Here is a 72,089-nt window from a genome sequence, read left to right as displayed (position 1 = left end):
TGGCAGAGCAGACATTATTCTTCATTCCAGCCATATCTCCAGCCACAAGTATTTGGTTTTAGAAGTGATCACTGGTGTTCCTAGTTCCAAAGTCTCTCCAGATGTGGAGAAATGAAATCTGTGAAGAACTGGATGAATATGTCACCTTCCCAAACACAGAGTTCACGTCTGCTGTCAGGTTTCCTAACTCTGGTTCTTATCCCCTTTTATTCACACTGTACTGGAGGCACACACATTCCAATGGGAATGGCTGGACCAGAAATCGAACCAAAACAATGGGTGGGTATGTGGAATAATACTTCATTCATCTTTGAATATTCCACATTGGTCTTGTTCATGCCAATCAACAATACGAAAAGAAGTTAAAAAACAAATGAACAAAATTTAAGTTGTTCAACCCATCCCTTCTGAACTCATTCTTCTGTTAAACTTCGAAAGGGAATGTTTGTAAAGAAAGCACAATTCCCCCTCATTTCAGATGTGTGCCCCATTAAAACAAAGACTATTCACTGAGCACTTATCGCTGTCACTCAGTATGTTAAGTGCTTTATCCACATGTGATCACACATAAATGTCAGCTGTTTTTAACAATCGTGTGAGTTAACACAAAGCAAATGACCCGTGAACCCCCTGTAACAACAAAAGGGGGAAGATGGCTGAGCAGTGAGGATTTGTAGTGGCACAGTAGATGATAATAGAGCATGATCCCCAGCCATCCAGCCATCTTGAACCATTCCAAGAATGGAGGAAGAACTAGCTCCCCCTCAGAATGTAGACCATGCCAGCCCTGATACATCATCAGAAGAGAAGGACAGAAGGGATGATTGTGCTGGGTGACTAGAAGAAAGGCTTTCTTTATTTCCTGGATGATGAAATTGTGTTGGTTACAGTCACACTGAAGAGTTAAGAGAGCCAAGTCTTTCATCTAAAGCAGGGACACAGTAAAAACTTTCAGGATCAAAACAGGGGTTCAGTGAGGTGATATACATAAGGCGTTGGACATAAATCCAAACACATGATCTACCACACACCTCTCCCCCCCTGCCCTTTCTCAGTTTGGTTGAGTCTCCCAGCCTCACAACCTTGTTTCCACTGTGGCTTTTCTGCTTTGATATACATTTGCTCATCAGTGCAGGTTAGTGGCCCTTCCACAATCCACTGTGCTGCCAAGATTGGTCTCCATAGCACAGCTGATCTTGTCACTTCCTTTTTTATTCCTCTATCACCCCAAACAGCAACATCTGTCAGATTCAAATAAAACCTTCAGAGAACTCCACCCAGCTATGAAGTCCCATTGCCTATTTCCCAACTGAACATGGCTAGTCAACAGGCTCCTGAGCCTGCCGTTCTCTGAAGGAGAATTAGGTCTGCTTTGGGATTCTAAGAACTACACAGGAATGTTTCATCCAGTGTAGTTCACATCAGAATCTGTGGAATCAAAAGTGGGTTTTTTTTACCATTGCGTGTGCTTCTCATGAAATCAGGACTTCCTAGGCAATGCACTCAGCAGGGGTTCTCCATTACCAGTCTCAGGGGTTCCCCTAACAGAACCCTGCTTAGTTTCTCCCATTTCTTCTCCTCTAACAAGGTCTGTCAGGTACCCTCCTTCTGCCAGCTCTGCTTCACGCTCACCTTTCATTTGAATCAGCAATGCAATGCCTTCCCCGCTCTCTCTTTACCTGGGGGACCTAAGACAGACCCACCCTGCTCCATCACACTTGAGAGACCCTCCTGCCCCTAGCCTCTCTCCTCCCCCATCCCACTCGCCACACAAGGGGAGGGGGCTCCTGCTCACAAATTCCATTCATGTGCATCCAGCTTCACCTCTGACCTTGTCTTCCTGGGGTTGGCAACTGCCCTCTTCCCTCCGCCTCCAAGGTCAATCCCACAGATTTTTGTTGCTGCCAAGAGCAGCTTCTAGGGACATAAGAGATTGTCTGGCTAGAACGAAGCCATAGATGGTGAATGGCTCTTTTCACAGGCGCAGCACAAGAATGGGAAGGTAACAGGCTGCCCACCATTGCTTAGGCCCTGTTCACTATCCTGGTAAAATGGAAAACATTTTGATTCGGCCAAACTGGATGATAAATCTGGGAGTTCAGCCCATCAGGACACCATATCAGCAGATGAATGGGCAGGGAGCCACGCAGCCTGATCAGCATCTTCTTTGGCTAGACGTGGAAACAGAGACTCCCGTGCCATCATCCACTGCATTTGCTCATCAGCGGTTGCCACAAGACCTCCCTATCCTCCACAAAGGCCCTTCTGAAGCTTCAGCCATGCTCCGTGGCAGTGTTCATTTTCACCTCTATCCCATGATATTATAGACTCGGAGCTGGAAGGCAACCTTTGGAGGTACTTAGGCTGTCGGGTTCAATTGGGCTAGTTTCATAATGTTGGAGCCACTGACCCAAACAACATTCTTACATGGTAACTTCATGCAGAAGGATAGACAGAAATGGAGTTTCTTTGGGTAACCTGCTTCAGAAAGTTGAGATTTGCAAGCCCCAGATCTATCGTGTATAGAGAAGTGATCACAGACTTGATTAGCTCAAGCTCATGAGGTCATTGGGTTCACAGACCCAGACCTGTTACCGAGGGCTTCTGTGATAAAGGAAAAGTTACTTAACCACACTGAATTCAATTTTCCCTACTATAAATGAAGGAAAATAACACCAACTGCCCAGCAGAAGGAAAAGGTGGAAGACGTTGCTTGATGTATTGGAACCCAGGAACCCATGAAGACATTAGCTGAACAGAAATGCCTACAGGTGAAAAACAAATCAAGTTGGAGTCAGATTTCAGACTCCCTTTGACTCTGCCATGTCTTAACTTTTGATTTGGAGATGACATGCCTAACCTTCCCTTCCCTGGATTGTAGGATCCACTTCATCCTTGACTCCTTGTTTTGAGTAGTAAACACATGACAAGAGAGGTACTTTATAAACCAGAGAAAGATGGTGATGGTGGTGTGTGCGCATGCGGAACTCATCCCCGGTCACCTTGATCTTGGTGGCAGACTGGCAACAAGTCTGTAGTTTCCTAAGCCAGGTGGTGAGGGCAATCCTCTGATGTTTAAGAACCTAGTAATTATTACATGTGGGGTGAGAAAGCCGTCTCTGTATACAGTTACTAGGATGCTGCCATTCTCTCCATCTCTGCCTCCCTCTGCCTTGCCCCTGTAGCTTTGCATAGACTCTCCAGAACTGGCTGCATCCCCCTTCAGGCTTCAGCTACCAACAGTCAGTCCCTAAAACCATGTTTTGAGATTCTAATGGGCAGTCTCATCAATAAGTCCAGGCCCTAGCTAAATCCCCCGGGGTGGCCATCCTCCGGGGTTCCAGTTCCCACCAGGCTCTGAGTCAGGGCTCTACAATAGCATCTCCTATTCAGCTCTAGGGCAAACAGTGACATTCTACACCTGATACTCCTGGGATGCCTTACCTTTCTTTATTCATTGCCCCATTGGTCCTTCTTGCATGTTGTGGTCAACTCCTTATAGAGATTCCATTTTTTAATCACCCAGCATGTGTTCTTTCTCTAACAAAGCTGGACAAATATACTTCCTATCAACTCTAGGAAAATGTTGTTTATATAGCTACTCATTAAATTAAATGAGTCTTGTAGAAGCTAAATAATATACGTAAAGCTAAATAATATACGTAAGATTACAAAACTGAAAAGGAAATTGAGTGTCTGAACTCAATTCAAACCCTGACTTCTAGGTGAGTCTATGCTTTTTACACCAATCATGAGCCTCCCAGTAAGACTAGATAACATGAAGCTACCTGTCCCTAGATGCTGGAGAAATATACTGAAGCCATTATTTTAAACACTGCTGGTTTTGTTTGTTTCCTTAGTATTGGTAGCCAATCACATATGTTTGAAACTAAAATGTGTTTCTTGTAAGTAGGCAGTGATAAAGTTACAAGAAAATTAAAGATTAGATAGACTACAGGTTAGGTCTGCCCTGACTTAGTGCTGAGGCCTTAGGTGATAGACTCTTCTCTCTTTTCTCTAGTCCTCTGTCTTTAAGCCAGGATTTGGGGGTTCAATAATCCACTGCTCTGAGTGCATTTGATTAGCGATTTTTCTTCCCTCTACAATGACACCTACCTTACAGGTGTTGGGATATTTTGGGCACACAGAACCTAAAATTGGAGCAAACAAACACAGCCTTTGGTATGCCACTCCCGAAGGACTTTCAGAGTCTGACTTGGAATAAATATCAGAAGACTTGACAGACACAGCAGAAAAGTGTGCAGCCCTGATTGAGGTGGTCCAGATGCCATTAGGGCGATTGGAATGCTGGGGGTTGACAGTTGCCCATCTGGGGAGATGCCATCAAAAGGGTAATGGCAGAAAAGTGTTCTGCATGAGGGTAGTACCTGACTGTGTGCCTCCATATTCAGTCCCACACTGAAAATCCGCCCTGCCTCTCTTCAGTAGAAATTTTGGAGCCGACTTGTTTGCTATTATTAAGATGCTGTCTGTGTTTGGGCCTTTATCTTAGACTTGGCAGAATGTCTGACTTCTGGGGTGCTCCCCACCCAGAGCCTCTGCTTTTTCCTTAGTTTGGTAAAGCAGTCCCCAGCCCTTTCCTTCAGCACCCATGTCACTGCTCCAGTACCAGCATTCAAATCACATCCCCAACTTCCCAGGATGCCGGCCACTGGGTTTGAACCAGCGTCCAGTGGGGAAAAGAGTCAGCCCCTGCCATAGGCTGTGGTATTTGAGTATTGTCTAGTTCACCATCGGCCCTTTGAAGGGACAAATATCTGCTTTAAGAAATGGCTTCTCACCATAGGCACAAACACACGCATAACTTTGGCCTCTGGAAACTTTGGTCACAGGAAAGAACAGAATCCTGGCCTGGTGGCCACACCTATAATTAGAGCACTCTGGAGACTGATGCAGAGGCATTATTTCAAGTTTGAGATCAGAGAACAAAAGAAAGAAAAAAAAGAACAGCCAGAAAGATCAGAAGCATTCTCTAGGCTCGAATATCTCTTAGCCTCGTGATTCCCATCCATGAGCAGACACCCTGGGACAGTATGACCCCTGAATTCAAGGCCTTCTCATTTTGTATCCTGATGATCAGAGCAAGGGAGGAAGGAAGAGAGAGACAGGGGAGAACATACTTTAAATACACTGTGTTGTTCCTCAACCCTAGCCAAGAGAGGATTAGAGGGTGACAAAGAATGGATTCAACCCTCAGAGTCTTTGCTCCCTTCTGGGTAAGCCAGGGACTATCCCACATTCCTTGTGGGGAAATTAGGCAGACACCACCACTTTATAAAATGTGAAAAATCATCACCAGAGGGTCAGAGCATCACTGAGAGGGTAACAAATGAGAATGTCTTTTATCAGCTAGGATTTCTCAGAGAAGGTCACTTTTGATCTCTGAAAGCCAGCTGTGGAGCAGGACGTCTTAGAGCCACGCTAGATAAAGTATCCTGTTAGGAAAGGGGACTGGGCTGGTGGGTCTGACAATTTCCCAGGGTGGAACACGGAGGGCACCCAAGTGCAAAGCAGAGTGAAATGACGGATTGCTCCGGGTGAACGAGGAGCATCTTTTCTTTCTCCCCTCAACGTCACTGCTCTCGACTCTCCATCAGTTCGATGGGAAGCTGGATGGCTGGCCCGCCCTGGTGTCTTATTTCAGATGTGCTTCAGTCTGGCCCAATTTGGGTTTGCAAGAAGCCTTCTGTGGGTGCACACAAGAAGCCCTGACTTCCTCTCTACAAATCCCTGGCTTTCTCCTCGTGCCTGGAACTGCCCCCCTTTAGTTCCCAAAGCTCGCCTATGCTATGCACATGATGCCAAGGGCTTGAGATTCAAGTGCATGTATCCGTGTCTCCTTCACCATATTACTGTGCTTAGACTGCATCTATCACTCAGCCTTCCAGCAAATACTAGTGGTGCACAGTGACTAAACACTGGAAAATGCTGAGAAAGAAGTGGTACTAGGCAACGACCAATATGCTTGGACTCTTAAGTAAACAGGTATCAGGCTACCACTTAGGAATGTATAGTTTACAGATTTGATCAAAGGTAACAGACAATGTGTGTTGGGGCTACCTCTCCAGTTTTTGTTTTTGTTTTTCTCTCTCTCTACAGTGTGTCTAACCAAGACCAACACACCACCCAGCTCACCACCATTCACACCATAGTTTGTGATGTTTACATTCCCAAAGAATCTTACACTGAGATCCCATCACCCCAAACAATAGTATTGGGATAGTGGAGCTGAAGGGAGATTAGGTCCTTGGAGTGGAGCCCTCTTAAACGGGATGACTCCCTCAAAGGAGAGCTCCCAGAGAACCCTTATCCTCTTCTACCATGGGATTTGCACAGCAAAACCACAACCACATACAAACTATGAGTCAGACCTTCACCAGGCTCTGAATTTGCCAGTGCCACCTCTATAACCTGGATAACATACGTCTGCTGTTTATGGGCCACACAGTCTCTTAACCAAACAGACTGAGACATCTATGTGATCACCACTGTCTAGAGTTATACAACGTTGTAAATTAGACCTTATACCCTGGAACCCCAATTCTTCTTCCTCCGAAAGCCCTTCTCTGTATTTATTCCTGTAATAAACTCCATGCTTTGAAATACACAGATTATCAAAAACAATGAATTATTAAGGTGCAACCAAATTATATTCCTATTGTTCTAAAACATTCATCAACATTTTGATCACCAGGAGAAAACCAAGGTTACTATTTTCAGCTCACTGCCTTCCAGCCACACACACAGAGATCTGACATTTGAGTTAGCACGTGAAACCTGAAAACAGGTGTCTCTTTTCCCTACAGCTTTCTGACACACTAAAGATAACTAGAACCCTGCTATCATGACATTAGTGCCATTATAGACTTCCGGAGTCTATAAAACCCTGCCGGAGGAACTTTAGCTCTCCCCATACCAAAAGGACAAGACACGTTGTTTACTGAGTTTGGAATTAGTGAATAGGAAGTGGGGGAAAAAACAACAGCCAAATCATGTTTTAAAATCCCATATATTCAAGATTACCCTCATTTTAACTAGATTTATCATGAGCAGAATGCAATGGAAGTAAGACATTCTAACAAGTTTTTGGTGTCCTTCCTCAATTCTAAAGGAGCAAGTAAAGGAAATGAAATTATAAAGCATTTTATCTTCTCTGTGCCAAGAACTGTAAAATGATGATTATTCCAAGTATTTCCTGGCTTTAATTTAAAAAAAAAGAAAGAAACTAAAGATCACTTCACTAAATAAATTGTCACACATTTAGTAATAAAAGCAGGATTTGAATTCAAGATTTCCTGGCATAAGGTCTATGTGTCTTTAATTTTTTTTCACTATGTCCTTTCCATTTCCTGAGAGGGAAACAATTCAAGGAGCAATTTCCAAGATTTTGTGTCAGGCAGTCATTTTTGCTCATTCTGCAAATACCCATTGAGCCTCTTGTGCTTCCTAGGCGCTGCGCCCACCACATAGAGGTCTGGGGTCTGCTTGCAGAACTTCTTCTGTGTCCTAACAATGCACTGACGGACAGATGCAGAACAGAGAGCTGTCTGACTTCTTTTCTCACCTCTCTCGCGGTGGATAGCAATAGCTCGGTGTTCCCAGATCTACAGCAAAGGACGGCCAAGGCATCAGGTACGTTCACGTTCAGCAGAGGGATGACTCTTGAGCCGTATCAAAACAGCCAAAGATCCCCCTGCTTGTAACGTATTATAAAACACGGAACTTGTAGACTTCCTCATCAAGGGAGCTAGTGTAATTGGCACACCTTCTCTCGTAGCATTTAAGGTGTTATCTCTATAAATACAGTGCATTCTGCTTTAATAAAAGATGAATTTTCCAGAACAGTGACAGTATTGACCTTACATATTATCCAAATAGAAACAGTAATGAAACAAGCCCAACAGTGAGTAGTTATAATAGATATGCAAATATTGGTCTTTTCTTAAAGGTCTTTCGGCCTACTCACACGTGTCTCTTATGTGTCTGAGGGTGAATTCAGCCCGCATGTATAATCTCGGAGGACATAGGGGAGAAAGAAAGAAGCGGGGGCTGGGGAAGTGTCCAGAACAATCTTGGAAGGTAGAGTCCAAAAAGCCTGTGCTCAGTTTCCAGCTCTGAGAACACATTTTAAGGTAACTGCTATGTATTCACTGTGTTTGTGGGTGCTTTTATTAGATCAACACCAGTATGGATATTGCTGTTTTCTAGATGAGATGACTAAGGCTCAGAAAGTCTGTACATGCTCACAGGAACACACAAATAGCCTCATAGACTCGGCACTCTTGATACACACACCAGCTGGCATGCCATAAAGGAGGGAAGTTTTATAGATCTCCACCCCTAGATGAAAAGTTACAGGCATTAACAACTGCTGAGAGAATGAATTTTCATATATGTGTGTGTGTGTGTGTGTGTGTGAATTTTCATATACATACATATATATGTATACATATATGACTTGATGATGACTATGGCATGTGCCCCCTCAGTGGGCATGAGGGGGAAATGAGAAGGATTGAAGGTAGGAGGAAAATGATGTCAATACAGTTCTCACATATGAGTTCTTAATTAATTTAAAGAATCAATGTGGTATCGATATCAAAGACATGAAAAGGAGTGAAATAGATGTACGATTCAACTCCCCTTAATACAACTGCATACAGCCCTTTATTCAAACCCACCAGCAAGTCAGCAACTTTAAAATGCAACAATTCCATTTCAGAATTGCCGTGCAATGGCCAGTGTGGATTAGAGAATTGTGTTGTGCAATCCTTGAATATGTTTGGATAGACTGGATGTTTCATTGTCCATCAGCGGAATATGTTGCTAGCTTACTGGCCAGGTTGAGCTGGATGGAGTGGAACCATGGAAGAAATTGGCTCTCTCTCGTTTGTCGTCTCTAGTCCTGATGAATTTCCCCTCCCAGGCACATGGCCTGCAAACAGCACAAGTTTCTTGCCATTTTTAGAAATAAAAATCCCCAGCACTGATGATGTTCATCAAAACTGCAATCTCATGCATTGGGTACATATTCCTTTCTCTTGCTCCTGCAAAAGGCAGGTTGAGTCTGAGGGGGTCAGAGATAGAGAGAGGGTATGTCTGCTCCCTTACACAGTTTTCTTCCCCTTCTTTCGGGGAGACTGGGACACAAGGAAAGACCTTTGGAGCTGCGGCTTTCATATCTGGGCTCTTCATGGCTTCCCTGGCTTCACACTGCCTTTCATAGTACCAGAGCTTAAGAAACCACTGCAAGCCTCTTTCACAGGTGAATGCAAAGCTTTCAAGGCACCTGCTTAGATACACAGGGGACAGATAAGCCACTGTGTCCGTAGACACCCTGACAGAGAATGAGGTCACTCTCTTCTTGAAAGCACTCCACACTTGAAGGAGATTTTTTTTTTTTTTGGAAAAGACTCTAACTTATCTAGGGGGGTACACACACTTGAAGATTTTTTTTTGAAAAGACTCTAACTTATCTAGGGGGGTACACACACCAGAGAGAGAAAAGAAACATATAGTATTGTCCCCAAACCAACAAATTATGGTCTGGCCATCAGCTTTGCATAAATAACTGAAGGTAAGTTATAGGCAGCACATGGCTAAGGCCTCTAGGCTTCTCTAAGTACTGAGTGGTTTTTTGGTTTTCAATTGCCCTTTGTAAACTTTGAGTTCTAATTTTCATTTGGAAATTTTCTGTTCAACAATCTATCAGTAAAATGATATTACTATCCTGTATTATCTAAAGCCAGCAGGACCCTTGTCAGTTTGTGCACTACAGTGGCATTAAGCATGTGTAGGAAAGTCTGTTCACAAGAAGCCTGCATTCCAGGAGCAAGAGGTACAAATCTCCTCCATGTACAACCCCCACAAAATCAGTAACATGCACTGTGAAGATTGTTTTTATTGAACACATTAAGGAAATATAAAGAATGCAATAAAGAAAGGCTAGCTTAAGAAGCTAACATCTGGGCTAGAGTTGGAATGAAAGGGAAAGAGATATCATATTATGCCAAAAGAAACATTTCAGAAAGTGAAAAAACAGGTGAAAGTGAAATACAAAGGTGAAGGCCTTTAGAGTAGAGAAGGGGCAAGAGAAGCTTGAGTCTGAGGCAAGAGTAGGTGGTCGGCCTTATGAGAATTATCCCCTAAAGTAAGGGTTGTTTAAGATGAAATACAAAGCCACTGGAAGATTTTAAAGAGGGAAATAATATGATGCATGTTTGAATATGATTTTTCCTTCCGTTTTTGTGACAGGTGGATCATGCAAGGCGAAAGTGAAAGTGGATAGTAATTCAGACAAAACACAGTGGGTAGCATGAGCTTGGAACCTTGTGGGAAAAATACACAGAATGCACATACTTAGAGGATGAGGGGCTAGAGAGATGGCTTAGAGGTTAAGAGCACTTGATATGCAAGCTTGAGAAGCTGAGTTCAAATCCCATCATCCACATAAAAGCCAGGCATGACCATGTGTTCTAGTAACCCCAGTGGTAAGGAGAGGAGATAGGGGGGTCCTGGGAACTTCCTAGCCAATCAGCCTAGCTGAAACAGTAAGATTTGGGTTCACTGAGAAGCAGAAAATAAGGTCAGAGTGATAGAACAGGATGTTTACATCCTCCTCCAGACTCCACACCCTCACATGGACATACACTGTATATATGCACACACTCAAATAGAAATTATAAAGAACTGGCCAATAAATTGCAACCTAGAGTGGAAGAAAAGAGGGAAGTAAAAAAAAATAGAGTGTATGTTTGAGCTTGAAGAATTTCCTGAGAGATGGTGCCATTTCTTAGAAAGGAAAAAAAGCTAGAGAAATATTATAGTTACGTTGTTTTTACTCATATGAAATTTGAGATGCCCTATTGATTCGCAGCTAAGAGTCTAGATAAGCAAGGGGCATTTACATTTTGGAATCTAAAGCTCCTGCATGGATCAAGCTTAAAGAAGCATTTTGGAGACGCACTTTTCACTGCACAGAATCTCTAGAAAGCCAGGGTGAAGTGAACAATGGTGATGCCCTCGCTTGCCTCTTGGATCCTATTCATTCTCCCTCCCATAAGCTTCTACCCATAAGCTTGGGGGAATGGGATGGTTGGGATAAAGGAAGGGTAGATATGGGAGCAGCGAAGTATATATCCTAATTAAGGGAGCCATCTTAGGGTTGGCAAGAGACTTGACTCTAGAGGGGCTAGCAGGTGTCCAGGGAGATGTCCCCAGTTAGTTCCTTGGGCAACTGAGGAGAGGGAACCTGAAATGGCCCGATCCTATAGCTATACTAATGAACATCTTGCATATCACCATAGAACCTTCATCTGGCAATGGATGGAGATAGAGACAGAGACCCACATTGGAGCACCGGACTGAGCTCCCGAGGTCCAAATGAGGAGCAGAAGGAGAGAGAACATGAGCAAGGAAGTCAGGACCACAAGGGGCGCACCCACCCACTGAGACAGTGGGGCTGATCTATTGGGAGCTCACAAAGGCCAGCTGGACTGGGACTGAAAAAGCATGGGATAAAACCAGACTTTCTGAACATGGCAGACAATGAGGGCTGATGAAAGCCAAGGACAATGGCACTGGGTTTTGATCCTACTGCATGAACTGGCTTTGTGGGAGCCTAGTCTGGATGCTCACCTTCCTAGACCTGGATGGAGGGGGGAGGATCTTGGACTTCCCACAGGGAAGGGAACCCTGACTGCTCTTCAGACTGGAGAGGGAGGGGGAAAGGAGTGGGGGAGGGGGAGAGGAGTGGGGGCAAGGGGAGTGGAGTGGGAGGGGGGAAGGGAAATGGGAGGAGGGGAGGAGGCGGAAATTTTTTCAATAATAAATAAATAAATACAAAAGAATTTATGAGTCTAATTTGGCACCAAGAGCTATGTTTAACAGTTGCCTATGCTCCGCTACTGACTAAAGTTTGCCAAACTTAATTCAGACTTTTACTCTGTAGGTAAATGTCTCACTCCCTGCTGATAAAGCCTTTCTTTTGAATTCAAAGTCTGTTTGCTTGTTTCTGGAAATATCCAGATTAGAAATTAAGAATGTAGACACCTGTTTGATAGGTTCCCTCGGGGGTCTTAACTACCTCTCTGCAGATGGTGTAAGAAGAGCAGGGAAAAGCAGGAATAGGATGTTTCCCTTGACCTTGGAGACCAAAGCAACTGGAGATTTAGAAGTCTGGCCATTTTTCAAACTGTACCCGCATGTAGAGTAGCCACTTCTAATCTGGGAGATGAAAGCTTATGTTTCACCAGAACTCATTCTGGTTGCACTGATGAGAAAATGAAGGAAAACAGGGATAGGAACCTCCACACAGCATCTTCTACTTAAGAGAAACAACCAGTCTGAGTCTGACTCATCCGCAAGCAAACAAGCTAGTTAAACCAATGGTGCGCCAAGGCAATCAGGCCCCTACTCTAACCCAGCTATGAAATTGTATCACACCTACTCCACAGCTCGAGGTGGGGTGACAACAGTGGGTGGAGGTGTGGGAGAACTTACCGTTGAAGAAAATGATGGTGATAAAAGATGGAGCATTAAAAAGCAAACAGGGTTGCCAGCCCTCCAACCGAGAACTGCTTTCAAAAGCTCCAACCCAGTGAGAGATGTCCACAGACCAGTGAGGTCTGAAGAACCGCTTTAGCTGTGACTTCCACAATGCCACACTGATGTGATGTGACGAGGCTCTGCTTTATCCCCTCCCCCACACCATACACTAAGAATGCTGGGATTTAGAACAAGTCTTAAAAAAGAGAAGGAGTGTGGGATTGAGGGTTGACCCAAATATTGCCAAGAAGAGGATGTGCTATTTCATCAGCTCACACCTCTGTCTGCTCATCTAACAGCAGGAATGTCTTGCCCATGTGAGGGGGTGTCTTGGTGTGAAAAACAATTTCACATACATGATCCTATATGAGGCTCTGTAACACTACAAAGCAAGTCAAAATATCACCTTTTTGGTTTACATGCTAAGACCTGGAGATATAATGGAATAATGGGATTTGTCTAAAATTACTTCCCAAGTCAACAGCACTTCAAGGAATCAAGCAGAGGCTCAGGCCTCATATTCTACACTCACTCTAAAGTTGGATGGAGATGGGAAGGACGGCACCACCACTCCCACCACGTGACAAAGCTGTGCAGTCACCACTCTGAACTATGCTCAGTTCTCAGCTAAAGAACATTCCCTGGTTCCAGGTCTTTGAAGGCCGCCAAATCAAGTTTATTGCTCAGAATACGATTCATAATGATTGTCGAGTTGGTGGGACGTAGAATCACCTAGAAGTCAAGCCTCGGGGTACACCTTTGAGGAATTACATGGATGAGGTTAACGGTGTGGGAAGACCCAGACTAAGCATGGGCAGCACCATCCCATGGGCTCTGATCCTGGACTGACCAAAATGGGGAAACAGAACTGAGCCCCATCATTACTCTCCTTCTGTCCTGTGAATGTGGACGCCGCTCCTCCTGCCATGACTGACGGACAGCACCCTTGAACTGTGAGCCCAAGTAAGCCTTTCATTCCTCAGTTGCTTTTCTTTGGTATTTTATTAGGGCAACAGAAAGTATTCTGTTAGCATTAATGTGTCAGAATTGTGTCCGCTCACTGGAATTTTTTTAATCCTAGAATATTCTAGCACATGCTTCAGCATGGCCAACACATCTTAAGTTGAGGAAGGAAATATGGGGGAGGAGTTGTGCTAGGAAGGGTGGCAGAGAGGGATAATAATGGCAGTGGAACTTTTATCCGTGAATTCAGTGTTTGTACTCCTGAGCCAATGCCAGGTTGTGGTGGTGGTGGTGGTGGTGGTGGTGGTGGTGGTGGTGGTGGTGGTGGTGGTAGTGGTGGTAGTGGTGGTGTCTGTCTTCTCTGGCCATGATTGTTAGTGATGGTGGTGGTGATGGTGATGGTGGTCATAGCTGTCTTTCCTGGCCATGATGGTTGGTGATTAAGATGATGATGGTGGTGGTGGTGGTATTATCTGTCTTTCCTGGCCATGATGGTTGGTGATTAAGATGATGATGGTGGTGGTGGCAGTGGTGGTGGTGTGGTAGTGGTATCGCTGGTCATGATGATGATGATTCAGGTGATTGCCAATCACAGTGTTGTAGGAGCACATGTTTAACCTTAAACTGACCTAAAATTTTAAGTTTTATCACTTACTAGCTGACTCCTCTCCAAAACAGAGGTGAAGTTAACTACCTTGCTTGGCCTTGACGGGAATCTTTTCAGGTCAGCGATCATGAACTCTTCCCCTGCACCTTGATGCTAAATGTCAAGTGCATATGAATAAATGAGACTTCATCCTTAACCCTGAGAAGGTCACAAGAAAGCAGAGCTTTTGTTACATTCTAATGCCCATCAAAAACTGCCCACGAGAATGGCAGGTATATACAGCGTGCTCAGGAAGTGCCGACAAAAGTGTGATTAATTCTATAAATGTTCAGTTCTAAGGAAGCCTTCACAGAGGAGGTACTTCAACCACAAAAAAGAAATTTACAGGTAGGGAATGAGACCATAAATACAAAAGCATAGGCTCTTGAGCCATGGCTGCCTGTAGGAACAGCAAGCTCTGTGCTATGAAGCCTTTTTGTTGATGTGAAAGCATTCTGCAGAGGATAAAGCACCATCTCCGCACACTTAAGCACACTCTGCACTGATGTAGATCCATGGCCAGTATGAAGCGTGAAGGCTAAGTCCTCTCACACAATCCTTTCATCTTCATATCTCCCTCTAGCCTGCTTTCTGCTGCAGGGTCTAGAAAGTACAGCCTTCCCTCCACAGCCCCAGGGCTGGACTCACTCAGTCAAAGAAGACAGAGAACGTAGAGCGTTTATAAAAAGATGCAGGGAAATAGCTCAGAGACACACTGTGAGGAGGGACGCTACGCTTGTGGCTGATGGAAGCCATAGTAATGAGAGGGCTTCAGGCTAATCACATTAGGATCTATTATAACATTATCCCACATAAGACAATGGAAGGACTGGAGAGAATACTGCTACATAAAGCAAGAATGAGAAGAATACTCACAATCTCACTACCGATTTTTTTAACTTTTCATTCATTCCACAAAATTGAAATTACTGTAAAATAAATTGTTCTGTAACTAGCCTTATTTCAAAGGAAAACATTATACAAGTATTTTCCCCATGTCGTGAAATTTTCCACATCATTTTGATTTTGGAACGTTTTAGCTCTAAAGCATGATTTAAAGACACACACAGCATGACCCACACACCCCCACCCTGTAATACCAGAGGTAAAATACTCACTCACTGAACCCGACTGTTATCCTGGTGGTTGTGGATCTGTCAGGAGGTAGACACGGGACCTCTGACCCTGCCACAGACCAGCACTCCAGTCCCTGGTCTGGCCTCATGTTGGCTAGTGGATCACTGTCAGGAGCCAGCCAATCTCGTGGCTCACCCCAGCAAACTAGGTCTACAACCTCCTGCAACATTGTGCTTTCTGTTCTTTGCAAATTGGACCACCATAAGAGACCCTTGCTGGGTGGTAGTGGCACACACATTTAATACCAGCACCCGGGAGGCAGAGGCAGACAGATCTCTGTGAGTTCGAGGCCAGCCTGGCCTACAAGAACTAGGTTTCAAATCTATAGAGAAACCCTGTCTCAAAAATACAAAGAAAGAAAGAGAAAGAGAGAGAGAGAGAGAGAGAGGAGAGAGAGAGAGAGAGAGAGAGAGGAGGAGGGAGGAAGGGAGGGAGGGAGGGAGGGAGGGAGGGAGGGAGGGAAGAAGGAAGGAAGGAAGGAGAAAAGAACCCCTTGTCATGTCCACAGGCTCCCACTGCAGTGCTCTGTCCTCATTGAATGCTTTGGTCTCTTAGGATTACTTTTCTTGCTCATCCCAGGGCTCATCATGGTTCAGGCTAAGCGCTTCTAAAGAAAGGGTGACTTGAATGTTCTGAGTCTGGGACAGATAGGCTAGAGGCTAAGAAAATGAGTTCCAGGTTAGACTTGCTCTCAGCCTACCACATAGTTTATTACTTAACTCTCTAGACCTTAGTTATTTCACCAATAAGACGGAAGAAGCCCAATCCTGCTTCCTGTCCTCAATCTTGGAGACTGACAACCCCATGACTATGGTCCCTTTATTGTGACCTAGAATTCCACCATCAGGACCCCATCCTTTTTTGATAGTCATCTTCCTGAAGGATGATGAACTAGCTGCACACCTGTCTCCATGGATACTGACATTTGTTGTCTAAATTCCCTTGAGTCATGACCACAGTTGATTTCAAAAATAGCATAGGCGCCAATTGGGTTAATGATGTTCTTCTGTTGGATTTAAAAACTTATCCTCAGTGTCACGGACAGTCCCTCCAACATGGCAAATGATAGGATGGTGTGAGACCCAAGACATTTTCATCACATCTCTCTTATGGCTTAGAAATGTTTTAAGATTGTCTCCAAGAGTTCATGAGTTAACGTGAAGAGTATTCTTCATCCCTCACTCCTACTCTTGGGAGAGAATGATTATTCTGGAGGGATCTCTCAGGGTTATTTTAAAGAACAAGCCTCTATGAATAACTTTCAGGCTCTCAGTCCGGTGGTGTGACCCCTACCCCCCCAACACATTTCTACTATCATGACACTGTCCATCATAAGGGCCTACATGAGCCAAGCAGAAGCCAGTACTCAGGCCTGGGGGTCCCAGAACTGTGAGCTAACTAAACCTACTCTTTATTACGGTACCCATATCCAAGCATTTCATTATAAGATTAAAAAACATCATCAGGGGCTGAAGAGATGACTCAGAAGTTAAGAGCATTGCCTGCTCTTCCAAAGGTCCTGAGTTCAATTCCCAGCAACCACATGGTGGCTCACAACCATCTGTAATGGGGTTTGGTGCCCTCTTCTGGGCTGCAGGCATACACACAGACAGAATACTGTATACATAATAAATAAATAAATAAATATTTTTAAAAAATCATCATACCCAAGATTTCCTCTCCTGGGCTGAAGTGTTGGCTCAGGGGTTAAGAGTTCCTGCTGCTCTTGCAGAGGACACAAGTTTGCTGGGCAGGTCACAAGTGCCTGTAACTCCCGATCCAAGAGACACAATACCCTATTCTGGCCTTCACACATACTGCACTCATATACAAAAACCCATGTACAGACAACCTCTCAGGGCACCCACACACATGTAGTGTGTACTCACAGACATGGACAAACATATATACACATGCCATCAGAAGGGTTAAGTCATAGGACTAAAAATGTCTTTAAAAGCGATGTAGTCAAAATTCCCTGTTTACAAGTTGTGCCATGTTAAGATCCAAGAACACAACAAGGTTTTACAAGGACCCACAGTAACTTTCTGAGTCTGCCTGCTGGATGATTCTTTTGTAGGCTGAAATTGTCTAAGGGGTAACAAGAAGTATGGGAAGCTGCCTGCTTGGAGGGGATTGCTGGAGAGGTCTTGTCGTGAGCAGCCATGGTAAAGACAATGAAATTTGGTCAATTCGGCACAATTACAGTTTTCTTAAGGGAGGTTGGTCAGCAGCAATTCTGTATAGTTACCCTTTGGTAGCTACAGGGGGTGATTCCCTTCTGAAAAATACCATAGTATATATAATAACTTACATTCCTGCTCTTGTATATCTTTAAACAACTTTAGAAGGTTTAAAATTCCCAATGCCAAATTTCTATATAAGCATTGTCACAAGATTCCATTTGGGGAATAGAGACAAGAAAACGGGCATCTGCACACACTCGGCGCAGATGCTGTTCTCCTAAGCACTTTCAACCTAGAGTTGCTTCACCCCACAGATGCAGGCCCTGAGGATACAGAATTCCAACCATATTCAGGTTAGAGGACATTGCAAGCTTACCCATCTTTTTCTTTCTTCTGTAGCCAACCATCAGGCTGAAATTATTCATATGCTTCATGGCCCTGAGTATTTGAATATGCAAATCAACTGTGTCCATGCATAATTAAGACAGACACTGTGGAAAGTTTCATTTTCCAGGGAAAAGGCTGCCAGGCGGCTACAGAGAAAGGTCAGAGTGGATGGCCGCCTCGTATTCTTGTCTCAGACTGTTGGTTGAAGATAATAGAATCACGCTTATCTTGCCCTTTTATTCAGTTGGCTGAACTGGGGAGCCTCTGAGGATGTCTTGTCTCCCTTCTAGGCCTGGGGAGACCCTGGGGCTTTCCACAGAACATGCTGGGATGGAGTATGTTCCCCCTGAAGTAAGAGCAAAGACAGTAGCTATATGCCCAGAGGCAGAAGTTTGCCCTCCTTCTGGAGTAAACAGGTTTCCTTTATGACCCAGGAGGGATTTCTTTCTAAAGAAAAACCATTTGGGGATATTTGCTGAAGTAGAGTGTGTAACTTACTAAACCCTTTGTGGCCAACCGCAGATACTTCTGCCAGACTCGTGCCTCTGAGTAGGGGGCACTGCTCTGTCCAGATCTGGTGCCTCTGAGGAGGTGTGAAGATATGCTGGCTCTGAGATAATTACGAGAGGCTGGAAAACCAATCCAACTGCTGTTGGAAGCAACTTCTGAGAGTCAGGTTAATGAATAAAGAAGCTGCTTTGGCCTAGGGCAGGGCAGAATAGAACTAAGCGGGGAAAACTAAACTGAATGCTGGGAGAAAGTAGGTGGAGTCCGAGAGATGCCATGTAGCCACCAAAGGAGAAAGATGCAAGTTACCAGCCAGAACCTTGCCGGTAGGCCACAAGCCTCATGATAAAATACAAAATAATGGAAATGGGTTAATTTAAGATATGAGGTAGCTAGCAATATGCTTAAGTGATTGGCCAAGCAGTGTTGTAATACGGTTTCTGTATGATTATTTCAGATCTAGGTGGCTGGGAATGAACATGTAGCCTCCATCTACATAGGATAAGGCATTACTGTAGGAAAAAACCAAACAGAACGGCAGGTGAACTAGGGGCAGAAAGTTCGTCAGCTTTGCAGCCTGGGAGACAGTAGGAAGCCTGCTAATGACAGGGAAATGCATGTTTATACTCGCAGCCACTAACTACCTGGCAGAAAACAACAATATAAACACCTTCCTCACTAGCGCCATCCACCCCTTTCCTTAGCTGCCAAGCACGCTCTTCCTCATATGCAAACATACCCACCAAAGTTGGTAAGTTATTCCTGAATATTCTGAAGTGTTAATGATCAATATTCATTCACCTTATGTGAAATAAGATGAAAAGAAGAGCAAGGGAAAGTAGAGTCTGCCTTCATACGCACATTTGCGTGTGAATGTGTGGATAACACAACAAACAAGGAATTCCCACAGCTTTTCCCATCTTTGTGTCTGTGGCTGATGGTGGCCTCTGTAATTTCCTTCTAGTAGTATTCTTTATTTCCCTTGTCCCCAGCTACCATCTCTCTGGTGGTGTCCTCCCTGATAATGTGCTGTAAAACTTCATTCTCGAGGTATCTAGGGCATTTGACTGGCCTTGCTTTGTCTGTAGTCATTTCATATCCTTTTACTCTTGGGTATGCATTTACCTAACGGAGTGCTCCCTGACTCCAGCCCCTGGCCTCATCATTCTCTCTAGCATCCATATGAAGTAATCGCTGGTTTGTCTTTACAAATTGGGTTCCTGATGCCCATTCCTACATTAACCCCCTCCTATTCTTGGTCATCTCAGTTCCAAATCAATGATACTGCTTTGTTCCTCTAGTAGAGCTCTTTGCTAATAGAAATGAAGATATCCAAGGAACCCCCACCTCCATCCAGGTCTAGCAAGTTGAGCATCCAAACTGCCTAGGCTCCCACAAAGCCAGTGCGTGCAGTAGGATCAGAAACCCATTGCCATTGTTCTTGAGTTCTCAGTAGTCCTCATTGTCCGCTATGTTCAGAGAGTCCGGTTTTATCCCAGGCTTTTCCAGACCCAGGCCAGCTGGCCTTGATGAGTTCCCAATAGAACATCCCCATTGACTCAGTGTGTGGGTGCATCCCTTGCGGTCCTGAGTTCCTTGCTCGTGCTCTCTCTCCCACAGGACAGGGAACCCTGATTGCTTTTCGGGCTGAGTGGGGGGGGGACTTAATTGGGGAGGGGGAGGGAAATGGGAGGCGGTGGCGGGGAAGAGACAGAAATCTTTAATAAATAAATAAATTTTAAAAAAAGAAATGAAGATATCCAGATGAACAGAACTCAAGAGTTAGCAGGATAAAGAGAAAGTGCATCAGGGCTGAGATGCCTCCTAAACACGGTTCAGGAAAGACTCACTGCCCAGATGTGAGGACTGGGGTCTGCAGGGTCTCAGGGCTGCTTTACCAGGCCTATATTTGCTGCAAAGAATCACTTTACCAAAATTTCACACTTCCCAGGGCTGTAGCTCTCTGACAATGATTGAAACAAGGCTATAAAGACCTGGTCAGCTCATCAAAGGCAGAAAACATCGGATGACCGATACGTGCTTTAGAATTCCCTGCCTGGTTAGTTAAGGCTTTTCCAGGCCTACTCTGCAGCTTTAATTCTGCCTTTTATCAACCCTGCCCCCCTCCTACTTCTTTTTATAGCTGTTGATCTGATGATCGAAATCCCATCTTAGTATCAATTTCTAAAAAACCCAGTTCCAAGGCCCAGGACTAGAATGGGGTGAAAGAAGAAGTCAGTTTCAGGAAGTGTTCACAATGCTTGCACAGGCTTAAGATCAAGTGCCTCCTTCAGTCTCATGCCCCAGTCCCATCTCTTTCTCTCCCTTGTCCTGATTCTGTAATTTGTAAAGCTACCATTAGAGTCTCTCAGACTGTAGAAGGTAAGTTGGCTTTGGTGGGCCATGTTTTCACTGCCTAGCTAGTAATGAAGTCCAGAGGGTAGGCACAGCACACTGCCCACTGCAAAAGCCTGTAGTGACAGGCACCAACACATGTTCAACCTGCCAGTAACCGATTAATACTGAGTTCTCAACATGATACTGTTCCTTATGGGAACCAGCAAGCCTGGGTGACAAGATGGCTACGGTGGGCACTTTCCATCCCCAGAGGAGTGGACACACTATTCACCACATGAGTTTGAATTTCCTGTATTTCCAGACCCTATATCTGATCTACACTACAGTGATTGACAGGAGTTTCTCCCACCAGCATGTGTAGGTGGTAGAATCTAGGTTCAATGTTTTAGAGTTTTCGCTAGACCAAAGGACCCACTTTAGAATAGAGGTAGGGGAGAAGGTCCATAAAGAAGAAATCTACTGCTCCGATCACATAGCAGAATCTTCTGGGATGATAGGATATTATAATGCCACACTAACACTGCAACTAAAACACCAGTCCAGAGGCAATATTCTGTGGATATGAGGTAGATTGTATAGACGGGAGCACCGGCAAACAGTCTTTTATTTATTTATATTTTTAGAGGAAGAATATATACGTGGACCCACAAACCCAAGAATGAACCAGGAATGGCTATGCTTTCCGATATCTCCGGTGTTTTATTGGTAGATTTTGAGTTTCCCATGATCTCAGCTCTGTGCTTTAAGGGTTAGGAATTTGCCAGAAGATGCAATAAGTGTCTCAAACTGTAGTTACAGATGCTGCATGGGAGTTTTGGGGTCCCATGACCAAGGATAAGCAGGCAAGGAATAGACTTAAGATACACATTTGAGACACCTGACAGTTCGCATTTAGAAAGCTGAAGCAAACTGAATGGCAGGATTTCCTCCACTGATAAATGCTCCCCAGGAAGCAGCAGGTGACCCTTACAAAGCCTTCAGGCCTGTCCCATCACTGAAGAGTTTAGGGGACACAGTTGAATCTCATATGAAAACACACACTTGTTCCAAAGTGGTTGATTTATCTAGGGAAACTTAACAGGAATTTCATGTTTGCTTACGAAAGCTTTTATATTGCAAGAAATACTAGTTAACAAGAAACTTTTGATGATCCAAGTCACATAAAAATAAACAAAAATATGTATGGACAGAGATCAAATGTCTATCAGTCACCCCATTTTCCTAGTGCTATGTGAACCACACACACCCATATTTAGTCAATAGTTGAATGTAAGTCTGTTTTCTCTGACTATAACAGAATACCCAAGGCTGGGTCATTTGTAGAGGTATGTTCATTTAGGCTCTCATGGTTCTGCAAGTTGGGAAGTCCAAGGTCAGGAGGCTGTATCTGGTGAGTACCTCATGTTGCTTCACAATGAGGCAGCATCAAGAGGAAAGAGATGACACAGGTGTGGAAGGAAAAGGAACCTAACTAAACACAGTGGTTCTCAACCTATGGATTACAGCCTCTTTGGAAGACCTCTATTTCTGAAAGCATTTACGTTATTATTCATAACAGTAGCAAAATTATAGTTATGGAATAGCAGCAAAAATAATTTTATGGTTGAGGTCACCACAACATGAGGAACTGTATTAAAGGGTTGCAGCGTTAGGAAGGTTGCAAACACTGCTCTAACAATGAACTTTTGAAGGCCATGCACAAACCACAGCAAACTTTATGTCCAGTTTCAAATAACTCTCCTTCTTCTACCACTTTGTAATTCAGAGGTTGCAACTTTTTAAAGTGTGTGTGTGTGTGATATGCATGTACATGAGTATATACACATGGTGGCCAGGGTTGGTGTCTTATTCTATTAACCTCTGCCTTATTGCTTTGAGGTGCAATCCCTTCCTGAACCATAAGCCCGTCTTTTTGGCTAGTCTGGCTAGTTGCCAAGTTCTTAGGATCGCTGCAGGCTGCCACTTTTATTTCCCCATCAACATTCGACTTCATATACTTGCCATGATGACAATTTTTACTTTAGTAATTTTGTCACCTACGATGGCTATACTAACACTCTCCCCTCCATTTGCATTTCTTGTTTTCCTAGGGATCTCCCATGACTAACATGGTAGAATTGTTTAAAGGCTGGCCTGTTGAATACATGGCCAGCTCCATCTGTTGGTATAGCTGAAGGATAGTGCTTCTGAATCTCGATGTCCTCTATCAATGCTCACAAGAAATCTTCACCACTGAAATTACATAAAGCAACCGATAAGATAGAGCAGTTCAACCCAGAAGGGCAGCTATCTTTAGTGTTCAGCCAGCCTGATGTTTCCCCAGCAGACCCACACATCTATATGTAGTGCAGGCTGTGCCTCCCAGCATCTCTACAATAGAATAACCACCCACTCAGTAGCAATCTATTTTCAGTCTCCTTCCATCCTGGAGGTGGAAGGGTTTGGTTCCCATCAGGATCCATATATAGTCTAGATATGTGTTTGCCTTTTTACCCCACAGTAGCCTAGCAACACCATTCTCCAAGGAAGCTGTGGGATCCTTCACAAAATTATGTTAAATCCGGGCACTCATTTTATGTCAGCCTAAGTAAAACAACATCACTTGTGTACAACATATAACATCCAAAGCTGATAGCTTAATAAAGATACAGAATGGGAGGAAAGACGGGAACCCCAGCAGCCAATCACTGGGCAAGACTCCTGGGGGGCAGACTGCTCCACCACCACTGCTGCCCACTGGACTCTGTAACCTACAAGACCCACTCTGCCTCGCAAACCTACCAAACCCACTCTCCTCCCCATGACCAACCATCCCCCTACAGCATCAGCGGCCTCCAGAGGCAGAGACACCACCTGTATTTATTGGGGGAAGAAGTGAGAGACTGATCTCCCTGTTGGACTGCCCCATTCTCCAGATTTAGGCCCCAGGGCACAGTCTGGGGCACAGGCCCCCACTCCCATCTTAGCCTCAGTAGCTGGTCTGCAGGTAAGACTCCTGTGGGCAGGCTGCTCCACCACTGTTGCCACCCACTGGACTCTATACCCTACAAGACCCACTCCACTGCCCAAACCCACCTAACCTACCACCCCCAACCATTCCTCATGGCAACAGCTTCCCCCAGAGGCACAGCGACTACTTTTACCAATTGGAAGAAGAGCCTCCTGTGAACAGCCCTCTCCAGCAACATCAATAGATCATCTAGGCACAAGCACCATACCATACCAGCTGGAAGAACAGGCATAGGCAAAACCTGCACCTGATGGAATAACAGACTCCATAGGCACAGGCAAAGCCTACCTTAGTTGGAAGAACAGATCCCATAGGCACAAAAAGCCTACACCATCCAGAACTGGATAATACACAGGATCTAGGTAACCATACCCCAACAAACTTTACCTGAAACAACCTACTCGACCTGATAACCAGTCAATCACCAGAATCCTTGGCCATTCAGGCCAAAAGACAATTAAGGAAACAGACAATAAAGAAATAAAAGACCCATCCAACAAAAACATCACAAGAATCAACACTTGTACCTATACTTACCCCAAACCCAGATAGGTAGATGGCAGTGTAAAAATACATTCAATGACATAAAGAGCAGTATGGCACCAAAAGAACCTAGTGGTTCTACAACAAGACCTGAACATCCCAATGCAGATGAAGCATAAGAAAGCAACCATTAAAAAAAAAACTTTAGGAAGATGATAGAGGCCCTTAAAGAGAAAATGAAAAATTCCTTTAAAGAAATTAAGGAAAAGACAAACAAAAATTGGAAGAAATCAATAAATCCTTTAAGCAAAACCAAGAAAAACAATCAAACAAGTAAAGGAAACAGTTCAAGACTTGAAAAATGAAATAGAGGCAATAATGAAAACACAGACTGCAAGAATTATGGAAATGAAAAAGCTGGGTAAGCAAACAGGAACTACAGATGCAACAACAGAATACAAGAGACAGAAGAGAGAATCTCAGAAGTTGAAGATACAGTAGAGGAAATAGATTCATCGATCAAAGAAAATGTTAGGTCCAACCAAGGCTTAACACAAAACATCCAGGGAATCTGGGACACCATGAAAAGACCACACTTAAGAATAATAGAGATAAAAAAGGAGAAGAGTCCCAGCTCAAAGGCACAGAGAACACATTCAACAAAATTATAGAAGAAAACTTATTCAACATAAAGAAGGCCATTATGGCTATGAAGAAACAAGAAGTGCACAGAACATCAAATAGACTGGACCAAAAAAAAAATCCCCTCACCACATAACAATCAAAACACTAAACATAAAGAATAAAGAAAGAATAATAAAGAAATAATATTAAAAGCCACAAAGGAAAAATGTCAAATAATATATAAAAGCAGACCTATCAGAATGACACCCAACTTCTCAATAGAGACTCTGAAAGCCAGAAAGTCCTAGACAGATATTTTGCAGACACTAAGAGATCATGGATGCCATACCAGACTACCATACTCAGCAAAACTTTTAATCACCATAGATGGAGGAAACAAGATATTACTTCCTGACAAAGCCAGATATAAACAATACCTATCCACAAATCCAAACCTAGAGAAAGTTCTAGAAGGAAAACCACAACCCAAGGAATTTAGCTGTACACACAAAACATAGGCAATAGATAATCTACACCACCAAAGAAGGGAAGTGCATACACACTACCACAAATAACAGCAAAATCAAAAATTAACAAGAATTAACAATCACTGATCACTGTCTTTATGGTATGAATGAGTTTCATTTGGGTATATACCCAAAAGTGGTATTGCTGGGTCTTGAGACAGATTATTTCCTAATTTTCTAAGAAATTGCCATACTGATTTCCAAAGTGGTTGTGCAAGTTTGCACTCCCACCAGAAGTGGAGGAGTGTTCCCCTTACCCACATTCTCTCCAGCATAAGTTGTCATCGCTGTTTTTGATCTTGGTCATTCTTACAAATGTAAGATTTTGGAATCTCAGAGTTGTTTTGATTTGCATTTCTCTGATGGCTAACGATGTTAAACATTTCCTTAAGTGTCTTTCAACCATTTTAGAATTCCCTGTTGAGAGTTCTCTGTTTAGGTCTGTACCCCACTTTTTATTGGATTATTTTTACTTTGATGACCAATTTCTTGAGTTCTTTGTATATTTTGGAGATCAACCCTCTGCCTGATGTGGGGTTGGTGAAAATTTTTTCTCATTCTGTAGGCTGCCATTTTGTCTTGTTGACCATGTCTTTTGCTTTATAGAAGCTTTTCAGTTTCAGGAGATCCCAATTTATTAATTGTTTCTCTCAGTGTCTGTGCTACTGGAGTTATATTTAGAAAGTGGTCTCCTGTGCCAGTGCATTCAAGTGTACTTCCCACTTTCTCTTCTATGAGGTTCAGTGTGGTTGGTTTTATGTTGAGGTCTTTGATCCATTTAGACTTGAGTTTTGTGCATGGTGATAGATATAGATCTATTTTCATTCTTCTACATGCTGATATCAGTTATGCCAGCATCATTTGTTGAATATGCTTTCTTTTTCCATTTTATATTTTTTACTTCTTTGTCAAAAATCGGGTGTTTGTAGGTGTGTTGTTTGACATCTGGGTCTTCAATTTGGTACCATTGGAAGGGGTCTCCTGTGCCAATGTATTCAAGTGTGCTTCCCACTTTCTCTTCTATGAGGTTCAATGTAGTTAGTTTTATGTTGAGGTCTTTGACACTTTGGGGCATATACCCAAAGGAAGCTCATTTTTACCACAAGGGCATGTGCTCAACTATGTTCAAAGTAGCATTATTCATAATAGCCAGAACCTGAAAACAATGTAGATGCCCCCCCAATAGAAGAATGGATAGAGAAAATGTGGTACATTTTACAAAATGGAATACTACTCAGCAGTAAAAAATAATGACATCTTGAAATTCGCAGCCAAATGAATGGATCTAGAAAAACCATATTGAGTGAGGCAACCCACACCCAGAAAGAAAAATATAATATGTACTCACTCACAAGTGACTTTTAGACATAAAGCAAAGAAAAACCAGCCTATAATTCACAACCCCAGAGAACCTAGACAACAAAGAGGACCCTAAGAGAGACATACATGGATCTCAATAGGAAGGAGAAAAAGAACAGATCTCCTGTGTAAATTGGGAGTGTGCAAGTCACAGGAGAGTGTAGAAGGGGAGAGGGGAGGAAGGAAAGGGAATGGAGAAAAATATATAATGCAATAAAAACAATAAAAAAGAATAAAAACATAAAATATATAAAAAAAATCAATCACTGACCATTAATAACCCTTAATATCAATGGACTCAGTTCACCTATAAAAAGACACAGGCTAGAGCCAAACAGTGTTAGTACATGCCTTTAATCCCAGCACTTGGAAGGCAGAGGCAGGTGGATCCCTTTGAGTTCAAGGCAAGTCTAACCTGCAAGAGCTAGTTCCAGGACAGGCCCCAAAGCTACAGAGAAACCCTGTCTCAAAAAAAACAAAAAAACAAAAAAAAAAAATAAAGAGGCTAACAGAATGGATATGAAAACAGGATCCATCCTTCTGCTACATACAAGAAACATACCTCAACTTCAAAGACAGACATTACCTCAGAGTAAAGGGTTTGGAAAAGATTGTATAATAAAATGAACCTAAGAAACAGCTGGTATAGCTATCCTAATATCTAACAAATTTGACTTCAAACAAAATTAATCAAAAGAGATGGAGAAAAACATTTAATATTCATCACAGGAAAAATCCATCAGAGGAAGTCTCAGTTATGAACATTTATGCTCCAAATACGAGGATATCCACATTTGTAAAAGAAACATTACTGAAGTCTGAGTTAAAAACTAATAGTGGGAGACTTCAATACCCCACTCTCAACAATGGACAGATCTGCCAGACAGAAAATTGGCAGAGAAATAAGGGAACTAACAGATGTTATAATTCAAATGAACTTAACAGATATCTATAGAACATTCTACCCAAACATAAAAGAATATACCTTCTTTTTAGCACCTCATGGAACTTCCTCTAAAACTGGTCACAAAGGAAATCTCAACCGATAGAAAAAAATTGTAATAACCTACTGTATCTTATCAGATCACCATGGCTTAAAGTTAGAATTCAATAACAACACAAATTGCAGAAAGCCTACAGACTCGTGGAAACTGAATAATGCTCAACTGAATCACACTGGGTCAAAAAATAAAGAAAGAAAGAAATTAAATACTTCCTATAATTCACTGAAAATGAATGTACAACATTCCTAAATTTATAGGACACTATGAAAGCAATGCTAAGAGCAAAGTTTATAGCACTAAATACCCAAAGAGGGACACTAAAAAGAAATCCCACACTCGCTCAGAACTGAATATTATAAAGGGTTATTTAGGAGTAGACTCACAGATCATAGTCCTCTGCTTGAACAGGGAATCCAGAAGCCAGAAGAGAAAGGGAGCATGTGCTTTACTTTGGCATTTATAGTATAAAAGGCCACGCCCAAGTGGGCGTGTAACTTAAAGGCTACTGGCTGAAGGATTTCCTATAGAAAATACCTACATAAAAACTTTGGAGAAGTCTCGCACTAGCAACTTAATAGCACACCTGAAAGCTCTAGAACAAAAAGAAATAAACTCACCCAGAAGCAGATAGCAGGAAATAATTAAACTGGGGGCTGAAATCACTAAAATAGAAACAAAGAGAACAATACAAAGAATCAATGAGACAATGAGTTGGTTCTTCAAGAAAATGAACAAGATAAAAAAAAAAACATTTATCCGTAACAAAAAAGCAGAGCATTTCTGGGGGAGGGGGGGTCATCATTTGGTGGACTTTCTGAGATGCAGCAGGGAGACAGATGGGGGAGGGCCTGGGGTGGAACTTCTACCAGAACAGAGACGAGGATGTCATCATGGTTGCTCATCCAGATGCTTACTGACTATTGCTTGAGTCAAACCGAAACATACAAGGGGTCTAGGGAAAGCAATCTCTTGTTTGTGTTTTATCACTTAGGAGTTCTGTGACTTTGAGCTTAACCCTTTTAGCCTCAGTTTCCTCTTTTCTAAAATGGGGACCGCAATGCCAGACCTGCATGACTCCTAGGTAACTCATACCTTACCTACTTGGAAGGTTGCCATGGAGATTTAAAGGGATAATGCACATCAAAGTTTTTTTTTTAAAAAGTAAAAGCCTGGATCAATGTGAGGGATTGTTGAGGTCATTACTGCACTGCCCAGTGCAGATTGGTGGCAGTTACTGCCAGCGCCAGTCTTGCAGACACCCCTTCTTTTTACTGCGCTAACATATGCTGTTACGGGAGGCTGTGTATCTAAAATCATAGATGCTCTTTGTACCTGAGATGGGGCTACATCCTGACAAGCCCACTCATAGTTGAAAATGCATTTAATAACCCTAGCTTGTCACATATCCAAGCTTAGCAACACTGTGGTTGTAGTGTCTCAGTTTACTCTTATGAAGATAACGTGGCTGACTGGAACTGCGTCTCACTGCTATTTCCCAGGTTCATGAGCAAGTTTGGTGTCGCACATTGTTAGCTCAGGAAGAGACCAAACTTCAGAATCTGAAGGATGCCTTCTGCTGAATACCTATTGTCTTTCCACCATCAGCAAGTCAAGAAAAAACTTAAATGAAACCTTGATAAATCAGGGACATCTGTACTCAAGCCCCAGATGCCCTCACAGCATGTGACCACTTCAACAAAAGGCTATTGAATAGTGTTTCTAGAAAGCGACTATTTTCTCTGACAGGAAGAGGCAGGTTCTGTTGTCATGGTGATTTTATCCTTCACCCTTCTTCATACCTCCAGTGCATATTTGTGACCTGGAAGTAAGCTGGCCATCTTGTCAAGAAAGAGTCCTATGCTTAAGATGTCAAAGCAGGACACTAAAATCAAGGTCCTTGATTGATTAGTTCAAGCTCATCAACTGTGTTTTTCCACTAAAAATAAATACACACAATCCACCCTGATCAGATTCTTATCATAATGAGCTAAAGACAATTTTAGTGGACAATAGGTATTACTCAGAGCAACAATAGAAACAAACTGAAGCATTCTCAGGCACTTTGCAACAGTTTTGTGCCCTCAGAGTCATTCAAACATACATTCCGAGGCTACAGGGATGGTTCAGCAGTTCTCTTAGAGAGAACCCAACTTCTGGTCCCAGCAACCCTATCAGGCAGTTCAAAACTGCCTATAACTCTAACTCTATGTATTGTTGACACCTCTGACCTCTGGACGCACATGTGTAGATATGTTCATGCCCAGACAAACACACACATGAGTAAACACGCACACCTTGTTTAAACTATGTTAGACTTTTGTGCATTAGAAAGAAACAGAAAGCATGGGTTCCATGACCACTGTTCAAGAGCTGTGTTCTTCAACGGGCTCTTAAGTGTAAGTAGCCGCAGAAATATCTTTGGAACAATGAGTTCCAAGTAAAAAAGGGCGTGACGCATATTAAATACCCCACAAATGTGGATTGCGCTTGGGTGAGTGCGGAGAAGATCCTCTGCAGAATGAGGCTGGGAGCTATTGCTCCATAATGAAGCCATCTGCTTTCTGATGGGTTGCAATACAACACTAAAGGGCAGGAAGGACTGCCTATTCATCCAATAGGCTGGCACTTAGGCATTCAGATTAGCATCATTAGCCACTGAAGACAGCAAGGTATCGGACTGAGAGATCTGACTTTGAAGACAGACATCCCTGATTGGCAATCTGGCCGCGCCCATCCTGCTTAAACTTCAACACATATATTGGGGAGGAAGTAGTTACCGCACTGCTCTCAGAGAGCTGATTCTGCTCTGCTTGGTACTTACTTCACATAGGGCATTATGAGGTTCAAGTGAGAAGGCAGATGTGAGCATGCTCAATGTGCGCAAGCTCCTTATTAATATGATTTGTCTTCTTTGGTCTATCAGGTGACCAGAGCCAGCAGGGGAGGGAGGAGAGGTCAGAAGAAGGACAGAGTTGGTTATAGTTATAGAATGAATTCAAAAAACTATAGAATACTGATATGTGAAAAAGCATGGAAAAGGGTACTTAGGTCAAAGCAAGCCTGGAAGGAGATGTGGACTCTAAACTTGTGAAGTGGTAACTGCCTGCCAGGCTATAGCACTTGGGAGGGTAGGGGCAGGTGCCAGAAGAGGCATTCAAAGTCCTACATAGCTCACCAGCTCTCCTCCATAGAAGTCATTTCCCTGAGGGCCCAGCAGAGCTGAAAATATCTTTTGCCTCTAACACTATTCAATATATTTTAAACTGAAAAGGGGTTGGGGGAAGGAGAGCTGAGCTGAATGCTATCTCTTGGCACTAAAAGTTTTCAGAATAAAAAAAAAGCTTCTTTTAAGGAAGATGTGGAGGACACATAACATACACACACATACCATACACCCATACATGTATGCACATATGCACAAATATACATACATGTACATATGCATGCATAAGTACACAATTATACATACACACATGCATGCATGCATGTACACACACATACATACATACATACATACACACACACCTCCCTACTCTCCCCTCCCAGTCAGCAGCTGTCATTCTCTGTGAAACTCAATTGTTCTACCAACCAAAGTTTCTTCAGAGAACTGTTACTAGGACCAAACCCATCCTTTTCTCTTTTTTTAAATGTTTATTTATTTATTATGTATACAATATTCTGTCTGTGTGTATGCCTGCAGGCCAGAAAAGGGCACCAGACCTCATTACAGATGGTTGTGAGCCACCATGTGGTTTCCGGGAATTGAACTCAGGACCTTTGGAAGAGAAGGCAATGCTCTTAACCTCTGAGCCATCTCTCCAGCCCAACCCATCCTTTTCTTAGGACTTTGCATGGCTTCCCTCTGTCTTAAACATAAAAGTTCTATTCCATGCTACAGTTGCAGAGCTAGGTGTGACCCCACTGGGATGAGGGGAACAGCAAGAAGGGCTCAGGTTGGAACACAGGGGATCAAGTCTCAATACCGCAGCAGCTCTAAGAGTGAGCAAGTTGTCCAACCTCTCTGACTGCTGGCACTCAGGTTTATTAAAAAAAAAAATTAACAAAGACACAGTAATGGCAGCTAAAAGCTGTGTTGCTTACAGCTAACACTGAGTACTAAACAAGTGTTAAGGCCTGCTTCACTTGGACACGTGTGCATGCATGGTGTGTGTGTGTGTGTGTGTGTGTGTGTGTGTGTGTGTGTGTGTGGTGTGTGTGTGTGGTGTGTGTGTGTGTGGTGGGTGTGTGTGTTTGTGTGTGTGTGGTGTGTGTGTGTGGTGTGTGTGTGTGGTGTGTGTGGTGTGTGTGTGTGTGTGTGTGTGTGTGTGTGTGTGTGTGTGTGTGTTAGCATGCAGGTGGAGATCAGAGGACAACTTGTGAAAGCCACTTTTCTCCTTCCACCATGTGGCTCCCTGGGAACTGAACTCAGTTGCTCAGTACTGGGGCAAGGCTATTCACCCAACACCTCCCTGGCCCCCTGTTCCAAAAGTCTTATATATGTTCATCTCATTCTTTCAATAACCACATGAAGAGAGAATCCTGGTTGCCCATGTCTTATAAATGGAGAAACAGATACACGTAGAGGTAGACTCAGGGTCACTTGCTCAACTATGTTCATAACCAAATTACTTGTCCTGATTTCTGACTTCAAGTCACGGGTTGGCTGCCTCCATTGCTGTGAACCTGTGCTGAGGCAGAGCAGGGTGGTAGGAGTGTGTGGCATAGGAAGCTGTTAGTCCCAGTGACAGAAAGTGAAAGACACACAGAGGGGCCAGCATGCCAAGAGTCCTTCCAAGAGCACATCTCCAAATGACCTACCTGTCTTCTAGTCCCCATCTCCTAAAGGTTCCATTCCCTCCCAACAGCATCTTGGGCGGAGAAGCAAGCCGCTGGGACACCAGATACAAACCAGCAGCATTGCTAGCATCGCTAGTGATCCCTTCCGCCTTGACTCCCTCCCTTCTTTGGTATCTATGAAGTCATTCATTCCTGAATTCCTTCTTCCTCTTTCATCCTCCTCCATGAGTCTCTCTTCCTTTGCCCAACCCCGATGGACTGCACTTGTCCAAAGTCCTGCTGTGGCCATCTCATCCCACATCCCACACTGTAGGCTCAGACCCAGAGAGTTCACCCAGCCTGGGGCGTCGGATGATAGCTGCATGCTAACAGCTCTCACGCCCTTGGTTCCAGCCCAGACTGCTTTCCTGGGCATCAGTTATTTCCAGCTCCCAGCTGCAGATAAAATGAAGTGAAGCCCAAAGAGGACTATTCTTGAGTGAGCAGAGTTGGGATGAATAAAAATCAAACAATAACAGTCTGCTGGTGATTTGCAAGGCCTTATTAGGTTGTCGGCATTATGCTGAGGGTCCTACACGCACTATCACTTTAAATCCTCACCAACTCTGAGAGGTAGATATATTTTTGGTAACCAGGCTACAAATGAGAAAAATGAGGTCTGGAGGGATCATAAGCAAAACTCAGTCAGCTCTGGCTGTGATGAAGTAAACGATATTAGACTCGCCTTGAAAAGCCACGCTATCAACTCGAGGAAGATATATGCAAAACATATTCACCATAAAGCGCTTGTGTGGAGAATATGAAGAGAAACATGATCTCACTTACAGGTAGCATATGAAAAGGCTGGACTCACAGAAGGAAAGAATATAATGGCAATTAGCAGAACTGGGGCGGGGGGGCAGGTAGAGAGGGAAATGGTCATTGTCAATCGTGGGGCACAAAGTTTTTGTCAGGCAGCTCTAGAAACCCACCGCCCAGGACGGTGACTGTGATCATATACTATTTATGGCAGAATTGCTAAAAGAGCATGCTTTAGAATATTCACCACCACGGAAAAGCAGATCTGTAAGGTGATATTTATTCATTAAGTTAATTTAAATATTCTAAAGTGGAACACCGCAGTGTAGCCTATAAATATATAATTATATTTATCAATTAGGAAGAAACTATTAAATAAGATATGAAAAGAATCCGTGTAGCTGGGAGTGCAAGGTCATGTCTGTCATTCCAGCCATGGGGAGGCTGAAGCAAGAATTCTGCTACAAATTCAAGACCAGCCTGGGTTCACAGAGATTTATAGGGCACCCTGACATACACAAAAATCATATAATAATAATAAAACTTTCAAAAAACTAAGCACAAAACACTTTCAAGTCAATAATAAGAATATAACTATCCTGAAGTAAAAGTAGACAAAAAAATTGAGCAGGTGTTTGACCAAAGGAAAAATTCTTAGTATCATCGGTCACTGGAGCATGTCAGTTGGAACTGTGATGAAATACCTAACCTTGAACCCAGGTATTGCCCGGGCTATCCCAATGCTTTGAAAACTACTTTTCAGCCTTTTTTGAAGTCAAGCATATATAATATGTGTGTTACATATGAAAATAAAACAAGGCTGACATGTGAGCGTGGGGAGGTAACTCACCAGCTAAGAGTATGCATACTCACTTCTCTTGCAAAGGACCATAGTTCAGTTCTCAGAACACATGTCAAATGGCTCACAGCTGCCTCTAACTACAGCTCCCGGAGACCCAACACCTTATTTTGGTCTCTGCAGACAAGTGTGCATGAGTGTACATAGTATACACACACATACACACATACACACACACACACAAGAGATTTAATAATAATAAAAATAGATGGTATATGAGTGATGCTTGCAGCTTTTATTCACCATAATCAAAAGTAAAAAAAAAATTCAAAATGTCTATCTTTTGATGAATACTTCAATCTCAGTAGATCTGCATTGCATAATGAGAAGAAAGTGATCTCTTAATAAAGGTACTAGAACAATCATAAGAGGAACTGGGGTTTGGAGTGTGCTGCTGAGCTGGGCGTCATGTCTAACTGCTATTACTTCTTCTTGCTACTCTGATCACAAACCCAAGGGTCCTCCACTTCCTGTGATTCAAAACACAGTCACTACTGGGGCCTTTGGGAGGGGAGAGGCGAAGCTGTTTGCTTAGGGAGTGAATTGGGATTAAATGTTCCGTATTAATGGTCCCTACCTACAGCCTCTCCCATCCCTGGGCGTTCGGGTACACCTACATGTATATTCCACATCCCTGGGGCAGCCTCTCCCTTGACTGGGGTGATGAGAGTTCCCAGAGATGTCTGGGTGGCTCCAGTCCATGTGATCTGTGAAGCTTGCACCCACACCCTAGGTAAGAAATTGTACCTGTGAGGGAAGGAGGGGTAGATGGTAGATGCATGGCTGCATGCCTTAATTTCCCCATTAAGCCCACTTCCATAGAGCTCTGGATGGCAGCTTAGCCTTGCTTGTACTTTAGGGTCACATTTAGTCTCCTGGGGATGAGGCATCTCTACTTTGCCAGACTTCAACTCTGATGCCACCTTCTCTTACAGAGGCTGTGGCCGCTCTCCTGCACCCAAAGTATTAAGATCTGCTCATCTCCAGTCCAGCTCTGCCCCTGCCAGTGGGGTCCCCAAGTTCACAGCCTGAGTCCCAGGAGTGCTTTTGTCAACCCTTCCCCCTGAGCCCAGGAAGGTGCCTGGAAGATATGGTGCCTTCTATGTGGGGGTGCTCTCGAACTAGCTCTGACCCTATCCTTGATCCAGATCTGAGCAGACTGCTCTTGGGGAGGACACCAGGATGACCTGCTGTCCAGACACAGGACAGACACAAGACCAGGGTGCCCAGGTCGGGCGGCTAAGAGCTCGAAGACTGTATCTTGTAGAGCGGGCAGGAGACGCCCGTGTAGTAGGGCTGCTGGCAGGTGTATTAGGTGTAGCTCAACACAGCGAGGCCCTAGCACACTTGCAGAAGCTGACTGAGGAGGCTGGAAAACGTAGCTACATATTGGCCCTGGGGAGGCCCACATCTGCCAAGCTTGCCAGCTTCCCAGAGATAGACGTCTTTGTGCTTTTGGCCCATCCTCTGGGATCCCTAGCCCCCCAACCTTCAGGTAGCTTCTTACAGCCTGTATAGACACCATATGAATTGAGCGCTGTCTATAACTCTGCCTGGCCACCCCCCAGGCCTGGCTCCCCAACCTCACACATTGTGGGGAGCTGCTGCCTGGTGAGTGGTGGAGACACACTCCTGGTGGCTTACTTCCTTAACACGCAGTGCCTCCAGCTGGGTCCTAAGTGTGAAGCACCTGAGCCTTCAAACCCCCTCACTGATGAATCACAAAATTATGCTAAGTGAAAGCAAGTAGATACAAAATGAATCTGATTCTGTCAACGTCGAGAAAAAGCCAAACAATAGCAGTCAAATATGGATCGATGGTTGCCTGGGGCTAGCGACGGAGAATTGCTTGCAAAGGAATACGAGGTTACTTTAGGAAAAATAAATGCCCTCTGTATCTTGACTGTGGCATGGTCTATACGTGTTCATCAAAACTCATTGAATTGAATACAGAAAATTGATGAATTTCATTGCATGTAAATTATATATCATAAAGCTAATTTAAAAACCAATAAAGTAAATCAAAAGGAAAAGATACGCACAGGACACAGAGGAATCAAAAAGAGGTACACATTAATCATAGTGGGGGTGTTCTAACAGTCTACCTGACTCTTAGGCACAAGCCAGTGAAAAAGTCATTCCCTACCATTGGTTCTGTTTGCCTTTATTGACTGAGGGTTGGGAATGGGTTCCTTCCTTCCATTGTAACTAGGAGAATGGGGGAAGTTAGAGAGCAACATTCCTAAGGCTTACATGGGGGCAGGCATTCAGTAAGGCTTACACTTGTCAATACCTAAGGATATGCAAAAATAAAGCCAAGACAACAGTAGAGAACTTGGAGGGGATAAAGAATTCTTTGCCTACTTCCCAGTTCTCTGCCAGGGCATGTTACTGTTCTCTAAGCATAGTTTGAGCCCCTGAGATATGAGGGAAGAATGAGCTAATCTGATCATCTCCAGGGGATCTTGCTTTCTTAGCTTTTAATGAGATGTGCATGCTTTTGTGCTAGCCACTTGTGGGCAGAGACTGCTCATTCATTTCCCAGCTGCTCAGACCCGAATAATAATACAGAGACTATATTAATTACAATTAATTACAACACTGTTTGGCCTATTAGCTCAGGCTTCTTATTAAACTAACTCTTACATCTTAAATTAATCCATTTCTACTGATCTATGTATCACTACGAGGCTGTGGCCTACTGTAGTTGGTGACTGCTCATTCGTTCCTGGATGCCCAGACCCAAAATAATCACATAGAAACTATATTATTTGCAATACTGTTTGGCCAATAGCTTAAGCTTCTTACTAGCAACCCATTTCTATTCATCTGTGCATTGTCATGTGCTTGTGTTCTACCAGTAAGGTTCCATCCAACATCCAGCATCTGTCTCCTGCCGCAGCTATATGGCTTCTCTCTTACTTTGCCTACTGTCTCCCAGCATTTATTTTAGTTTTCCTGCCTAGCTCTATTCTGCCCTATCACAGGCCAAAGTAGCTTCTTTATCCATTAACCAATAAAAGCAACACAGAAACAGGAGGACTTCTCACATCGGCCTACCAGTAAAATCTGGTGTCTTTCTCTTTTAACAATTCCATGGCATCTCTCTGACTCTGCCTACTCTCTTTATAAATGTATCTCTTGCAGCCTGGCTATATTCTGCCCTGACATAGGCCAAAGCAGCTTTATTCATTAATCAATAAGAGCAACACATATACAGAAGGACATCCCTCATCATCTTCCCTTTTCTGACTAAATAAAAAGTAAGGTTTTAACTTTAACAAAGTAAAATTACATATAACAAAACAAGTATCAAGCAAGAATTACACTTACAATGTTTAGTCTATTTTTATATGAAAAGTTTTATATCTAATTTATCTTTTATCATAACTGAGGAAAACTATAACTATCTGTCTCCAACTCTTCAAAGACCCTGGAAGGAAATAATATTACCTAAGTAAACAGGAAGTGCATTGTAAGCTACTTCCAAAACTCTAGAAATGACATGTTGGGCCAAAATTATCTCTATTAATCTATGCATCACCACAAAGCTGTAGCCTACCAGTAAGGTCTGACATCTTTCTCCTTTGGCAGCTACATGGCATCTCTCTGACTCCACCTACTCTCTATATATTTATCTCTTCCAGCCTGGCTACATTCTGCCCTGTCATAGGCCAAAGCAGTTTTATTCATTAACCAATAAGAGCAACACATATCCAAAAGGACATCCCTCATCAGACATTTACCATCTATGACAAAATATCTGAGAAAACAGGACTGAGGAGCTGGGCAGTGGTAGTGAAGGTTTTTAATCCCAGGACTGGGGAGGCAGAGGCAGGCAGATCTCTGTGAGTTTGAGGCAACCCTGGTCTGTAAGAGCTAGTTCCAGGTCAGGACTTAGAATATGACTCAGTCAACAAAGTACTTGCTGTGCAGGTTACTAAGTTCAGGACCTAAGTCTGGATCCCGAGCACCAAATAAAGAGCCAGGGATAGTGTGTGCATCTGTAACTCAGAACTAGGAGGCAGACACAGTTAGATCCTAGAGTTCACTGGCCAGCGAGGCCAGTCAACTGGTGAGCTCCAGGCTTACCAAGAGAATGACTCAAAGACTAAGGGAAGAAGTGATGAAGGAAGACACCAGATGTTGACCTCTGTCTAGCCTTTATTCACATGTGTACATACATGCAAACACACACCCACACAGATACATGCTCATATCCATACCCTATACAACATGCATATACATAAATAACACACATGCACACACAAAAAACTTGAAATAATGCACGCGTGCACACACACACACACACACACACACAACCTGGGAAAACTGATGGGGGAGTGTCATATATCAATCTGTTGATTTCATTGGTAAGCAATAAAGAAACTGCTTGGCCCTCATAGGTTAAAACATAGGTGGGAGGAGTAAACAGAACAGAATGCTGGGAGAAAAAAGCTGAGTAAGGAGTCGCCATGATTCTCCCACTCCAGGCAGATGCAGGTTAAGATCATTCTTGGTAAGCCAGCTCATGGGCTACACAGATTATTAGAAATGGGCTAGTCCAGGTGCGAGAGTTAGCCAAGAAAAGGCTAGATATAATGGGCCAAGCGGTGTTTAAAAGAATACAGTTTCCGTGTAATTATTTCGGGGCATAAGCTAGAGCTAGCCATGTGGGCGGCATGCCGGGGACACAGCCCCGCCGCTCTTATTTCAACAGAAAACTGTTTAAGGGAGGAAGATATCAACTCATTCCACAGGTTTAGGACAGTCCCTTGGCTTTGTTACTGCTGTGCACTGATGAGCTAGAGCATTGTGGCAGGAACAGGTAGGTGACAGAGAAAACTGGTTTACCTGGTAGCATACAGAGAGGAGAAAGAATCAGGAAAAGGCATGGGCCAAGAAACATGATTGCAGAGCACAGTCCCCACAGGGACCCCCAACCAAGAGTCATCTCCTAGTTTCCTCACATTAACACCACCTAAATAATGAACCCATCAAAGGGTTAATGCGCTGATGGCTTTAACACCTACATACACCTTTTAGGTGGGGTATCATTTTAAATCCAGGGTAGATAACCAGATCTGATGCATGCTTATACAGGAGGCAGGAGTTCTGAATGTCTGCCTGCATGGCCTGCTTCCTTCTCTCTGTATCTTTAAAACATTAGAGACCAGAGGCAGGGCCTGAGAACTCAGAAAGATGGGGGTGGTCACATTCACAAAGAACTGGGGTCAAACTTAGAGATCAAGTCCTCAGAAGTCAGAGGCAAAAGTAAGAAGTAGGCCTACTGTACCTCTGGGTCTAAACACTGGCAGATCCATCCATCAGACAAACACTTCATGAAGCACCTACTGTGTACAATACACACACACACTTATCTACATACACACATACACACACACGCACTGTGTTTAACCACCTCCTGTGAACCTGGTATTTTGACAGTGAAGCAGATTAGTGGCATTCTGTCTATAAGGATCTGAACTGGAGATGCCTTGACCAGATTTGCTATTCGGAAAGAAAACAGGCGGCCTTGCCTAGAGTGGATGATGGGTGTGAAACTCCCCGGTTTACAATGTGGATATCAGGCTATATTATGAGTATCCGGCTAGCCAGAGACTTTATTTTTCTCAGTAACCTGGGTTTGTTACAGTCTACATCTAACCCACTGCAGTGTTCCTCCCTATTCATGATATTTGTAAAGCAGTATCAGGAAAGAGGAGGGCCGCGAAGGGAGGCGAGTGATGGAAATGAGGTGCCCCCAAGTCTTGTGTGCTGGGCTCACACTTCAAGTTCTCCATGCTGTGCTGCATTCTGTCTAAGCCTAGTTGAGAGGCCAGCTGTTCCCAGGGGCTCTGGTTAGAGGGAGCTGCCGTCACTGGCGACCCAACAAAGATGTCTCGCTGCATCTTGTTCCTATCGATTACCCACCAAAGTGTCTCTCATCGTTAGGCATTCCCCAAGGCTAAGCAGGAGAGAAGTCCTTTCTCCTTTTGTGCCTTTAATGACATCCAATCCTCCCCATGATCTCTGCCCCCTTCCTAGAGGCGGGAGATGGGGGAGGGGAGGCACACAGATACAGATACAGAAAGAAAGAGAGAGACAAAAGGAGAGTGAGGTCTAGAGGCACAGGGGTGGAAAGAGAGACCAGCTAGGGGAGAAGACAAGGGGCAGAGACATTCAGAGATAGAAGAGACAGAAAGCAGAGAGAGACTGAGGAAGGGAGGGGAACTGACAGCAAGACAGAGACAGACAGAGACCAGAAGGAAATAAGGCAGCAGAAAGAACTGGGGAGAAGCAGTCAGGTAAGGAAAGCAAGGAAAGGGGAAGGCAGAGAGTTTCCTTGCCATCCAGCTGTGGGATGCTATGAGCAAGGAAGAGGAGAGGTAGATAGTTATCCTTGCCATCCAGATGTGAGATGCTATGGTTTGGATGTGCAATTTCTACAGGCTCGCGTGTTTGAACACTTGGTCCCCCAGCAGGTAGCACTGTTTGGGGAAATTGTAGAACCTTTGAGACTGTGGCCCACCTAGCAAAAGTGAATCCCTGGGTAGAGCCTTGAAGATGATAACAGAGTCTGGTTCTAGTTTTGTCTCTCTGCCCCATGATCCACCAGGACCTAAGGCACCTCCATCCCACATTCCAGCTGCAAGAGCGCCATGCCTCTCCCACCTTGATGTCCCCCTGAAAACAAAACACAAAACAAGCCCTTCCTCCCTCGGGTTGTTTCTGCCAGGTCTTCTATCACAGCCTAGGTAAGTAGGGTCGTTTGTTCTGGAACCCAGGCACAACCTAATTATAGCATTCGTATCTGCCAGGATATGGATTGGCTATGCTGACTCCCATGCCATACAAGTAAAGAGCGCAATTTCCAGAGGGGGGTGCCCGCTGCAGGCAGCCAAGTGCTGCCTGCCTTCAGGGACAGCACTGGAATGAGAAGAGAAGACTCCTCAGAGGAGTGCCTAGGCCAGAGCCTGGAGCATCCCTCAGGTTTCCCAGGGAAACTGTCTCTCTGGCTTCCTGGCTCCCGAGAGAACACTGAAGCGTGCGCCTCTGAGCCCCACATACTGTTCTTCATCTATACCTGCCCAGCAACCTCCAGACTCTCACAGGCCCTGGTATCCTAAACACACACAGCTATGCTCAGCATCTCCCATACAAAGCCCACATCCTCCTCCTTCTCCTGGGTACCTGTCATTGCAGCCAGCAGCCTGGACTCCCTTCTCTCTTCCCCCCACCCTGCCCCACCCTATTAAATCATTCAATGTGTCCTGTGGAGTTAATGTCATTCATGTTTCTTGGTTTCTGTGAGCCAAGCCTGTTTTCCACAGGGTTGTTAAACACAGAGTCAGTTCCAGAGTCCACTGCATTGTTAAGAAAAGTTGTGAGTTAACACTGCTCAGCAACTGGAGAGTGAGTCCAGGCGTGGAAACAGAGTGAGCCAGAACCTTCAGGGAGTATCAGCCAGTGGCTAGCAGTCCTACAAGCTAATCCCACGGCTTTGGCCCTCTTCAAACCACTGTTGGCTCTGACCCATATTGATCCCTAACTGAGCCCCTGTGCTGAGCACCTGGATCCCAATACAGCCTATTTTGTGACCCCCTCAGTGTGAAAGCACAGCCAGCCCTTTGACTGGCCTAAAAAACTGCAACTCTCTAGACCTGTCTCCACCCTCTTCTCTATCTCATTACCAGTCTGCTCTCCATTTTGTCCAGGACACACAGCAAAGAGATGGCCACACAGATACTCCCATTCCACACAGAGTCCAGCAGGGGCAAAGAATCTTCAAGGTCACCCCACCTCCATTACAGATGATTCAGGTTAGATGAGGCACCCAGAAATGGCCATTGGGAAAGAGACACAGCCTTCACTAATGGCAGAAATGAGCAGTCATCAGAATAAGGGGAGAAGTCCAGGCCTTTAGACCTAGCAGACGACACCCACAGATCAGACACTCCTGACATCAGCCCGACTCCTACAGAACCTGGGAGGAAGGCAGAGATACAGAGAGTCACACCTGAAACTAGAAAGGTCCCAAGAATGCCAGCACAGGACCGAGGTTGCTCAGAGACAAAAACTACCAACTTTGCCAGGACCACCAGGAGAATCCTAACCATTGCACAAAACTTGATTGGAATCCTAGAGACAGTGGAGTTTTAAGTAAGTGTATGTGTGTATTGAAAGGCTATAAAGGAAACAGCAGAGTCATAATTGTGGGTTCTGAAATATATGTGAAACCTATTGAAATTCACAACTGAGAGTTCTTACTTAGATGTTTTTGAGATAATTATATGAATGATTTTCCATAAAATGTAATACATATAATTTAAAATGAGGTCATCTGGAACATGGTCTTTTTACTCTTTAACTATGGCAAAGTCAGATATGAAGACTGGGGGAGGCAGTGTGGTCTAATGGGTGGGACGCTGTCGTCAGCATCCTGTGCATCAGAAACCCTAGTCCAACAGCTTCAACCACTGTGATGCAGAAGCCATGCATATTGTCAATCCCAACTTCTCATCAAAAGCCAAAGCCAATAGCACAGCTGAGAGCTCTGAGAACCCTGAGTAACACAACTTACGTGGGTCAAATCATGACAGGTCTCTGCTCCAAACCCCGAATCTAGGGTGGTCACCCATAATGCCTCCCCCATAACAAGATTTGTCTGAGAGCTTCTTGTGTCTCCCCCCATTTCCACACCCAAGTCCCTTCAGCCACATTGGCTTTCAGACACCATAAGCCCCTCACTGTGCCTGATGCTCACGCCCCCCCCACTTGGTCTGGAAGCTCACTGTACGAGTCAGGGTTGTCTAGAGAAACAGATCCAAAGGAATAAATATATACACATATATAGACATAAAATAAGGGCTGAATATATAGTCATAAAATAAGGGTGACTATACAGACATAAAATAGTAACGGTGGCACAACCTCACCAGACAGCTGAGAATTCACCTAGTATTTACTGGTCCTCGAGGCTGGTGCTTCAGCAGAGTAGCTCCATAATACTGGCTCTCAATATGTAATTGCTCAGTCCACAAGGCTGGGCGCCTCAGCCTCTCAACCTGACGCCAGAAGTCTGAGGTGTCCTGGGGAGCTGAAGGTCCCTAGTCCAGGATGGGAGTTTAGAAACACTGGTTCAAGTAGCGAGGAATCAACAGCACCGGCAAGCAAACTAACTTGGTGACAAAAGGGGAGACCAAGCAAGCCAAAGAACAGCTGATTGTCCCTCGGCCATGCCCTTCTTATCCAGGTTGCTACCGAAAGGTTCTGCCCTCGCTCTGGTCAGTCTTCCACGTGAATCAAGGCAATCAGGACCCTTTTTCAGGTGAGGCTCCCTGCTCAGGTGTGTCTAATTGTGGTTGCTGGCATCAAAGCAACCACAGTACTCATTCTCTGTTGAGTTTTTCTTGCCTAAGTCTTGGCTCAAATGCTTTCGTTGACCACCTTATCTAAAACAGCCTCTCTCTCCAGTACATCCCTCTCCCCTCCTGTTTGTTGTTGTTCATGCCATATGAATAAACGAATGCAGGAAAGCACATAGGAGGAAACTCAACACACAGTGGTTTCCTGGTGCCCCTTCTTTCCACGGCTGAAACAATTGCTTTTCCTCCAGGATGACCTGGACATGAGTGGCGTCCAATGCCTAAGCAGCACAGTCTAGCCCGTGTTCAGCCCACCCATATGTCAGGTGTTCCTCTCCTCCTTGTTTCCCTTTTGCTCTTCTTTATGTTATTTAGACAGAGAAGGCGCTCCATGGGTATTTACAGAGATGATATAAGTGTCCAAATCCCAAGAAAAGAAGCAAAGTGAATGTTCTGCCAACAGCTGCCAACCCTTGGGGTGATCAGTTCTTGATAGACTTTGATTATACAGAGAACTCAGGCATTGAGAAATGATGGCATGATCCTAACTCTGGAAGCAGGCATAGGCAAAGGGCCTTGTCTTCTACTCTCGTCTCATTGTTCTAGAACAGCAGAGGTTCTTCAGACACCTCTGCATAGGCTGAAGTTTCTGTCCTGTCCAAACCTACAGCCATTCAGTCCCAAAGAAACACACAGAGGCTTACATTAATTATAAACTGTTTGGCCTAATAGCTTATTACTAACTAGCTCTTACAACTAAAATTAGCCCATAATCCTTGTCTATGTTTCTAACCATGTACCTTTTCTTAGTGAAGCATTCTCATCTTGCTTCCTCTGCGTCTAGCTTGTGACTGCGTCTCCTCCTTTCCTCTTCCCAGAATTCCCTTAGTCTGGTTGTCCCACCTGCCTGGCGACTGGCCAATCAGAAGTGACAAACCAACACAAGTGACAAATCTTTACAGGGTACTAGAGCATTATCCCACAGCACCTCTGCTGTGGAGGCCAGGCTAACGTCTCTTTCCTATGACCCAGTGATTAGTCCTTCAGGTGTCCACTCCTTGTCTTCTCAAGTGCCTCCACACCACCCAAAAATGTTTAGCTGATAGCGGAAAGTTCCTGCTGCTTTACATAGTGAAGAGCAATAGATTTGTATCAACAGTCACAGAGTGACAACTTTCCTGCCACATGGTCTGCCTGCAGGGGAATAAAAACAGAACTAGAAAAGAAGAGAGACAAGGTGGGGACAGGAAGAACAATCTGATATATTCTCCTGATCCTTGCAACAGGAGCTGACACATAGTAGACCCTCAATAAATGCCTGTAGGGTCAATTTTTGAAGAGGAGGTGGGGAGGGAGAGAGAGTTGGTGATTTCATGTGTGTCCAGATCCCAACACAGTTTCTGGGTTTTTTGTTTTGTTTTTTTTTTGGTTTTTTTGTTTTGTTTTTGGCTTTGGTGTGTTGTTCTTGTTCTTGTTCTTGTTTTGGGGGGAGTTGTTATCACATGCCAGGCACTGTGCTAGAAGCTGATTTCTTGGACTCTGTTATACAGGAATAGCTATTCTAGTGAATAAGTTGAACCTCAAAGTAATAGTGGCCGGATTCAAAGATTCAGAGGATGGCCTCTGAAGGCCTGAAACCTCTGGTGGACTAGCTGACCACTTGTAGGAACTCCTCAGTCCTGCATATGTTCCCAGAGAATTATACCCAGAAGTGATGTCAGCACGTGTGGCTATTGGGGACTCTCTGGACCCTTTAACCCAAGGGCCAGGGGCCAGGGTTCATCAATGTTAGTAATATAAACATCAGACTTTGGAACAAACCTTTAGAATTCTCACCGCTGAGGCCCACGGACTGCCTCTGGTCTTCACTCAGTCTAGGGCTTAGGTGATACATCTTTTTGGACTCTCTGACCTTTCCCCAAACCCAAAATTTTCATTTTTGCTTAAGCTAACGTGTAATGGCATTTCACTTGTATTTTAATAAATAAATAAAACTTCCCTGAAGATCAGAAAAGTAAAACAGCCACACTGGCCAGCCTTATAGACAAAGTAACAATGACACACACCTTTAATCCCAGTAGCCACACTAGCTTGCCATAGAAACCAGGTGGTAGTGGTGCCCGCCTTTACTTCCAGAACTAGAGAGAATTAGAAAACAGGAGGAGACAGCTCTCAGGCATAGTCTCATTCCGAGATTCCTGGAGGGAGGATCGCCATTTCAGACTGAGGTTGAGGTAAGAGCCAGTAGCTGGCTGCTTTGCTTAGATCTTTAGTTTGAACCCCAATTTCTCTCTCTGGGTTTTTATTAATCGTGCACCACTAACAGCTTAAGCAGTTCTTTGAAAAACAAACTACAAAACTAAAAATATTTCCTCAGCTCTGGAGAAGAGCGATAAATGGAAAGAAGTAAAATTTGTAGAGTCCTCTGGGGTTTTCATCAAGCTTCTCAAGCGCCAAGTCCTTCCTGTATTTAGCATGTTTAAGCTCACAGCCCAAGAGGTTCTTGTCCAAAAAGAACCCCACAACCCCACTGTTATGGTCTCATTAACAGTCCTTAAGAAGGTTGCATCCTTGTTCGTTCCTGACTGCAGACGCCCAAGCTAACCCTCAGCAAGGTTAGCAGTTGTTGTTTTAGAGTGTTGACATTAGAAAGACCATTTTAAATTCATTTACTGAGCCTCTCAGCTATGTGACGTGAGCAGGGTGCTTAACTCCTCTGAGCTTTGATTTCTTCAGGTGTGAATGAGATCTGGGCATTGTCTCATGTTTATAAGATTGTGAGGAAGAAACCAGATGTTGAGCATAAAGGTCTGAGGATCTTCAGTCTTACTTTCCCCAAACTGCTGATAGCTTATTGGGGAGAGTTGAGTCTAAGCAGTGGTAAAGCTTACACTTGCTTAGTCTGGAAATGTTCTTTTGATAGTTACCTCGGGGAATATAGACCAGGCTCTCCCTGTGAGTTCTTGGGGTTTGCTATTGGTAAAGGACTTCCCCTCAAAGTTCATACGTTAAAAGCTCGCTGCTCAGAGAGGCACCATGAGGGATGCTGAGGCCTTTAGGATGGGGAGGCTGGTGGGAGGTCCTCAGATCATTGGAAGCAGGCTCTCAATGGTGGGTGGAAAAGCTTATGTATGCAGTTATAAACTACTCTCTCAGAAAGGAAGGCTTCGTATTAGTAGCGTTTGTAAGCTTGACACAAAAGAGAACAATCTGCCAAAACCTCAGCGGAGGGATTGCCTCCACAGATTGGCCTGAGGGCGTTTCTGATGGAGAAAGGTCATTGGTTAAATAAAGAAACCGCCTTGGCCCTGATCGGTTAAAATTTAGATAGGCAGAGTAAACAGAACAGAATGCTGGGAGGAAGAGAAAGTGAGCTCAGATATCACGCAGCTCCTCTCAGAGCCAGACGCGATGAAGCAAGCCGCCAGATCAGAAGTGCTGAATCTTTCCCGGTAAGCGCACCTAGTGGTGCTGCACAGATTATTAGAAATTGGCTAAATTAATATGTGAGAATTAGCCTAGAAGAGGCTAGATATAATGGGCCAGGCAGTGTTTAAAAGAATATAGTTAGTGTGTTGTTATTTTGGGGCATAAGCTAGCCAGGCAACCAGGAGCTGGGGCCGCAGGAATGCAACCCGCAGCTCCTACAACACATTTCTGTGTGGCATTTTTATGGTTGCTAATTGGTGTAGGAAGGTCCAGCCCACTGTGGGTGATGCGATCCCTAGCCAGGTGAGTCTGTGCTGTATAAGAAAATAGTTGAGCATGCCAGAAGGAGCAGTGTTCCTCTGTGGTTTCTGTTTTCAACTTCCATCCCCCAAAATGGACTGGAACCTGTATACCAGACAAACCCTCTGGTCCCTAAGTTCCTTTCACTCCGTGTTTTATCACAGCACATAGAAGTAAACTAGAACAGGCTTTATCTCTCTTCGTTGTTGCTTTGTCCCAGTGTGGCAGATGAGAGCACCCAAGCTTGATTAATGAAGGAACAAGTAAAGAACACAAATTCTGCCTTTTCATCTTCTGAATAAAGAAACCAGGCCTCAGAGGCTCCTCCCATCTCTCGCAGTGACAGTGTGGCTCTTTTCTCACATTTGCCACGTGGCTATTGCTTCTATCTAGATGCTGGAGACTGTGCACCGGGGAAAGAAGAGACCGGTCCCAGGGGAGCATCTCTGACCAGTAGCCGGGTGTCCACAGTATCTGTAAGCCCTGTGATGGCTGCTTCACTCTCAGTACAAACCTGCATTTTTCAGAGCAGGAAACTGAGGCACAGAGAGTTCAAAGGCCCCATAAAGGGAAGCAATCCTCCCAGCCATGCTGCCACTGTCCTGCAAACTGGCTACTTTTTCCCCCACCTCAGCTCCCTTAGCCCTCAGGGACCACCACACAGCGTAAGTGAACAGGACAGCCTGTGAATCTAATGGAGCAGGAAATCTCAGCATCTCAGAGACAAAAGAGAACGACTTCTTTCAGAGTCACCCACCTGTAATTGGCACGACCAGGTCTCATCTTCCTTACTTTCTGATAAAGCAAAAAGGCCACTGAAGTCCCTGGAATGCAGTCCTCTTAACAAGGACATCAGGCAGCCCTGGGCGGTTCCAGCTGCTTTCAAAGCCACCGCCCAGAGCCAGTTTTAATGATCACGGAGGAACTTCTGAAAGAACCACAAAAGAAGGACGGAATAATTGCACTAGAAATACACGGCACTGGCCACAGGCCCAGGCGCTTTTGGAGTTGCGCCTTCAAGGTCAACTTCTCTGGCACCCTGATTCCTCCAACTCTGCTCCAGGATAAATATTTAAAAAAAAAAAAGACAGCACTTTTTCTGCCCCTGCCACCATTGTTCCCACCTCTGTCCCCACCCTGATGGAGCTCACAGCAAAGAATGATTTCTGGTCAAGTATAAAGACATGGCCAACCGTACTCTGACTAGGATATGGGGCATCTGGGCTCTAGGGGATGAAAGAGCGAGACTTTCACAACTGTGTTAGGTATAATCTTAAGTGGATATACAATAATATGACCCCTTGAGGTTTGTCAGACCCCCTTGGTGTCATGTGTCCCTCCTCCTCTGCAGTTGGAGCCCCCTCCGCTTTATTTTCTTTCCCACCTCTAACCTATATTCTGATTCTCCTGTCCCCCCTCCATTCCCGACTACAGCCTCTACTTCCCCAGTTTCTGCAGTCACTCCATGTTGGATGCTCACGTCTCCATATTTGGAGTGAGGAGCCACTGATGAGGGAGACAGTGTGGGGTTTGTCTTTCTGGGTCCGGATCATCTCATTCACTCAATTTCTTCTTTTCCAATCCCGGTTGTTTACCTGAGAACTTCGTGGGTGCATCTTTCTTTATACATGAATGGTGTTCCATCGTGTCCATGTACCACGTGTTTATTACCCGTTCATCTGTTGGCTTTCCATCGTGTAGATACACCACATTTTCATCATCCATTCATCTGTCCATCTGGTAAAGGACATTTAGGTTGTTCCCATTTCCTGAAACTTGGCTGAGTAAGTGTCTGTGACTGTGGAGCCCTTTTTATGTATGGAGGAATGATACAGCTGGGTCATATGGTAGATTTCTACTTAGATTTTAAGGATTCTGAACACTGATTCCCATAGTGGTCACAGCAATCTTCAGTGCCACCAACAATGACTGGAGACTCCTCTTCCTCCACCGCATCACCCGCATTTGCTGTCGGTTGTTTGTGGATCTTTGCCATTCAGACTGTGGCGAGATAAAATCCCAAAGCAATTCTCTAATTCTTACAGATGATGAATACAGCTTGAGGTATTTCTTAGCCATATCTATTCCTTCTGTTGAAAATTCTCTATTCAGATCCCTAGCCTGTTTTTAAAAATTAGGTCATTTTCCTGGATGGAGGTGGATGGTCCTTGGACTTCCCACAGGGCAGGGAACCCTGATCGCTCTTTGGGCTGACGAGGGAGGGGGACTTGATCGGGGGAGGGGGAGGGAAATGGGAGGCGGCGGCGGGGAAGAGACAGAAATCTTTAATAAATAAATAAATTTAAAAAAATTAGGTCATTTGTTTTCTTGACTCTTAGATATTTTTAGTTCTTTGGATACTCTGGATGGTAATCCTCTACTGGAGGTATAACTAGCAAAGTTTCTCTCTCATTCTGTGGGTTTATTCTTCACTTGATTGTTTCCTGGGCTATTCGGAAGCCTTTTAGTTTTCTGAGGTCCCAACTGTACAGTGTTATCCTTCATTTCTTAGCTCAGAAAGTCCTTTTATATATCTACATCTGGTAGGGCACTGCCTATGTTTTCTTCTAGCAGGTTTAGTGTTTCAGCTTCCAAGTTAAGGTCTTTGATTCACTTGGATCTAATTTTCATGTAATCGATATAAACCTGACGTCACATGTGGGTATCCAGTTTTCCTGGCATCGTTTATTGAAGATGCTACCTTTTCTCCAGTGTTTGTTTTCTGCTTCTTTGTCAATGTCAGGTGGCTGTGAGTACAAGTATTCATAATGGGTCCTCTATTTCATTCCACTAGTCTATATGTCTGTTTCTGTGTTAGTATTATATTTTTATTAGAGTTAAGTATAGCTATCACCCCTCACCAAAGAAGTCTCTTTTTACAGTAACTGGAGACCAGCATAGCAAACCACAACTGGACACAATGCAGAGAACAACGGATCATGGAGAGCCTGGCCCCTATAGACACATTTATAGCACAGCTCTTATATCTATGGCTCAGGGGACACTGTGGAAGAGGAAGGGGGAAGATTGTAAGAGCCAGAGGACCAGGAAGCCTGCTGTGAAACAGTCTCTCCTAGAAACCACTGCATCAACAAGACCGGAACATTGGCACTCCTGATAAATACGTTACCATGCCAGGAGACAGCATTGAGGGGTCCTGCTTCTAGACAAAGAGCGATAAACAACTAACGACAGTTGGGAAAAGGAGAACTAACCTTTTCCAGGAACAAGTCCTCTTATTGGTTCTTCAATGAAGTGGTCAGTCGTCAAACCATATATACACAACACCAACAAAAACAGTCTCAGTAGGGTGTGTGTGTAGTATATGTGTGTGTGCTCAAGCATGCATGCACACAAACATGTGCATCTATCTATGCATATAACAATAATAAAGTAAAAGAGGCTATCAATTTGAGAGTGAGAACTTGGGAAGGTGTCTTAGGGTTTCTATTGCTGGAAAAAGACACCATGATATGGCAACTCCTATAAAGAAAATATTTGCTTGGGGTGGCTTGATTAAAGTTGTAGAGGTTCGGTATATTATCATCACGGTGAGACATGGGGGCATGCAGGCAGACATGGTGCTGAGAAGGAACCGAGAGTCCTGCATCTTGCCGGCAACAGAAAGTAGACAATGACAATAAGGGAAGCTTATGCTAAAGATCCCAAAGCCTGCCTCTACAGTAACACATTTCTTCCAGCAAGGCCCTACCTACTCCAACAAAGCCACACCTCCTAATAGTGCCACTCCCTTTGAGGGCCATTTTCTTTCAAACCATAGAGAAGCTTTCTAGAGAGAGAGTAGCTGGAAAGCCTGGAGTGAGCAAAGAGGGGGCTGTGATTCTATTTCAATTAATTGTTTTTAATTTTTGTAAAGAAGAAAACAGAAAATAGCTCTTTCAACACTGAAGATGAACTTCTAAAGAAAGAACTTAGGTCCTTGGGACTGAAGAATGACCACTTCCAGAACATTAATTAACACACAAAAAGCTAAGACCTAGGAAGAACCCACAGGCAGATTAACTAGACTTCCTGTCCAGGAAGCTTGAGGTCGAGGGTGGGAGATGAGACACACACAGAGGCGACCTGCAAAGAGAAGCAGAACACTAAAAAGGAAAACATAATTTCTACCCATCAGCCACCTCTACAGAGAGGAAGCATCTCTGTGGTGCTTTGTGGACAGGATTTATGACACACACATAAATCTTAATCCACCGTGTCTTAATCCACGGTGCTGCTATAACAAAATACCTGAGACTGCAGACTTTCTAAAGAATAGAGGTTTATTGGACTCATGACTCTGGAGACTGGCAAGTCTACACAGCTTGGCACTGGTGTCTGGTAAGAACCTCCAGGGTGTGTTTCCATCTAAAAGGGGTCATACAAAGAAGTGGTCGGGTACAGAAGGGGCTGTATCCATGGAAGACCTTGCTCTAATATGATACAAGAGCTGGTCCAGTCCTCTGAGAACTGATCCTTCAGAGGGTGGCATGCGACCACCTACTCAGCCTCTGCTAGGCCACCCCTCTTAAAACTCTACCAGCTCTCAGCTCCATTACAAAGGGCTAAGCTTCCAGAACATGAGCCTTTGGATACTCACCCTGTGTCGTATCCAGGACAGCAAGCATCTGCTCTCTACAGCAGCAAGTGGAAATAACAGCGTCTGTTGAGGTTTGGTCCACTGAAAATTGAATGCTTTCTAAGAATTCTTGTAGCACGCCTACACCATTCCTGGATTGTGTCATATCAGAATCCCCGCCATGCCGCTGAGGAAGCAAGAGAGCCTCAGAGGGGTGAAGGCGCTCACACCAGGTGACAGAGCCCTTGTAACTAAGAAGATGCAAGGATTATTAGACAAAGGATGTGGTACGTGGTCATTCTACTCTATCAGCCCCTCCCCAGAGCTGTGCAGCCATCCGGAGCAAAGGGCTTTCTAGAGAGTTTGCTGATTCTCTGTTGCCATGCGGGTGCATGGGGGCTTAACAGTTGTTCATGTGAGAAGATGCCTTGGCATCTGTGAAGAGAGAAACACTAAGCTGATGGCTGCTGTTTCTGGGCACCAAGTCCTAGCATTCTCTTCCTGGTTACCCAGAAAGCCTTTCGCCATTCCAGACCTTGTTTTCACTTCAGAGGTTGTATGGCCAGCGAGGCTCCTTCCAGCCCTCCCTCCAGCGTTAGAGGGTAGACTGAAGACAGTGAGGAACACTAGGTGTGGCAACCCTCAGAGAGGGTCATGCCCAGCCAATGGGACACTTCCAGTTACATCTCCAACTGGCAAAGAAACCTCCTGCAAACTTCAGGCAACAAAAGACCCCGCTGAGGTTTAAAGTCTTCAGTGACTGTTCCCATAACCACCCGAGCACCTTCCCCAGGCACAACCCTCTCTTCACTCCCAAACACACACACATACATATACACATGCATGCACACACACACATACATACACCACAAAACTTCATTTTATTAGAATTCCAGTCATACTCCAGTGACTTGGAATTCCCAGAATTCCTTTATCCCAGAGCAAGAGGGTCTTTCTCCTTCTCAGCCTCCCCCTCCATCCCCTTCATCAGCATGCTGGGCGGTGGGCGCTCCTGGTTTGGCGAAGAAGCCACACAGTTTTGTGAAATTATGTACAAACTACTTAAGGGTGCTTTCTGCAGTGAGGGCAGCTTTATGTTCTGATAAAATCACTTCCTGTCTTTTTCTAGTCTGTTAAACTCTGGGGTTAGAACCTGTGATGCTGGGGGTTGTTCCTTTTCCTTATAGTCCTTTACTTTGCCTCCCTCTCCACAGCCCTTCACAGAGGATTTGGGAAAGAGGAGAGGGGAGGGAACCGAACCGGAGTCCACTGCCTAATCCAACAATACACACACACATGCACACATACATGTGCATGCACTCACACACACACACACACACACACACACACACACACACAAGCATACAGTGCTTGATATCTTCAAAATGCACAACACCTGACATGCCATCTCATGCTCCAAGAGAGGCCGGGAAGGTATTAGGAGTCCCCCTTGAGGAACCTGAGACTCCTAACAGAGTTAGAGGTGGATGTATTCTACCGATACAAAGTCCAAGGTGCCTTCCCACGCTCCTCGGTCCTTGACTGATTGCTAAGCTCAGGAGTAACTCCAAGTTGGGTGAGACAGACTACTCACACTGATGCCCAAAGATTAAACGGTGATAATGACGTTATGGTTGGGGCCAAGTTCTGTCTTCTTCCTGTTCCCAAGGCCACCAGTAGGCTAAGGTCGCAAATCTCTGTAACCCACCTTTCGTGATATGACACTCTCAAAGCTACTTCCTCTAAGCATAACCACGACTAGACTTAAAGCGCGAACCATCAGTCTTGATGGGAAACATGGAACTGAGACAAACTCAATACTCAAAGCTCTGCCCCGCACCAGTAGCCATTGCACTCCGCTTGAGTAACTCCAGGGATGAGGGTCTCACCATCTTCCTTACTCATCTTCCCTCACTTACCCTATCTGATGGCAGATGTTGACACAGACACAGGCTAGCTGAGGGAATACAGCCTGAACATCTGATGGAGAAGCTCAGCCAATCACAGCTGGCTTGGGTGTGGCCACCTGGAGCCAGGTAGACAGATAAATGGGGGTAGAGAGGTGTGCGGGATCTCTGCGCACTGATCATCTGGCCCTTTTGGACTTTGGACCTTCTCTGGTAGCGTGAGTTTCCCGTTTTTTTCAATTATTAAATTATATCTGTTGTTTTGAGCTGGTCTGGTTATTTTAGCGTACGGCTCGAATATGTTTTCACTGACAAACATCACTAAGTCACATGGCTGCAGTTTACAAGCTCTGAAATCAGACTGCTTGAGTCTGAATCCCAGCCTCGTCACTTCAACCAAGACTCACCCCTTCATTGGCTCCATTTCCTATCTGAAAAAACAAACGGGATTAAAACACTGCGAGCTAGCTCTGATCTCTGGGGGCCAGTTTAGGACTAAGTGGGCCGGTGTGTGCAGCATAGAATGCTTCCAGGAACTTTTGTCTGTCTGAGGTGGTTGCTGCCGAGGGCTGCCCAGAGGGGATGACCTCTGGTGAGATGTTACACCCACACAGCTCCATGCCAGTGGGGGGAAATAAGGCTGCAGACACTGTGGTAAGACCAAAAGAAAACACAGAATATTCAGAAACGAAAGAGTTTTGTGCACCTGGATGACAAAAGGCAAAGGAAATCAGCTGGGCTTGCCAGAGAGGAAAGAGGAGCCACCTGGGCTAGCCACTTCCTTGGCAAAGAGCCAGGTTGTGGCAAAGTCTTTCTGTCTGGGGTGTAGTGTTGGATGACTTGGCCTTGACTTATTGTCAGTTTATTTTCCGATTCTGAACTAGTCACGGGTCCATTCACAGGAATCATAGTTTTCTATGCCCAGGCCATCTCTCCAAGGCTGATTCTCTCCACAGGTCCCAGAGATGCGGTTTTCCTAAGACCCATCCGTACCATCCTTTCAAACCAAACCCTACATTCTTGTGGGGCACCCATTTAACATGGCCAGGAGAGATCATGCCAACCCTGGCCATGCCACACACTCCCTCGGAAGCCTCAGAGATGCTCACCTAACCCCTGGACTAGCGCAGAGTTCCTTCGGTTTCCAGTGGACATCGCAGGCTCGATGCCACTTCTCAACTGGGAAGACATGAGTTTGGGTTGGAGGCCGTTTTTCTGCCCCACCAAGGATCCTTCTGAAGACAAACACCAAGAAGAGAGAAGCAGAGCCTCGGGATGCAAGAGACAGAAGCAAGGCAATGCCGTTGGACCCTTGGAGAGACTCTGTGGAGTGACTTCCTCCATGAACTGCTCAGCCAGGTCTCCAATCTGCCCTCCAGTTATTCCTCAAACTGCTTTGAGTTGCATTTTTGTCACTTTAGTTGGAAACGTTTGTGACATATGTATGCCCGTTCTGGCCCTTTGACCCTGCCAACAGCTAGAAGAACCTGTTCCCTGGCCATCTGGATGGTCAGGTAAGTGACTTTCTTTGCTCATTGCTACGATCAAACACCTAACTACATCAGCTTAAGGAAGGGTTTCTTTTGGCTCATGGCTTAAGAAAGGCTATAAAGTCCATCATGGCAGTGAAGAAGACATGGGTGGCAGGAGGAAGAAGCAGCTGGTCACATTGTACCCACTAACAGAAGAGAGAGGTGACAGTAAGTGGAACCTTGCTATTAAACCACAAGGCCTGTCCCCCAGAGACCCGCTTTTTCCACTGAAGTGCCAACTCTTAGAGATTCTACACACTATGAGAACAGCGCCACCAACTGGCAAGCAAGCGTTCAGGTGGGCAACTCTGGGGCCTTTCCCTTTCTGTAGGTGACTCTGGGAGGGGGCTTCCCCCTTCTGTGGGTGACTCTGGGGGGGCTTTCCCCTTTACTCCACACACCTCTGTCATCCAGAAGCTTTGTCCCTGCGCATTTAGAGGCCCACAGAGCACTGGGGTTTGCAGGAGCCAGAAGGTGGCTGGCAAGGCCTGCCTGCCTTGCTGCAGTTTGGTGTGTGGGTCTGTGTGGCACCTGACGGGAAACCCCTTCCAGGCAGCCAGCCCTGAATCTGTCCCCTATGGTGGACATGGCAGTATTCACGACAGGAAGGTCACTCAATAAATGCTTGTGGAATAAAACAAGAAAGCATAAAAAGAGCCAGAGAGCGGGGGACAGCAGTCAGACACCATGTCCCACATTTCTCTGATGGCCGTCCTTGGAAAAGCCACTGTCTCCCCTAATCACAGCTCTGTACTTTTTTCCCTGTCTGGGCAATGACAACATTCACTAACGTCGTTCCTGCATGCAATAAAAACATAATGTTAGATTGCCTGTAAATGAAAACAGACCTCTTTACATAGGACCAGCCCTGGATTTGGAGGGTCAGGGCAGCTGAGAGTACCAATCTCTATAGCAGGCATACAGTGCTCTTCGGGGGACCTCAGTCTACTCAGGGATGAGGTGAGGGCAGGGAGATAGACAGCTGAGCTTGAGAGCACCCCCTGATTCCAGTAGTTTAGCAGCTGGTGTGTTCCAGTTCCCAGATCAGTGGAAGCAAGATGTCAACCCAGGATTCTGAAAGAGCTGGAGTCCCCTCTTGTCGTCTTTCCCTGCCTTTTACTGGTGGCTGAAATGTTGCCTGCTACGTTTTTGTCACTTCCCGCCATAAAAATCTTCAATGGAGGAATCACGTACTGCATCTCGCATTGTCAGTGGGTCCTTGGCTGCGGGTTCGGGTGAGACGAAACCTACTGACAGGAAGCACGTGATGGAGATTGGTCACCTTGTGACAAGCAGGAAGGACAGAGGGCATAGGAAAGGGTCAGGTCAATATACCAGTGTATAACCAGGTACACCTCCTTTTCAAACACAGCCTTGTGACTAAATTCCTCCACTCAGACCCCGCCTGGCTCCTTCCCGTCGTCTATTTACATTTTAACCCCCAGTGGATTAGGACTTTGGTTAGGTGAGGGTCACCATGATCTAACTGTCTTTGGCAATACTCTCTTAGCTGCACTGTGAGATGTGCTTCTTATCCTCCGAGGCAATTAAGCTGACAAGATTAACCATCACAGGGCTTCAAGATGGCTTGGGGGATAAAGACAGATTCCCCGCAGCCTGACGATCTGAGTTCAATCCCTGGGTCCCACAAGCTGTAAAGAACTGACTCCAGCAAGCTGTCCTCTGACCCTGATACAAGCTTGTGAGAAGACACACACGCATGCACACACGCACGCATGCACACATACACGCATACACACACACATACACACGTGCACACAAGAGAAAATAAATAAATGTAAGAATAACCATTATACTAGCTAGTTAGTATGTGCTGTTCTGTTCTTCAAAATGGCTCTCTGAAGAAGACTCTGTTGGCCTCTTCTTAGAACCATAGAATCAGAGATAGACTTTAGGTAACAGGCCAGAGCGTCACAGCTACTCACTGGTGAGGTCTGTGATCCAAACCTGATGGCACGCTTCTTAATCATCTTACCCACTGTACCACACTGCTCTGGGTCCCGTAACGTCCCTTGACAAGGGGGCAAAGAGAGGCTGTATCTGCTCCTGACCACAGTAATAGTCCTGGGTGCTGGGAGCCTGCGCTGAGCAGGAATGCCACACTGCTAATGGAAGAAAATGCAATTATGGGGCATAATTACAGTGTGTCGCATTCCGCAATTATACTGATGGTATTTAATAGAGAGCATATTCGGAAGCTAAATGGAAGGGGAACACCCCCAAACAGAACCACCAGGCTGCCGAGAACCTGTTCCCTCCACCCTGCAGAGTCATGGGCCCTCTGCTTAATGGGAAATACCTTGTCTCTTTGGAGCTGCTCCCTAAATGCTCGGAGCCATCATCCTGCCCTCAGCTCCACTTCCAAGGCTCTCCTCACGCGGGGCAGCTCTTCTGCCTCCTTCCTAGTCACCTTCTGCCCTGCACACCACAGCCCTTACAAGCTTCCTGCTAGTCTTACCACTTCCGGAGATCCCGCTGGGTCACAGTCTGCAGTGCAGATCAGAAAACAATTGCAAAAGTCGATTGTCACTCCCTTGCTGAGTCCCCAACACTGCTACTCAGCCTAAGACCCTGGGCTCACTGGCCCTGGGTGGCCTCCCACCACCCCTGTGCCAATCAAGCCATTCAGAATCTCTCACTCCTGCCAGATTTGTGAGTGACTTCCTCTATGACAATGCCTTCCTTGACATCTTTGCCTGACTTGAAATCACTGTGACTCCTCTTACCCCACAGACCATGCAAGACATTGCTATAACACACCCTTTCTCTGTACCATTGCAAAGAGTCCCCTTTGGGGTCATGGACCTGATTCTACTCAAGTTCTCTCTCTATCTATTTCTCTCTATATATCTATCTCTCTCTCTCTCCCTCCCTTCCTCCCTCTCCCTCCTTCCCCCTCCCTCCCTCCGTGTGTGTGTGTGTGTGTGTGTGTGTGTGTGTGTGTGTGTGTAAACACCATCTTACTGTATAGTCTAGGCTGTCTTGGAACTCACAAAATAACCAAGACTGGTCCCAAACTCATGGCTATCCTCCTGCCTCGGCCTCTTAACTACAGGCATCACAGAACAGGCCACCACACCCAGCTCCTTTGTTTTCATTTCTGCATCAGATGCCTGTAGTGATGCCTGGCATAAAGTGAGTGCATTGAGGGAATGAAGGAAATATATTCAAATCATATGCAAGCAGAAATATTTTATTTCTGTGACTTCACATAAGAGAAAACAGAGACTGGCAGCCAGTTACAGACAGAGTTCTTCTAGGCCTTCTTTCGATTTTAAACATTTTTTGAAAAGAAGATTAGAGACACAAAAAATCTCACCCAAAGTCACAAAAGAACATGACAAAGAAAAAGGGAAAAAAGGTCTTTGTATTTGAGGCTTACTGCTGTCTCCTAAATAATAAACTACTTGGCTGTTTATAGCCAGACAGATAAGGGAAGGGAAAGAGGCACTTGAAACATTGTAAATGCTGGGGATGGAGCGATGGCTCAGTGGTTAAGACCACACGCTGCTCTTTTCTGCAGAGGATCTTAGTTCAGTCTCACATCCATGTTTAAAGGTTCACGACTACCTGTAACTTCAGCTCCTGGGGATCTTGACACCCTCTACTGGCCTGTGTCGGCACCTGAACTCATATGTGCACATACCTGCACATAGACATACACACACACACAGAATTAAAATAACTTTATAAAATTTTATTTTATGTGTATAGGTGTTGTGCCTGCACATGTACCTGTGAGTTACATGCACACCTGGTACCAGAGGAGGTTAGAAAAAGATATTAGGCTCCCTGGGACTGGAGTTACAGATGGTTGTGAGCTGTCATGTGGCTTCCAGGAATTGAATGCAAGTCCATTAGAATGATAGCCAGTACTCTTAATAACCACTGAGCAACCTCTCCACTCCCACAATTTTTTTTTTTTATAAAACAGAACAAGCAATTTTTTTTAATATTTATTTATTTATTTAGTATGCAATATTCTGTCTGTGTGTATCCCTGAAGGCCAGAAGAGTACACCAGACCTCATTACAGATGGTTGTGAGCCACCATGTGGTTGCTGGGAATTGAACTCAGGACCTTTGGAAGAGCAGGCAATGCTCTTAACCGCTGAGCCATCTCTCCAACCCCCCACAATCTTTTTTAATTGAAAATGTCCATAGAAAATATTCTTATAACAAGCCTAGAGTGTGGTTGTTCAGATCCTAGAGCTTGGTGCCAAGCTCTGAAGGTTTGTGTTCACCCAAAATTCACAGCTTAGAGTTCCAATCTCCATGTAGAGCATCGGCAGATAAGCGGGGTCAGATGAGGTCATGAATATGGAGTCTTCTGCTGTGGAATAGAATAGACTTTATCTATATAAAGATGTGTTACATTTGTTTTGTTAATGTTTTGTTAATTGGGAATATTATTTTAACTATGTAAAGATGTGTTATATTTGTTTATGCTGCATTTGTTTAACTTTGTAAAGAAGTGTTGTATTTGTTTCATCTTGCCTGCCTAAGGTTCCTGATTAGTCAAATAAAGAGCTGATGGCCCATAGCTAGGCAGTAGAATAGGTGGGGCTGGTGGGCAGAAAGAAAGACGGACACAGAGGAAGCAGGGACATAGGACATACAGAATGAAAGAAAGGTAAAAAGGGGGGGGCAAAATGTAGATGAAGAGAAACAGGTTAGATTAAGTTATAAAAGCTAGTGGGATGCGCATAAAATAAGGCCAAGCATCATAACTAATAATAAGTCTCGTTGTCTTTATTCAGGAGGTGGTTGGTGGCTCAAAGAGAGAGCCAGCTACAATCTTTTTTTTTTTTTAATTTTTTTTTTTTTTTTATTTTTCGAGACAGGGTTTCTCTGTGGTTTTGGAGCCTGTCCTGGAACTAGCTCTTGTAGACCAGGCTGGTCTCGAACTCACAGAGATCCGCCTGCCTCTGCCTCCCAAGTGCTGGGATTAAAGGCGTGCGCCACCACCGCCCGGCTGCCAGCTACAATCTTCATGGCAGGATTTGATTCATACCTTAAAGGAAGAACTTTCTCTCTCCCTCCCTCCTTTTTTTCCTTCATCCCTTCCCTCTCTGAATACACACCAAGGAAAGGCCATAGAAGAAGAAGAGAGAACCTGCCCTCTCCACACCAGAAACACTGCCTTTCTCAGAGCCCTGGGCCCGCCAGGCTCCCCTCTGGTCTTTAGACTTGCGATCTCAGCACCGTGGTGCACACATCTTGGTTTTGAAGCAGCCTTTTGTGTCAGCTGAAGCTGGCTGAGACAGCTGGCAACACAGCTCATGACTTCCTTTAGCTAGGGTGGAATAAAAGGAAAATCCATTTGCACCTAGGAGCAAGCTCTACTGGGCTTTTGTCATCACCGACTGCCCTTGGGGACACAGGAGTATGCTAGAGAGGGACAAGACAAATGCAGCATGCAGAAGTCATATCTTCACTTCAGAAACTTATTTATTTAGAATACAAAATACATCCTTGCACTGTGAAACACCCCAGAGGCTAAAAGCTTTGAAAATGAAACATACAAAGCACCAGAGTGTCTCTTCCTCAGGCCTGCTCATTTACGTATTCAGTCATCAGTTTCCAACTGATGTCAGGGTTAGGGCCACTGTCTGAGCCAGCAGACCCCTGCCCTCAGCAAGCTCGACTTGGGGGGGGGGAGGGACTTCACAAGCAGTTCTCTACCCTGTTACCTCATAAAGGGAAGAGCACTAAAGCAAGCAGATGCAACCCCACCATCTTGTTCCACAGACAGGCGAATAACCTCAGAGAGAACAGCGTTGCGTCCTGGGTCAGACTAAATTTACCTCACTCACAACCAATGCTCTCTCTCTCTATGAGTTCCTCAGCAGACCCTGACCTGCCAATGCCAGTCACAGACCTGGGTCAAACTCTGAACCCACCCCTTTCCTGGTTGTCTCCCATGAAGATGTTTACTTAAGCTCAGCGTCTCCATGTCCCCATCTACAGAATGGGCACACTGCATGGGTCCCTTTTCTTGTTGCTGTGATTAAAGGCTACTTAAAGAAGGAAGGGTTTATTTTGGGCTTACGGTTTGAAGGTACAAAAGCATCCTGGCAAGGAGCAAGATGGCCAGAGTTGGTCACGTGTCATCTACAGTCAGGAAGAAGAAAGCAAAGACTATTCACGCTCAGCTAGTTTTCTCCTTTCTAACAGTCCAGGCCCCAACTCAAGGAATGGTGCTATCCTCCTTTAGACTGGAGCTCTCCACCCCGATTAACCTAATGAAAATAATCCTTCAAAGGCATGCCTAGGGGCTAGCGTAATCCAAACCATCCTCTGCATGTGCCTGGTCTCCTGCGTGGGTCCACATCCTCTCAGGTTGCTGATTGACACTAACCACCACACGCATCGTAGTGGTACTGAGGGTGGAGATCGCGGCATCGCAGCCTCTTCCCTCCTACAAAGGGACTCACAGGAGACTAGACGTGGGATTTGGGAAATGGGAACGACTGTAAAAGGGTAACTGTGGGTGACAATGAGCACTTGGTTAGTGCGAATGGGGACAGAATTCAGCTGTAGGCAATTTCACCTAAGTGATACTTATGTTTAAACATGAACCCTAAGTTGGAAAACTCCCAAGTGTTTACAATTTAGGTTTGTGAGTCTACTTTTTCAGCAGTCTGTTTTTATAAAATGCCAATGCGGAGAGTATTCCTGATGAGACTATGTTGTCCCGATTGGAATGTAATCGTGTGAACCATACTCACGGTCTTGAAGACAGGATAAAGTGTGGGAGGTATCTCTTCCGCCATTTTTGTATTAGGTCACATGTTGACGACTTTTGGAGATGCTCACTTACAAATTATAAAGTAAGTCTCACTTTTACTCATTCATGTAACTGTCTGATGACTTGGTGATCTACTGAACAACTCCACTTGCTGGATCAGGCTTGCAGGGAGACCCTCCTTCCTTTTCCTGCCTTATTGCCCTTACTAAGAGAGACACATCTGCTTGCTCTGGTTGGGGTCTTTCTAGTTCTTTAGTTACAAATGGGGCGGTGGAAGGTCTGTACCAATCTTCTTAGCCAGATGAAGAACATGAGAATCATCATGATAGTCAGGGAAAGCTGTGTGGAAAGTTTAGAAAAAGAACTGGTCAGGGCATAGGGAGCTGGCTTTCAAGTCCACACCTTTTCCTGGATTTATGATCTCTAAGGAGTTGCAATCTGGTTGCCTAGTTTGTCTCACTAGCTGCCTTATTCCTGGGAGGGATTATAGGGGAAGGGAACATGGCTCCCAGATCCATAAAGGAGGCTCGTCTCCAATGCATAGACGCCAGCTCTCAGGGAAAGGCCAACCAAGATGCTGGCATTGAAGGAAGAAGCTTGCATCTTGGGCAGGTCACTCAGAACAATGACCTCAGTACAGTCAGTTCATAAGAACATAAGGAAGAATTCAGCAGAGGATGGGGCTGACCCTGAATTTAACTTGGGTGCTCTGGAAACAATTGTTCTGCCTTGGTGGGCGCCAGTTTCCTCAACTAGAAAATGGCAGAGAAGTGTCCTCATCAGTCCCCTTCTGCTAGAAAGCGATCACGACTTGATTCACGCCTGCTCCTGTCATCCTCAGGGCTGGCTCACCTAGCAGTGCAAGGAGTTGTCTGGACTCAACCTCAGTCAGGCTCCTGCCAGTCCCCTGCTTTGTGTCTAAGCACCTCACACTTCTCCAACCCTCCTCTGGGCTCTTCCCTCCTCCCTGCTCTCCTGTGTACTTTACTAGCTTTGCTATAGAAACAAAAACCCAAAAGCTGGCATTCACAGAGAACTCCAGTGTCTAATTGATCAGGAATTGCTAATTCAGCAAAACTTAGGTGTGAGGAAGGGAATTTAACTTCCTGGATGATGGTTCCTGTGAAAAGAGAAAGAGAAGATAGCTTTACACACACACAGCACATCAGCCCCAATTACACTCCGTGGTCAACCATGTCTTTCTGTGCTTGCAAAAGTAGCCTTAGCACAGATGCCAGTGGCTTGAAGGACACAGGGGAACTGGCAATGAGTCCCAGTTGTGCACACAAGGGCACCCAGACTTTCACATATTCTGTTCAAATGAGGGAAATGGAGAGGGTCACCAGGGATTCTACTTGAGGGTACTGGTGAGTGAGGGTACCAATAAGCAAGGGTACCGATGAGCGAGGGTACCGATGAGCGAGGGTACCGATGAGTGAGGGTACCGATGAATGAATAAAAGCCCCACAACAACACATCAACGATCAAAGCCCACTACAGAAGGACTGGGGATGGAACCATCCCGCTACAGCTAGAGAAGCTTGTTAAATACATCTCTAGGTAGAGGACGCAGCAGCCGCAGTCACATGGGTATCGCTTGTTTACAGAGTAGAAATGAGTTTAACTGCCACAGAAGTTGCAACGACCAACACCAAGGCATTTCATCTTTCTTGAGCTTGATCCAACATCTGTCAAGAGGACATGACTGTCCCCTGCCTCCCTGCCTCTGCAGCTGGAGAGGAATCAGAAACACAATCCTCTGTGAAGGTTCTCTGAGACTCGCAGGTGCTGCAGAAACAGACGTTTGTGTGAGCTCTGCAGAGCTGCGTGGGCTCACGGCCCTAGCATCTGTGGTTCGTGCAGATGGGAGAAGCAGGTCAAGTCAGCCTTGTGGTACTCTTGAAGGGAGAGTAGAACATGCCTTTGTCTTCATCTGCTGACCTCCTGGCCCCACCTTTCTGAAACCATGGGTCCTTGGATCTCAGATTTCTTTTTCCTTCCTATAAGTCGCTTGTCTTGGGAGAAGAATCCAGCTAGCTGCCGATCCTGGCTCTGCTACTTAATAAGTACAAAACCCTAAGATCACTAAGCCTCTCTTAGTTTCTGTTCCCTCTTCTATAAAATGGGCCGATATTGCAATTCCACATGGTTTTTTAGAACACAACACAGTAAACTGTGAAACACACAGAGAGGGAGGGTAAGCTAAGAACATCTTCCTTGCCCTTGAGAATCTATTTTTTTCATAATGAGAATCACTCATGGGGAATCAAACCTGTCATATGAGAGTGGGGTGACTGCATAGGCGGTCATGAACCTCTACTCTGTTTGCAGCTCTGCCCTTTAGTTAATTTCCTCTTGTCACCCTCTGTTCCTCTCACAGCCTGGAGCTGTTTTTGAGGCTCCATGCCCGCCGGCTTCACAGCGACTTGGGTCATTAGGTGTCATAGGAAATTGCTAGGCAGGGCATTCCCTCCTATCTTGATCTACCTCAGATTCCCTACCTAGCAACGGCCATGCATTCACCTCAGTGCCCCTCTGATCACCTCATCTTCTCTCCTTAGCTGTCTCATCCAAAGGAAGAAGTAAGTCCCCAACACAACAGCCTCTAGTTGCCTCTCTTCCCCGGTTGGTTTCTTGGTCCCTCTTCTTCCCATGTGATCATTCTCTCTATTAAAAGGGGTTCCTAATGCGGTTTTAGTTCCTGAACCCTGACCATCACCGTGGGTGAGTTCGTTCACCATCAAGGAAGGACAGAGGTTGGTAAACCTATTTATGTTCAGGGACTTGTTACTGTTTCTCCCCGCCCCCTCCCGTCAGCCTCCTCCCCTCAGCCATAACCATCTCTCTGGCTACACTCCTTTGCTCAAAACCAAAATCAAGACTGAACCTCACCAACAGTATTCAAAACTGAACTCTCAGTCTGCTTGCTTGCTTTCTTCTTCTTCTTCTTCTTCTTCTTCTTCTTCTTCTTCTTCTTCTTCTTCTTCTTCTTCTTCTTCTTCTTCTTCTTCTTCTTCTTCTTCTTCTTTTTTGAAACAGGTTTTCTCTTTAGCTTTAGAGCCTGTCCTGGAACTTGCTCTGTAGACCAGGCTGGCCTTGAACTCACAGAGATCCACCTGTCTCTGCCTCCTGGGTGCTGAAATTAAAGGTGTACACCACCACCACCCAGCTAAAAACTGAACTCTCTGATGCTAAGTTGCTCCTGACCCAGCTCCATTCATTCCCTGTTCCCCACTAGCCCATCTGATCCTGTTCTCAACCTTCTAGAGATAGATGCCTGCACACCATGGAGAAGTTTGTACCATCTTCAGGTTGCCTGCCCCGGGGCAAGGGTTCACAGAAAGCTCTCACTATAGATTTTACATTTCACAGGCCTGCTTGTCCCCCTGTTTTTAGAGTGTAACAGATTGCCAGATAACATGAATCAAATTCTGGCTCTCCCGTTTATGATTATGTGAGCTGGGGAACACTTGGTGAATGTTTCTTTCTAATACCCTGTCCACTCTACAAATCAGGACACCAATACCTCACTCCACAAGATGTTTTAACGATAGAGGAAGCAGATTCTCATTTTTGTCTCTTGTCCTTGGACCCTGACATCATTGCAAGCTTGTGTCTACCCTTACGTCATTCCTCTTCTGTTTCCATGGTGCAAACAGCCTCTTTGTGGTAAAATAATAAACTTCCCATTCAGGTTTACCACGAAATGCACCAAGATCCAGTGGCCTGTGTTTTCACAAATGTGGGCCTGGAAGCCCCGTCGCTAAAGACAAAGAGGCATTCCCACCCTCCCATAGGAAGCCATCCTGGGTACCAAGCACTGTTCTCCCTGGACAGAGAAATGAATCACCCTCCACTGGCCCCCACCCCATGCCCCATTCCAATTCCACTTACCTAACTCAAGAAAGAAAACAAGAAACCACTTTCTTTCAAGGGCTACAAACCAGAACACACACACACTGAAGGGCTAATTCTTGCCTCCAGATCACTCAATCCTTGGGCCATATCTACCATGTCACAGACGGGGCAGTCATCCCATTTCCCAAAACACTGACATATTTCTCTGCACAATTTGCAAGCAAAGCAATAATGCTCTAATTATGTGTCTATTATTGCCATCATCATAATGTACCCACGTAGATGGTGGCAGCTAGACTGGGTTAATATATTCATTAGGAACGGGCACGAGCAACATGACATTAATACTGCTAATAATACCTAATTGAGCTTAATTACAATGTGATGCCTAATATATTGTGATGAATTTATTCTCAAAGTATTTACATATTTGTAGTTGAGTAATTAGCATTCCTCCCATAAATAACTCCTTAAAAAAGTCCACTCCAGCTTGGAAGCAGGAGCAGGGTTGTTCACACCCTCCTGCTTAGAATGCCCTGGCCAAGCAAAAGCTCTTAATTATTGCAAAGATCCATATATCACGTCTTCTTTGAAAGCAAAGTGACAGGTCCCACAGGGGAAGGCATTTCTGGGCAAGGTGGCAGCATGAGAGGCTTGCTCCTCTCCACTCCAAGTGAGACGAAGAGATTCCCTCCTGCCATTTTGCTGTGCTTGGCAGACACGCACGGGTCCAAGGTCTGCCCGTGTGATGGGCTGGAAGAGGAACGCATATGGGCTGCAGGAAGGTGACCTGGCTAGAAGGACGCTCACAGAGGTGCCCTGAGAGTACTCGTCAAACTGCTGAACCGGCAGGGGAGAAAACACCTCGGAGGGGACTTTTCTCCTCTCAGATTTGAGCTGTCACAGGATGGTGGGAGCTGACTTCAAAGAAGACAACAGCAAAGATTAGATTCTGAAGTCAAGTCCCAGCTTAGTCACTGGCCAACCTCATGCCCTCAGACCAAAAAATACAGTATTCATGGGCCTCTGTTTTCCCTCTACATTATATTTACTGGGTTTCTAAGAATAACAATAAATTGGTACCTGGAATTCTGGATGCCAGTCTAAAGGAATTAAACAAACTTAGACTGCATTCCAAATCTCTTCTTGCCATTTAGTCCCAATGACATCAGGCAAGTTAGTGGACCTCAGGTTCCTCACACAGAAAATGAGGATTAATATATCTAACATAGCATTGTCATAAGAATTAAGTGAAAGAATAATTCACGTAAATTTCTTGGGGCGCCTGGCACATAGTAGATGTCTACTGTCAGTCAGTGCTGTTGCAACTACGACCGTCCCTTTGGTGCAAAGTCCAGCTGCAGAGGAAGGCATCCACTCTAGGTAGCTGGAGCAGCAGCAGAATTCAGCATGCTGCTCAAATGGACAAGAGGGTTGCCTGTTGTTAAGGACAAGGTCAAGGTTAGATCAAGCAAGTTACGTCCAGCTGCCCACACTCCCTCTTATGTTTGTGTTTGAAGAAATGTCTCTCCTTCTGCTCTAGCTGCATGTTGTCACGCCTCCCCCATTACAGACTCTCCCTCTGAACCCTCCCCCCAAAATAAACCCTTTCTTCCATAAGTTGTTTTTGGCCATGATGTTTTATCACAGCAACCAAAAGAGTAACTGATGCTCCCCGTGGCCAGGGTCGGGGAGCAACTGTGGTCCAGCAACTGCCTCTCTCTGGAGGCTGTTTGTATTCCTGCCCACTGCCCAGCTGTGGGCGACCTGTTGAAGTCTGCAGCAGCCCGCTTGCATCTCCACATCCACCATGCTGGTTCCTGAACAATCTGATGCGAGAAAAGAGGACGAAAAGTCCTTGCACACACACTTTCCAGCTAAAGTAAGAGAAGCAGGCTTCCCTCACAGCCACCTATCACAGAGGCAAATCTGATTGGCTGGTTTCTGGGAAAGGTGGTCCTAACTCCCAAGAGATGCTGCAGTTGGGAAAGTACCTAAGGAAGAGCAGAGAATAGATGCTGAGTTCCAGTTCCATTCCTCTATCGTGCTGCCTCTGCCAATTCCAAAGGGATCAGGCAGCCTCCTGAGCAGTGTCTCATACCAGCTGTGTCTCCAGGCCCCCCTCTCTTTCTTCCTCCCTCTCTCTATCTTTCTTTCTTTCTTTCTTTCTTTCTTTCTTTCTTTCTTCCTTTCTTTCTTTCTTCTTCCCTGTCTTTGTCTCTGTCTCTCTCTCCCCCTCTCGTCCTCTCTGGATCTCCCCTTCTCCCTCTCCTCCTCTCTCCCCCACTTCCCTCCCCCTACCCCCTCTCTCACTATCCCCCTCACTGCCTCCATTCAAAGGCTGGAAAACTCTTGCTCCTTCAGGTGGGGAAATAGACTGTTCCCCAGGGCATTCCCTTGGCTATGTTCTTCTCTTAGAGCTCTAAATCTCAAGCCCATCTGAAGAAGAACCTTATAAAATTCAGTTCCCGAAGAGAGAGCGCTTCTCCCTGGAGTATAGTTGTTTCCCATTCCACGACCCTGCTCCCGCTCCTGCTCCACACAGTGAAGAGAGGCAGAGGACTTCTTCCTCCAGCTGGCTCACAGCCTCACCTCCGTGTGGAGTAGTAAGCACTTGCCAGCTGGACACGGTACCCACTCTACTGCTCTCCACGTAGGTTGACCTTAAGGAGAGCGGCACCAGGCTTCCTACTGTTCAGTGTCCCACTGGGGTCAGTTGATGTCACCAGTAGAAGACCTAAAAGCAAGAGGAGGAGAGAAGGGAGCAGATTCCATCTCGCTTTCTCCAGATCTCCTTACTAAGGATCTGGTGCCCCCTGCCCAACACCAACCTCAAGGAAAGAAACCCTAAGAGAATTTTTGTCAAGAGGAACTCCAGTCATATTCATTTATTCATCTCACTGAGCTCTCCATCGCTTTAGAAAGGAACATTGCTGGGCTCCTGGGGCACATCCGAGTCACCTCACCTCACAGCAGAGCTGAGGTGCAGAGGAGGGTGTCTCAGCCGGCCTGGGAAGTTAGGATGTGTGGCGACAAGGATCAGGAGAACGCTAGGAGGATACAGTTGAAGGACCCAACAGCATCCTTGCAGAGCGCTTGCATCCTGATACACTCTCCCTCCTAGCCCCTTGTTTCTCTCTCACTCCAGACTGAACGATGAGAGGTGGAACACCCCAGCGTTTGATCTGTGTTCAAATCTAAGGTCTAGTCTGTGTTCAAATCTAAGTTCTAGTCTGGAATGTTGGGCAAGTAAGTTAAGCATTCTGCACTTCAGTTTCCCCTCTGTGAACCAATGGTAATAGCCGGTAATATCAACCTCATAAAATAGTCTCTGAAGATTACATAAAGAAATTGTTTCAAGGTGTTTCTAATCATGCCTGGGACAAAGGAAATGCTCAGAGAGCCACAGCTGTTTTAATTTGGACACCTTATATGATGAACCTGGGAAGGATGGATATTTGATACCCACATCCTCCCTAACACAGACTACACAGTGTCCATGCTGTCCAGTTCCCAGCTATGGGTCATTCAGTTCAGACCTTCAAAGGTTAATAAAAGAATGAACTGGGGAAATTAGCTGGAAATCATAACCTGCATATAGAAAAAAAAACATGCTGTGGGCACCAACATGAGGCTACACAGTCAAGAATAACCTGGCTTAAATCTCTGCCAGCTGGTAGCCCTAGAACCTCAGTTTTTCTCATCTTTAAAAAGAAAAATATGTGACTTCTAAATTCATCTGTGATGTGGGATGTCCTTCTGTATATGTGTTGCTTTTATTGGATAATAAATAAAGCTGTTTCGGCCAATGGCTTAGTAGAGTAAATTCAGGTGGGAAATCGTAACAGAGATCTAGAGAGAGAGTAGGAGGAGTCAGAGAGACACCATGTAGCTGCCAAAGGAGGCAGACACCATGTAGCTAGCTGCCCAAGAAGCAAGAGGTAACAAGCCACAAGTTTTGTGGTAAAATGTAAGATAATAGAAATTGGTTGATTTAATATGTAAGAACTATCTGGAAATAAACCTGAGACATCAGCCAAACAGTGTTGTAGTTAATATAGTTCCTGCGTGATTATTCAGGTCTGGGTGGCCAGGAAACAAACGAGCAGTCTCTTCATACAAATGGTGTCCCAACGTGGGGCAACTACATCTACATAAAACCTGAGAGAGCTTGAGAAGGGATTCTAGACAAAAGAAGAGATCTCAATATGACTTCTTGATAACTTTTTTTTTTTAACGTATTTGCTCTGTTTGCTGGTGGTGAGCAGAGACACAGCTTCTTTAAGGGAGGACTTCCTGGCTCGGCGTTAGCAGCAAAATACTGTATGGTTTCATTAAGAAACAGCTTCCTGGTTTGTGTTAGCACTGGTGGCACAAATAGCTCTGGCTCTTTGGGGAGGTCCTACACTTAAATGAGGTCTGTGAGCAGCGTGTTACAAATTGCTTAATGGCCACATAGACCCACTGCAACATTGGAGCCAGGGCAGTGGGCATGACTTGCAGAGGCAGTGAACATACCTCCATATCTCCATCATGTTGGATGGGGCAGAGCAAACTGGCAGGACTGCAGAGTTGGGCCTAGTCATGCCCACTTAGCATTAAAAAAAATGGTGTTCCTGGTTGGAAAATGATTACAGATACACAAAAAGATAGATTCAGACAAAAAGAACCCTCTGAAGGGTCCACAGTGTGTTTAAAAATATACATTGGCTTGGGAGAGAGATAAAAAAGAATATAGACAGTTATAAAAAGAAGTAAAGTCTTTAAAGAGACAGCAAAAGTAATACAAAAGAGTACAGACAGTCAGAGATTAAAGGAATAAAGAAAAATAAGCCATTGTAAAGATAAAAAATACATGAGAGTCTGAATTATGAATATTATTTGAATTTTTTGACTACAGGGGGTCTTTTTTTTCTGGGGGCTGCTAAGTTAAACCAACATAAAGGTATCTTGGCTTCAAAAGTTGGGTCTAAGGATATGCTGCTTTGGAAAAGAGGTTCTGTCTTTGTTTCCACAGATGAGAACCTGTGGATTCCTTCCAGGCTAATGTGGTTTGATGGAACAAGATCTCCCATAAAGTTCTCCATGAACCCTAAAAATACTTTGCCCAACAAACAGCAGGAAACAGTTTGAAGAAAACTATGCCCAAATTCCCAAAATGCTTGTTTATAAATATTTGTTTTCATTTAAAGGGGGGATATGATATATAGAGATCTTTACATTGGTTTAAACTTTGGGCTATTGATAAAAATTTAAGGTTGATTTATTACACTTTGTATATGTATTTCTGCTCTAGCTTAAGGCACTATGTTTGTGTAGCTCATTTTAAAATGTAATGTATAATTAATAAATATGGGTTAATAGATAGTCATCTATAATAATCAAACTTTTACTCATGTTAGGTTTTCTAGATATATAGAGATGTATTTTAGTTAGATAGATAATCTTCAATATTTCAAAGACCTACAGAGTATGTCATTTAAAATATTTTAATAATTTTGTCATTTTAATATTTATGTCATTTTAAGAACTTAGACTTTTCTCAACAGTGAGACATGTCTGCTTTTGGTAGTACCAATTACTTTGGAGAGATTGATGGGCATTGAAAAAACTCACTGTGGAATTTGCCTTCAATGTGATAATGCTGGCCATTTGGGCAAGAAACTGCTCTTGCCTGGACTGCTTTATGGTATGTTGTGTAAACTGGATATGCAGGACCCACAGAAAAATGACTGCTGAACTTCACTAAAGAAAGTGAAACAGTCCTCAGGGTTCATCCAAGAGTCTGCCAGACATCCTGCAGGACACAGAAAAAAGAAAGTGATGAACTTTGCCATTAGGAGGTAGAACAGATCTTCAAATTTCCTGCTTCATGGAAAAGTCTGCTGGATACTATGGGCCTGTAGGCTAAATATGGATGCCCCAACAGTACAGAAGAACCTTGGGTGACTGTCCAAGCAGCAAGATGTCTCTGTCAATTCTAGAACTTTGGAATTTGCTTACAATGCACTTCCTATTTACTTAGGTAATATTATATCCTACTGGAGTCTTTGAGAAGTTGAAGACAGATAGTTGTAGTTTTCCTTAGTTATGATAAAAGATAAATTAGATAGAAAACTTTAACAAAAATAGG

At 44.7% G+C, this 72,089-nt stretch overlaps 1 pseudogene; it reads left to right on the top strand.

Moving 5' to 3' along the window:
* The first annotated feature begins 35,128 nt into the window (after nt 1–35,128).
* Nucleotides 35,129–45,207, top strand: LOC142833292 (2-(3-amino-3-carboxypropyl)histidine synthase subunit 2-like; annotated as a pseudogene).
* Nucleotides 45,208–72,089: the final 26,882 nt, after the last annotated feature.

Source organism: Microtus pennsylvanicus, chromosome 13 (genome assembly GCF_037038515.1).
Source record: "Microtus pennsylvanicus isolate mMicPen1 chromosome 13, mMicPen1.hap1, whole genome shotgun sequence".
NCBI classification, from domain to species: Eukaryota; Metazoa; Chordata; class Mammalia; order Rodentia; family Cricetidae; genus Microtus; species Microtus pennsylvanicus.
The sequence above is the reverse complement of the archived record's forward strand: the minus strand, read 5'-3'. Positions and strand labels throughout refer to the sequence as shown.